General features: G+C 39.4%; 2 protein-coding genes across 2 annotated transcripts; one reads left to right on the top strand and one right to left on the bottom strand.

Annotated features, from left to right (window-relative positions):
• Positions 1–33,734: 33,734 nt before the first annotated feature.
• On the top strand, positions 33,735–35,572 carry LOC107811980 (uncharacterized protein At5g01610-like). The gene is made up of 3 exons (XM_016636984.2): positions 33,735–34,036; positions 34,391–34,445; positions 35,061–35,572. The coding sequence occupies exons 1-3, from the start codon at positions 33,950–33,952 to the stop codon at positions 35,432–35,434; spliced, it is 516 nt and encodes a 171-aa protein (XP_016492470.1). The 5' UTR covers positions 33,735–33,949; the 3' UTR covers positions 35,435–35,572.
• Positions 35,573–43,832: 8,260 nt separating this feature from the next.
• Positions 43,833–44,228, bottom strand: LOC142165093 (uncharacterized). Its single transcript, XM_075223723.1, has one exon. The coding sequence runs from the start codon at positions 44,226–44,228 to the stop codon at positions 43,833–43,835; it is 396 nt and encodes a 131-aa protein (XP_075079824.1).
• Positions 44,229–72,089: the final 27,861 nt, after the last annotated feature.

Raw genomic sequence — 72,089 nt, 5'->3', positions numbered from 1 at the left:
TAGCCTCCCCAATCCTGGCCATCAATTTTAATCAATCCAACGGCCAGGATTGAATCAGCCTCCCCGTATATAAGCCTCCTATCATACCCCACGCCCCATATTCTAACCCCCCACTCATCGTCTTCATCCAAACACTGAAGCCCCCCCCCCCCCAAACCCTAGCAGCCGCCCTAGCTTCCCTTTCACCAGAACCCGGCGGCACGAACGCCGGTGACCGCCTCCTGAACACCCTAAGACCCCCTCCCTCCCCTGAACATGGATCTACTATCCATTTGCCTCGAATCACTTTCGTTCGTCTCGAATCTTCATTTGAAGATTTGAGTCGAACCCGTACCTATGCCAAGTTACCCCATCTTCATACCAGACACCCCCTGACCTTCCTCGTGACCAAACCAAGCTTGGTTTGGTCCGAATCTACCCACAACTCCTAAAAATCCAGATCTAAAAATCCAGAACTTGAAACACATGCACCTGGGGAACCCGGCCAGTCTTGACAAGGGTTTGAGGTCTAATAGACCTTAATCAAGGTGTTCTCATGTGAGAACACCCTGGTTAAAGTTTGTTCGGCCTCAAAAGTTCGAAGTTGAATCAGATTTGGGTCTGTTTGATTTAAACATTTTCGGTAAGTTTTCCTTTCTTTTGTGATAGTTTTGATTAAGTGGTCAGCATGTGTCATTATGTTTGTTTGTTATTTTTTTTTGTTATTTTTTCATTCGGATTTCTTTCATCTCTGTAAAGACCTTTTTATTTGGTCGATTGTGTTCTGTGTATGATTCTGAATGTACTCTGTGATAAACATGATCGTCGATTAGTTTAATCGTCAGATAAGTTAACTCATATAGGCCCCAGTAATTGAACAAAAATTGTCTGATGCCCTTTAGGTCCCTAAATGTATTGTTTATGTGAGCGATTGATTATTACCTGCTATAATTAGTATAGTCGACTCGATAAATGTCGTCGATTAGTTTTCTATAACTAATGAAACGAACGAACTAATAATGTCGCATGACTAATGAGCCTGTATTGTGGTTTGAATTGGGCGTTGCCTATGAATATTAGTTTGTAACTACCTTGTAAGCAATTAAAAAAGCCAGGCTGGGGCAATTCTGAAATCGAATGGTTAAAGCCCAAAGTGCCCTGATACTGCAATGGGCAGGGCAGTGATAATCAAGGGCTAGCAAGGGTAGTCTGGGGTTTGAAAAGAACAAAAATGATTAGTTTAAATGAGCTGACAAGTAGGGTACTAATTTGGGATTAAATTAATGCCAATGGGGAACAAGACATAAGAGCATGGGAATTTAAAATGAATACTAAAATGAACCCATAACTCTTGATTAAAGAAAGCCAGGCGTGGGGAACAAAAGGGCTGGCATCAAAAGATGCTTAAGGATGGGCTTAATAGGGATGGGCAGACTGCAAAGTTGAGGATGCAGGCAGCTTAGCTGCACTAGGTCGATTAGCTTATAAAGAAGCTGTTTTAGAACATAAGGGAGGGCTGGAGTTTTGAGTCTGAGGCTGGACTTTTAGTCTTCAGAAAAGAGAGAGAAAAGACTGGAATTTTTAGTCTCGAGGCTGGACATTTCTTAGTCTTCAGAAAAGAAAAACAAGAAACAAAAGTCTCAGAATATTGTAACCAAACACTGTCTGAAAATTACATAAGAGTTTATGTTGGTTTAGCTGTCTTGGCCAATTACTGTTAGTTGCCTGTTTGAGCTGTTTGTGGTTGTTGAGTTGCTGGGGTGTTTACCTTGAATACTCTGCTGTCTCTGCTGGTTCATACTCTGTTTCGGGGATTGTTGTTTGTTGCTCGACTACTCGGGAGCTTCATCTTTGTTGGTTGATTTTGTTGCTGTGTTGTTGCTGTGTATCTGCTGTTGCTGTGTTTACTGCATACTGCCCAGCTGATCATTCCTTTCTTCTTTGTCTTCTATACCAGGTACACAACCAATGCACTGTCAAATGTAATTGGGAAATTTGAGCATGAGTATAAATGAAAGTCCTGAAGAATGTCTTTATACATAGATGGTTACATTAAACATTCATGTAATATGTAATAGTTTGCATCCTTGTTTAGATACTGAAGGTAGCCTGTGTGCCCAATAGATGTCAATATGTGGTGATTGAATGTTAGTTTGTATATGTAGGTTGATAGATAAAAGGGTCTCAAATGCAGTAGGTTGTATCTTAGGTTTTTTTTATGGTTAGCATGTCCTTAAAACATAGAATTAACCATGATTAGTTAATTTCATGTCCTTTTGATAAATTGTCTCCTTATAACTGACAAACCATTGCTTTAAAATAAACGTCGCAAGGCTGCACTTCTCAACCTCCCGAAGGTCGAGCCCGAATCAAACGAACCCAGCAGCCTTTCATCAGAAAGGCACTGGCCCAGGTCCAGCCAATACCGTGTGGGCTGGGTTTGGGCCCACGGTGCTCGATTAGCTGCCCATGGGCACGATCATGTTTTCTTATTCTGCAAAGGCACTCGGGATTCCGTTATAATAACCTGCAAGCATGTAATTGAATAGGGTCATTTTTAACCTCAACTAGTAGAGACAAATGTGACAAGAAACGTAGTTGCTATAGGATATCCTGTTAAAATAAAGACGAGATGAGCTTCGACAAACAGAAACGCACAAGATGCGGGGCCCTCGTTAAACGTATATTATCAAAGCATTTAGTTTCCAGGACGGGTTGTTTAGTAAATTTCACAACCCTCCTAAAATAACAATACGTTAGACTCTTTAGGACGCGCCTTAATAAATCTTACCTTCTTAAACCCGGGTGCACATTTATGTGACCCAAATCCAATTCTCAAGGTGGTGCCTGATGCTAACTTAAAATTTGAAATAAATTCCCTTGTAATCTAGGTGGGCGCCAGCAACATAAACTTGAAATGAATTCCCTTGTTCTCCAGATGAGCGCCTGATGCTGACTTAAAATTTGAAATGAATTCCCTTGTTTTCCAGGTGGGCACCTTCAACTTAAACTTGAAATGAATTCCCTTGTTTTTCCAGGTGGGCGCCTGATGTTGACTTAAAATTTTAAATAAATTTCCTTGTTTACCAGGTGGGCGCCTGCAACTTATAGTTGAAATGAATTCCTTGTTCTCCAGGTGGATGCCTGATGCTAACTTAAAATTTGAAATAAATTCCTTTGTTTTCTAGGTGGGCGCCCGCAACCTAAACTGAAATGAATTCCCTTGTTCTCCAGATGAGCGCCTGATGCTGACTTAAAATTTGAAATGAATTCCCTTGTTTTCCAGGTGGGCACCTCCAACTTAAACTTGAAATGAATTCCCTTGTTCTCCAGGTGGCACCTCCAAGTTAAACTTGAAATGAATTCCCTTGTTCTCCAGGTGGGCGCCTGATGCTGACCTAAATTTTGAAATAAAATCACTTGTTTACCAGATGGGCTCCTGCATCTTAAACTTGAAATGAATTCCTTGTTCTCAAGGTGTGCGTCTGATGCTGACTTAAAATTTTAAATAAATTCCCTTGTTTTCCAGGTGGGCGTCTAATGCTGACTTAAAAATTTGAAATAAATTCCCTTGTTTTTCAGGTGGATGCCTGCAACTTAAACTTGAAATGAATTCCACTGTTCTCCATGTAGGCACCTGATGCTGACTTAAAATTTAAAATAAATTCTCTTATTTTCCAGGTGGCGCCTGCAACTTAAACTTGAAATGAATTCTCTTGATCTCCAGGTGGGCGCCTGATGCTGACTTAAAATTTGAAATAAATTTCCTTGTTTTCCAGGTGGGCGCCTGCAAGTTAAATTTGAAACGAATTCCCTTATTCTCCAGGTAGGCGCCTTATGCTGACCTAAAATTTGAAATGAATTCCCTTGTTTTTCTGGTGGATGCCTTTGGCTGATGCTGACTTAAAATTTGAAATACATTTCCTTGTTTTTTCTGGTGGGCGCCTTTAACCGATGCTGACTTAAAATTTGAAATACATTTTCTGGTTCTCCAGCTGGGCGCCTGCAACTTAAACTTGAAATGGATTCCCTTGTTATCCAGGTGGGCGCCTGATGCTGACTTAAAATTTGAAATAAATTCCCATGTTTTTTAGGTGGGCACCTGCAACTTAAACTTGAAATGAATTCTTTGTTCCCCAGGTGGGTGCCTGATGTTGACTTAAAATTTGAAATAAATTCCCTTGTGTTCCAGGTGGGCTCCTGCAACATAAAATTGAAATGAATTCCCTTGTTCTCCAGGTGGGCGCCTGATGCTGACTTAAAATTTGAAATGAATTCTCTTGTTTTCCAGGTGGGCACCTCCAACTTTAACTTTGAAATGAATTTCCTTGTTCTCCAGGTGGGCGCCTGATACTGACCTAAAATTTGAAATAAATTCACGTGTTTTCCAGGTGAGCGCCTATAACTTAAACTTGAAATGAATTCTCTTGTTCTCCAGGTGGGCACCTGATGCAGACTTAAAATTTGAAATAAACTCCCATGTTCTCTAGGTGGGCGCCTGCAACTTAAACTTGAAATGAATTTCCTTGTTTTCCAGGTAGGCGACTATTGCTGACTTAAAATTTGAAATAAATTTCCTTGTTTTCCAGGTGGGCACCTACAAGTTAAATTTGAAATGAATTCTCTTATTCTCCAGGTGGGCGCTTGATGCTGACCTAAAAATTGAAATGAATTCCCTTATTTTTCTAGTGGGCGTCTGCAACTTAAACTTGAAATGAATTCCCTTGATCTCCCGATGGAAGCCTAATGCTAACTTAAAATTGAAATGAATTCCCTTGTTCTCCATGTGGGCGCCTGATGCTGACTTAAAATACAAAATAAATTCCCTTGTTTTCTAGGTGGGCGTCTGCAACTTAAACTTGAAATGAATTCCCTTGATCTCCAGGTGGGCGCCTGATGCTGACTTAAAATTTGAAATAAATTTCCTTGTTTTCCAGGTGGGCGCCTACAAGTTAAATTTGAAATGAATTCCCTTATTCTCCAGGTGGGCGCCTGATGCTGACCTAAAATTTGAAATGAATTCCCTTGTTTTTCTGGTGGACGCCTGCAACTTAAACTTGAAATAAATTCCCAAGATCTCCAAGTCGGCACATGATGCTTACTTAAAATTTTAAATAAATTCCATTAATTTCCAGATGGGCGCCTGCAACTTAAACTTTAAATGAATTTCATTGTTCTCCAGGTGGGTGCTTGATGCTAACTTAAAATTTGAAAAAACTTCCTTTGTTTTTTAGGTGGGCGCCTGCAACTTAAACTTGAAATGAATTCCTTGTTCTCCAGGTGGGCACCTGATGCTGACTTAAAATTTGAAATAATTTCCCTTGTTTTTTAGGTGGGTGCCTGCAACATAAACTTGAAATGAATTCTCTTGTTCTCTAGGTGAGCATCTGATTCTGACTTAAAATTTGAAATGAATTCCCTTGATTTCCAGGTGGGCCCCACCAACTTAAACTTGAAATAAATTCCCTTGTTCTCCAGGTGGGCACCTGATGCTGACCTAAAATTTGAAATAAATTCACTTGTTTTCCAGGTGGGCGTCTGATGCTGAATTAAAATTTTAAATAAATTCCCTTATTTTCCATATGGGCGCCTGCAACTTAAACTTGAAATAAATTCCCTTGTTCTCCAGGTGGGCACCTGATGCTGACTTAAAATTTGAAATAAACTCCCTTGTTTAAAATTTGAAATGAATTCCATTGTTTTCCAGGTGCGCGCCTGATGCCAACTTAAAATTTAAAATAAATTCCCTTGTTTTCCAGGTGGGCGCTTGCAACTTAAACTTGAAATGAATTTTCTTGTTCTCCAGGTGGGCGCCTGATGCTGACTTATAATTTGAAATAAATTTCCTTTTTTCCAGGTGGGCGCCTGCAACTTAAACTTGAAATGAATTCCCTTATTCTGCAGGTGGATGCCTGATGCTAATTTAAACTTGAAATGAATTCCCTTGTTCTCCAGGTGGGCGCCTGATGTTGATGTAAAATTTAAAATAAATTCCCTTGTTTTCCAGGTGGGCGCCTGCAACTTAAACTTGAAATGAATACTCTTGATCTCCAAGTCGGCGCCTGATTCTGACTTAAAATTTGAAATAAATTTCCTTGTTTTCCTGGTGGCGCCTACAAGTTAAACTTGAAATGAATTCCCTTATTCTCAAGGTAGGCGACTGATGCTGACCTAAAATTTGAAATGAATTCCCTTGTTTTTTTGGTGGGCGCCTTTGACTGATGCTGACTTAAAATTTGAAATACATTTCCTTGTTTTTCTGGTGGGCGTCTTTAACCGATGCTGACTTAAAATTTGAAATACATTTTCTTGTTCTCCAGCTGGGCGCCTGCAACTTAAACTTGAAATAGATTCCCTTGTTCTCCGGGTGGGCGCCTGATGTTGACTTAAAATTTGAAATAAATTCCCTTATTTTCCAGGTGGGCGCCTGCCACTTAAACTTTCAATGTATTCCATTGTTCTCCAGGTGGGCGCCTGATGCTAACTTAAAATTTGAAATAACTTCCCTTGTTTTCTAGGTGGGCGCCTACAACTTAAACTTTAAATGAATTCCATTGTTCTCCAGGTGGGCGTCTGATGCTAACTTAAAATTTGAAGTGAATTTCCTTGTTTTCCAGGTGGGCACCTGCAACTTAAACTTGAAATGAATTCGCTTGTTCTCTAGGTGAGGGCCTGATGCTGACTTAAATTTTGAAATAAATTCCCTTGTTTTCCAGGTGAGCGCCTGCAACTTAAACATGAAATGAATTTCCTTGTTCTCCAGGTGGGCGCCTGATGCTAACTTAAAATTTGAAATGAATTCACTTATTTTCCAGGTGGGCACCTCCAACTTAAACTTGAAATGAATTCCCTTGTTCTCCAGTTGGGCGCCTGATGCTGACTTAAAATTTAAAATAAATTCCCTTATTTTCCAGGTGGGCGCCTGCAGCTTAAACTTGAAATGAATTTCCTTGTTCTCCAGGTGGGCGCCTGATGCTGACTTAAAATTTAAAATAAATTTCCTTGTTTTCCAGATGGGCGCCTGCAACTTAAACATGAAATGAATTCCCTTATTCTCCAGGTGAGCGCCTGATGCTGACTTAAAATTTGAAATGAATTTCCTTGTTTTTCTGGTGGGCGCCTTTAACTGATGCTGACTTAAAATTTGAAATACATTCCCTTGTTTTTCTGGTGGGCGCCATTAACTGATGCTGACTTAAAATTAGAAATACATTCCCTTGTTCTCCAGGTGGGCACCTGCAACTTAAACTTGAAATGGATTCCCTTGTTCTCCAGGTGGGCGCCTGATGCTGACTTAAAATTTGAAATAAATTCCCTTGTTTTCCAGGTGAGCGCCTGCAACTTAAACTTGAAATGAATTTCCTTGTTCTCCAGGTGGGCGCCTGATGCTGACTTAAAATTTGAAATAAATTTCCTTGTTTTCCAGGTGGGCGCCTGCAACTTAAACTTGAAATGAATTCCCTTGTTCTTTAGGTGGGTACTTGATGCTGACTTAAAATTTGAAATAAATTCACTTGTTTTTTAGGTGGGTGCATGCAACTTAAACTTGAAATGAACTCCCTTGTTCTCTAGGTGGGCGCCTGATGCTGACTTAAAATTTAAAATTAATTCCATTATTTTCCAGGTGGGTGCCTGCAACTTAAACTTGAAATAAATTCCCTTGTTCTCCAAGTGGGCATCTTATGCTGACTTAAAATTTGAAATAAATTTCCTTTTTTTTCCAAGTGGGCGCCTGCAACTTAATCTTGAAATGAATTCTCTTGTTCTCCAGGTGGGCGCCTGATGCTGACTTAAAATTTGAAGTGAATTTCCTTGTTTTCCATGTGGGCACCTGCAACTTAAACTTGAAATGAATTCCCTTGTTCTCTAGGTGAGGGTCTGACGCTGACTTAAAATTTGAAATAAATTCCCTTGTTTTCCAGGTGGGCTCCTGCAACTTAACCATGAAATGAATTCCCTTGTTCTCCAGGTGTGCGCCAGATGCTAACTTAAAATTTGAAATGAATTCCCTTGTTCTCCAGGTGGGCGTCTGATGCTAATTTAAAATTTGAAATGAATTCCCTTATTTTCCAAGTGGGCGCCTGCAACTTAAAGTTAAACTGAATTCCCTTGTTATCCAGGTGGGCGCCTGATATTACAACAAAACATATAAAAGAAAAGAAACTTTTCTGCCCCAATTTGGTACCGGGAACATCTTTGAGTGTTAATCAGATCCTGTTATCCAAAAGAACTTCTAAGAATTTAAAAGCTAAATCCCATTATCCGGGAGGGCCCCGAAAACTAAAATTAAATCCCATCTTAAGAGTGAAATTTTGAATGCTAAATCCTACTTCCTAAAGGTAAAACTTGCATTAAATCTCATTATTTATGAGGGTCCTAACAACTTAAAACTAAATCTCATTATCCATGATGGTCCAGAAAACTTAAAACTAAATCCCAATAACCAGGAGGGTCCTGACAAACCTGAAACTAAGTCCCATTATCCAGGAGGGTCCTGTGAATTTTAAATTAAATCTCATTATCCAGGAGGTTCCTGACAACTTACGGTTGAACCTATCTAGCGCACGCTTTCCTCATGAAGATTCCCGTAGAGCAAACGAAATACTGCCCCTATTTTAATTAAAGAAAATCTTATCAGTTTTAAAATGTGGCGGTTAGTTTGCGGCATTCTTATTGAAGGTGGTGGCCTTTCCACTGCAATGCTTTTGGTCTGATTGGCTGCTTTCAGACTAGCAAAGAATTGTTTGAACTTCAAATTGAACCTCAACCATAGAACCCTGAATGACCCGAGTGTCTCACACTCATCCTGTTGTTTTACATTTCTGTCCTTCCAATTCGAACCTCTATATTTCCTCAAAATTCACGAAACCGCTTGACCACTTGAACTCCCACTAACACCTTATTTCTTATTTTGAATCATGCTATTTCTGGTATGCTTTGGCTGCACTTTGCTTTGTGCAATTGAAAGTTGGTAATAAGCTTTGAAATCTTTTCTTGCTTGATTAATAAGGCTAACATTGAAAAAGACTTAGAGAAGTAGACCCAACAGAAAATGAAGCAAAGTGACTTCGAGAAACAAAGACAGAGAGGAAATTTTAAACAAAGATGACTATTTGAGGAAGAGTAGAAAAAAGACTTATCTAAGTGAAGCAACTGGCTCCAATTATCATGACATGTATTTCGGATTAATCAGCCCAGACCGTTCACCTAATCATATTTCATTTTGTGCCCCGTCTTCATACTTCAAAACCGGGATTTTCCATAATCCAATCTCTTTGCAAAGTCACGAGCCTCATTCGGCTTGTAGTGCCCTGATGGGTTTTCACTAATAAACCTCTCTCATTTGTTCATCTCTCGACTCAATGTCGCCTTATGGTACCCACGAGGGTTTTCACCAATAAGCTCTCTCGTTTTAGTTTTCTCTTAGCTTTTCATCGCCTTACGGTGCCTATGAGGGTTTTCACCAATAAAACTCTCTCATTTATTCATCTTTTCCTTGTGCAGAACGGAGTATTGCTCATGATGCGAACCATAAATCTATCTCGCTTGACATGGCATTTCTCAAGGATTGATCAGAAGGTCTTTCTTTGGACTAAAGTGTGGGCTTTTGGGAAGGGTTAGAAAGAAAAGGCGGCATACTGGATTAAAAATAACAGGGTTCAAAATTACAACTTTTGGAATCAGATCTTTTGCAAAACCACAACTTCTGCCACAGTTTCTTTGAGTCTGGGGAATTTTAGATTTTTATTTTGATGGGACTAAACTTTAGGGCTGCCTACGTATCCTAAAAAGGAATCAGGTCGAACATAGTTTAAGACATAGGAGTTGCTTTATTTTTATTACTTTTATTTTTCTTTCTTTTCTTCTTTTTTTCTTTTTTTTGCTTTACTTTTTTCATTTTTCTCTTTTCTCTTTTTTCTTTTTCTCTTTTTCCCTTTTTTTATTTCTAAACTCTACTTCCGATTCCAAAAGAGGGGTATGAAAGAAAATAAACAAGGCTCAAAAGGAGTAACAAAGGATAAAAGTGTTTAGAGAGCAGAATTTAATGTCTTCGTCATTCTAATCTTCGACGCATGCCAAATACAAACAACACAACTGAAGACAAACCAAAGAAATCAAGCATAATATCTCTTGACTGCATCATAATTGACATCCATGTCTACACATTTGCCTTCTGTATCTGTTAAATGCAAAGCACCATTGGGCAACACTCTCATTACAATGAACGGCCCCTGCTAGTTTGGGGCAAACTTGCCTTTAGCTTCAGCTTGATATGGAAGAATGCATTTTAACACTAACTGATCTACTTCTCTTCTGTATGCTCCTATCAATCTCTTGTTTTCCCAGACTAACTTCCTCAGTTTCACTCAATTCAAGCTTCAGGCTATCTCGGAATGCGTGAATCTTTATTTGTTTCCTCAAACACATCTTTTATCATATTCAAAACAACTATGTTTCATTATTCCATGATTAGATTGGCTTTCAAGATCTGGCTAAAATTCTGCATGCATGTCATGTCATGTCACTAAAACTGGCCTGAAGAGAACTATATAAAAGAAAAGAACTAAATGAAGAGTACAAATAACAGAAAAACAAAATCTCATTTCACCAAAGGATGGAGGGGTTTGAAGAGCAGAAGAAAATCTATGTTAAAGCCCTGAAACAATCCTAGATGATAAACTTAGAGATGAAAAACTAACTAACAAGACTCTTAGAAACAGGCAAAAGAGGAAGGAAGGGATTGAATCAACATAACAAGCAAGATAAAATCTGGGCTACAACCCTGAAATAACCAGATAGCAGAAAATATGTCAAAATAAACTACCAAGACTCGTTCCTGATGAGGAAATGAGGTGCTTTCTAATTACCAAACTCGAGATCTTAGCCACTGAGTTGCACATCAAAATTACTGGGACTTTCACCAACTTCAATCACATTGTCTTCACCACGTGGCTCATTGACTCCTTTGAATAAACCTTCCTCAGCACTAACTGTTGAATTACCGACTGACCCCCTAATGGATCTTGCCGCAAATGACTCGCCAAAGAGCTTGAAAGAACCTACACATTCGTTTTCATTGCAAACCATCCCAACAATTTGTGCGTAGTTATGTACTTGTAAAGGATTACGTGTGACACTTGAGGTATTACTGCCTTGGACCACAATTATCCCTTCTTGGATCATTCTTTCTATCTCTCTTTTCAAAGAACGACAATCTTCAATAATATGCCCTTGGACATTAGAGTGGTACATGCAATGTACAGTATGATCAAAACCTTTTGCATATGGGTCTAGAGTGTAGCCGAGGAGCGGCTCAATCAAGCCAGAATGTTTTAACCTTTTAAACAAGTTTGTGTAGGATTCCCATATTGGTGTGAAATTATTTTTCTGCCTTTGTTTCCCTCCATGCCTATGTTTTTAGGGTTATAGGGTGCCTGAAAATGCTGTGAAGGCGCACGGGAATTTTAGGATGCTGGTGCTCGCCCTAGGGTGTGACCTAGTGGTTGGACAGATGGTCGGATATTGTTCGGAGGATAATATTGGGGTGGATTATATGGAGCTTGGGGATATTCATGGGGTCGATATTGAGTCTGAAAGCGTTTAGAAGGAATGCCCACCAGATCCTGTCGTTGGCGGGGCTCAGCAACATCTTTTCTATCAATCGGAGGACTGACCCAAGAAACTTGTTCGTTCCATCTGAACCAAAACTCCCTAAAACTTTCTTTGGGTTTCTTTTCCATCTGAGATAGGGAGGATCGGTCTGGGATAATATCTTCATTGTACTGATAGTGTCGAACAAAATTTTGAGCCATGTCACCCCATGTATGCCACTTACTGACATCTTGACGAGTATGTCATTCCAAGGCTGCCCCAGTAAGGCTCTCACTGAAACACTCCATCAGCAACTCATCTTTCCCACCAACACCTCTCATTTCGCTGCAATAACACCTCAGATGGGCTACTGGATTTCCATGCCCATCATATAAGTTAAACTTTGGTATTTTAAACCCCGCAAGCAAGTGAATGTCAGGGAACATACACAGATCCTTGAAGGCAATACTCTTCTGACCTGCCAACCCTTGCATGTTTTTCAACTGTTGTTCTAAGCTTTTCACTCTTTGGGTCATTTCTTCATGTTCCATCTTTTGGGCAAGCTCCCCACACTTCGCAAGAAGATCAAATAGATACGCATGGTACCCAGGAGAGTGGTATTGTTCTTGCTGGGTAACAAATTATGACTCATGAGTTTTCTTCTGCACCACTTGCGGCTGTGGGATGGTAAAGACATGCATAATAGTATTAGTTATCTGATTGGTTGTCAATGGCACACTTTGGGAGCGCACAACAGAAGTTCCAACTGTAGTCATACAGTTGGGATAAAGACTAAGCCCATGTGAATAGAATTGATCAGACAATGAGACCAGAATGACAGTAGTCGAGATGGGTAAGAACTCTAAGAAACTATGAATAGAAAAGGGTGATCCTTGACCATTGGCCCATGCTTGATACATTTCGGTCATTTGGTGTTTCAGCTTGTGTACCTCTTCTTTCAAACCAAACTAAGATTCCACCATCTCTCTCGGTGGGTCAACAACACTTGTGTCTAATTTTTTGCTAGCCATGATTCCCTTGTGTTTTGACCTGGTGTTATATGGATGACTTGCCAGAATGACAAACAAACTAACCACCTTCCTGAACTCAATAACAACAGCAAACTTGTTAGTGTTTAAGAGTTTAGCGGATAGGCAGCCGCATGTTTGGGATGCAATGCACTTGAACAATTAAAAGTTTCTATTATGTATTTGAACGGTTGCATGTTTCATCCCATTTCACTTTGCACTTTCTCTTATCTTTTCTTTTTCTCTCCTGCCTCTCTTTAGCCACTATTGATTTTCTTACTCGGTTCTTGTCACTTCACTTTTATTTTTTGCATTTTCTTCTGTTCTCTTATTTTGTCACTCTTTTTCTCCTCTTTTTATTCTATGGATATGATCAAATCCTATAGTGATTGCCTACGTATCATGACACCGCATGAATCAGATCATTACATAGTTCAGGAGATAAATGTGAAATAAAAGAAAGAAACAATTTTGGGTTTTCAAATTTTCATTAAACAAAACTTCTGATTTGTCTCTATTACAACGACTCCGACATACAAACTTAAGAACTGAAAAACCAAAACAGACTCAAAGTGGACTAACAGACTCTAAAAGAAACTGAAATACGGACTCGAAAAAAAAAATCAGGAATACATAAGTGCCTCCAATACTAGGGGCCCACGGGACATCAATCGGTCTCGCCGCGGGCCTACGTGCCATATCTTCTTGGAGGCGATATAGGTCATCCATTATCTGACGGACAAAATCATCATTGCAGTGAAGAACATGGACTTGGTCATGTCCTCGCATTCATTGCACTTCATCACAATATAGTTAGCAATTCTTCTAATCCTATCCCTGATGACGCCCTTCTCTTGGAGCAGACGTCCAATTTGTTGAGATCTGGCCTCCGAAACTTGTGTGGCCGTATGATTTTGCTCTTGCAATTGTTACAGGTCCTCTTCTAGTTGCGACATCAATGCATAGCAGTGCTCTCTTTTTGCTTTGAAGTTCTTTGCTTTCTTGGTCATTTCACTCTCAAGGGTTTTGATCTTTTTCTTCAGACCCGTGATTCCTTTGTCGTACTTTTCCTTTAACTGCTGAATGAAACTCGCCCGTTCTTCTGCATTTTTGGCCAACTTTGCCTGGGCTTTTGATAATTCTCCTTCGGCCTTTTCCAAATCACCCCAATAATCACATACTTTTCATCTAAGGCTATGGATGAGCTTTTCATCTTTTCCGCTTCTGACTGGGTTCTCGGCTGCTATTTTCATATTCTGGATTTGGGCTCGGAGGGCTTCATTTTCTTGGGTCAACCTCTTCTTTTCACCTTCATCCGCAGCGGTTTGCAATCCACTATCAAATTTAAGGTCTCTAATTTGCCCTTCTAACTTGCTTATGGTGGCCCTATATGCATTTTCTTTGGTCAACCAAGCCCATTGTTTTTGCGACTCTTCAACTAATTCTTGGAGGTGGGATCTTTTGGCTGATATTTCAAACTCAACATATGTTGTGACTCTTTTTCTATACCAAGAAAGATAACCAGACGAAACTTCACCCCTGGACAAATCACGTACTCGGGTGTTCGTGTAACGACCCTAAACCGGGACCCGGTCGTGATGGCGCCTCTTGTGAAGACAAGGCCAGCTGACACTTCCCTTTCTTTCCAATTATTAACAATTTAGCAATTAGAAACAGTCCAAACATGAATAAATAATCCACAGTAGCAGATATATCATAAATACGTGGAAGAACAACCCAACACAGCCGTAACTGGGGTGTCACTAGTCATGAGCATCTATAAGTCATAATACAAGTCTGCTAAGTCTATACGGTAGTACAAATGTCTGAAAAGAGATAGAAACAATAAAGGAGGAGAAACACGGGACTGCGGACGTTAAGAAGCTACTTCGTGGACTTCGATATTTGATGGGAGCTCTCAACTCGCACTGGCAGGATCAGCAACGTCTGAATCTGCACACATGGGTGCAGGGAGTAAAGTGAGTACTCCAACTCAGTGAGTAACAAATGTAAATAAAGACTGAAAGCAAGAAATCACGTAAGGCACAAAGCATTCTATAATGAAGCAGTAAAACCATTTAAAATCAGTAAATCAGTGAAAGATAGGTATAATCCTTTAACTCAAATGTAGTTTCATGAAAAGACTTTTTCAATAGATAAGCACGTAATGACAGTCAATTATGAAAAGTAAACACATAAAGGCTCGCCCCTCGGGCATAATATCAACAAATCCGCCCCTCGGGCATAGTATCAACAATCCGCCCCTTGGGCAACATCTCAGAATAGTACCAGCCCTTCGGGCAATCACATAGAACAATACCAGCCCCTCGGGCTCAATCTCACATCACAATGGGTACCCGCACTAACTGGGGGTGTACAGACTCCTGGAGGGGCCCCATATGGCCCAAATGCAATATCAAGTCACCTCGTGGCATCATCACTAGGACCTCAGCTTCATATCAATCAAGCCACCTTGTGGCGTACATATCTCAGGCCCTCAGCCTCATAATCAGTATCAAATGTTTCCTCACAACATAGGCCATCGGCCTTACTCAGTCAAAAATCCTTACAAGCCACTCGGGCAGTAGTAAAACATGTTTCTCAGCCCAAAATATCATTTAAAAGATCATGTAATAGTTACAACAGACTAAACATGGTTCAGTACAAAAAACAGTGAAATATAATATGACTAAGTTCAGTAAAAAGTCAAAACAGTGAGATACCAGTAAAAAAATCCCCGAAGGGTTCAAATAGTTGGCACAAGGACCAAATATGGCATTCAGCCCAAATCATGATAATAGCAAATAGATTTCAGTCAAATACGTGGTAAAATAGTTATTCGGGATGGACTAAGTCACAATCCCTAACAGTGCACGACCCCACGCTCATCATCCAGTGTGTGCGTCACTTCAATATAGCACTACGATGTGCAATCCGGGGTTTCGAACCCTCAGAACATCATTTACAATCATTACTCACCTCGAACCGGTCAAATCTCTAGCTCGCGACGCCTTTGCTCCTCGAATCGGCCTCCACTCGCATCGAAACTATCCAAAAACAGAACAAGGACGTCAAAATATGCTAAGAGAATGAAGCCCAAGCGAAAACAATCAATAATGGCACAAATCCCGAAATTTCCAAAACCCGACCCCCGAACCCACGTCTCAAAATTCAATAATTTTTACATCAATAGATTCCTTATCTCCTCACGAGTTCATACATATCAAAAGTTCAAAAATCCGACCTCAAATGGTCCACCAAATCCTCAATCAAAGACCTAAGTTCCCAAGCCCTAGTTTCCCCAATTTTCACCCTTAATTTCCATGATTTCTACCTCCAATCCATGAAATAATAGCATAGGAACGGGTTTTAGGTCCAAATTCCTTATCTCAATGAAGTTCCCTTGAAATCCCCCTTTCAAATCGTCCAAAAAGCTCCCAAGCTGAGATAAAATGGTGAAATATGCTCAAAATTCGCGAATGCCACAATTTATACTTTCTGCCTAGTCATTTTCGCATCTGCGGCCAAATTACCGCTTCTGCGATACCACATATGTGGTTTTTCCCCCGCTTATGCAGAAATCACTTAATGTACCAAACCGTTAATGCGATTAACCTTCCACATTTGTGCCTTCGCAGGTGCGGTCCATCCACCGCATCTGCGGTCGCTGCCTTTCCAGGCATTCCCACTTCTGCGATCCCTTATCCGCATCTGCGACTTCGCAGATGTGGTCCCATTAGATGCTTCTGCGGTTCCTAATCCTCAAGCCCTTTTTCTCTTCTTCAACCTCTCTCCCACACGTGCGGCGTCACACCTGCAGTCCCCAATCCGCAGGTGCGGAAATACCAGAAGTAGCAAAATTCAACAGCTGCAACAAAGTTTCAAACTCCCCGTCAACCATCCGAATCACCCCGAGGCCCCCGGGACCTCAACCAAAAGCACAAACATATCCTATTACCTTATTCAAACTTGTACCAATCTTAAAAACACCTCAAACAACATCAAATCAACCAAAACACATCAGATTCAAGCCAAATTTTCTAGAATCTTCCAAATTCTGCTTTTGATCAAAAACCCAACCAAACCACGTTTGAATGACCTAAAGTTTTGCACACACATCCCAAATGACACAACGGAACTACTGTAACTCTCGCAATTCCATTCCGGCCCCTATATCAAAATCTCACCTACCAACCGGAAATCGCCAAAATATCAACTTTGACAATTCTAGCCCAAATCCACTACGAACCTCCAAAACTCATTCCAATCACGCTCCTAAGTCATAAATCACCTTCCGAAGCTAACTGAACCATCGGAACTCACATTCGATCCCTCTAACATATAAGTCAACATCCGGTTGACTTTTCCAACTCAAGCTTCCTCAAAAGAGACTAAGTGTCTCAAACCTTACCAAAATCATTCCGGATTCGATACGACCAACCTTATACCACATAACACGGGTAAACAAAGTATAAAGAAAAAGAAATGGGGAAAACAGAGCGGTAAATCATGAGACGACTGGCAGGGTCATCACATCCTCCCCAACTTAAACAAACGTTCGTCCTCGAACGAGTCAAGAAACGTACCTGAAGCCTCAAACATGTGAGGATATCAACTTTGAATCTCCCGTTCGGTCTCCCAGGTAGTCTCCTCCACGGGCCGACCTCTCCACTGCACTTTCACTGAAGCTATATCCTTTGACCTCAACTATCGAACCTGACGACTTAAAATAGCTACTGGTTCTACATCATAAGTCAAATCTTCATCCAACTAAACCGTGCTGAAATCCATAACATGAGACGAATCCCCAATATACTTCCGGAGCATAGAAACATGAAATATTGGATGCACACTCAATAGGCTGGGTGGAAAAGCAAGCTCATAAGCTACCTCCTCAATCCTCCAAAGCACATCAAAAGGCCTAATAAACCCAGGACTCAATTTACCTTTCTTTCCAAATCTCATAACACCCTTTATGGGTGAAACCTTCAACAGAACCTTCTTACCAACCATGTAGGACACATCTCGAACCTTCCTGTCAGCATAACTCTTTTGCCTCGACTGCGTTGTATGAAGCCTCTCCTGAATCACCTTCACCTTTTCTAAGGCATCCTGCACCAAGTCTGTCCCCAATAGCCTAGCCTCACCGGGCTCTAACCAACCAACGGGAGATCTACCCCGCCTCCCATACAAAGCCTCATATGGAGCCATGTGAATACTCGACTGGTAGCTATTGTTATAAGCAAACTCTGCAAGCGGCAGAAACTGATCCCATGACCCTCCAAAACCAATGACACAAGCACGCAACATGTCCTCCAATATCTGTATAGTGCGCTCGGACTGCCCGTCCGTCTGAGGGTGAAAAGTTGTGCTCAACTCAACATGAGTACCCAACTCTCGCTGCAAAGACCTCCAAAACTGCGAAGTAAATTGAGTGCCCCTATCTGAAATGATAGAAACTAGGACACCATGCAAACGAACAATCACCAGATATAGATCTCTGCCAACTGCTCCGAAGAATAGGTAGTACACACAGGAATAAATTGCGCGGACTTGGTCAGCCGATCCACAATCACCAGCATCGAACTTTCTCAAAGTCCGTGGAAGTCCAACAAAAAAGTCCATAGTGACCCTCTCCCACTTCCACTCTGGAATATCTATCCACTGAAGCAAGCCACTCGGTCTCTGATGCTCATATTTTACCTGCTAACAATTGAGACATCGAGCTACAAATCCCACAATGTCTTTCTTCATCTTTTTCCACCAATAATGTTGTCTCAAATCCTAATACATCTTCGCAGCATCCGGATGAATGGAATACCGTGAGCTATGGGCATCCCCCATAATCAACTCCCGAAGCCTATCCACATTGGGCACACAAATTCGGCCATGCATCTTCAACACCCCATCGTCACCAATGGTCATATCTCTATCATCATCATGCTAAACTCTATCCTTAAGGACAAGCAAATGTGGATCATCATACTGGCGCTCTCTGATACGATCATATAAGGAAGACCGAGAAACCATACAAGACAATACTCGACTAGGATCTGAAACATCTAATCTCACGAACTGATTGGCCAAGGCCTGAATATCAACTGCAAGAGGTCTCTCTCCAACTGGAATATATGCCAAACTCCCCATATTCACAGCCTTTCGGCTCAAGGCATCGGCCACCACATTGGCCTTTCCCGAATGGTACAATATAGTGATAACATAATCCTAAGCAACTCCAACATCTCCGCTACCTCAAATTGAGACCCTTCTATTTGAACAAGTGCTGGAGGCTATGATGATCAGTAAACACCTCACAAGACACCATACAAGTAATGCCTCCAAATCTTCAATGCGTGAACTATGGCAGCCAACTCCAAGTCATGAACGTGGTAATTCTTCTCATGGGGCTTCAACTGACGAAAAGCATAAGTAATAACTCTACCCTTCTTCATCAATACACAACCAATGCAACTATCGAAGCATCACAATACAGGGTATATGAACCTGAAGCTGATGGCAAAACTAATAATGGAGCTGTGATCAAAGCTGTCTTGAGCTTCCGAAAGCTCTCCTCACACTCGTCCGATCATATAAATGAAGCACCCTTCTGAGTCAACTTGGTCAAAGGCGATGCAATAGATGAGAATCCCTGAACAAACTGACGATAATAACCTGCCAAACCAAGAAAACTGTGAATCTCTGTGGCTGAGGACTGCTGGGCCAACTCTGAAATGCCTTTATCATCTTTGGATCAACCTGAATACCCTCGTTGGACACCACGTGCCCCAAGAAAGCCACTGAACTGAGCCAAAACTCATACTTGGAGAATTTTGCATAAAGCTTCTCCTCCCTCAATCTCTGCAACACAACTCTCAAATGCTCCACGTGTTCCCCCTGACTACGCGAATACACCAGAATATCATCAATGAAGACTATGACAAACGATTCAAGATAAGGCCGGAACACAGTGTTCATCAAATCCATTAACGCTGCTGGGGCATTAGTCATCCCTAAAGACATCACCAAGAACTCATAATGACCATTTCGGGTCCTGAAAGCTATCTTAAGAATATCCGAGTCCCTAATCTTCAACTGGGGATAACCCGAATGGAGATCAATCTTGGAGAACACTCTCGCTCCCTAAAGCTGGTCAAACAAATCATCAATGCGAGGCATCGGATACTTGTTCTTAATTGTCACTTTGTTCAATTGCCTATAGTCAATGCACATCCTCATAGTGTCATCCTTCTTCTTCACAAATAGAACCGGCGCACACCAAGGTGACACACTAGGCCGAATGAACCCCTTATTAAGGAGTTCCTGAAGCTGCTCCTTCAACTTCGCTGGTGCCATACGATACAGCGAGATAGAAATGAGCTGAGTACCCGGCACCAGATCAATACCAAAATTGATATCCCTGTCCAGTGGCATGCCCGGTAGGTCTGCAGGAAACACATCTGGATAATCCCTCACAACTGGGGCAGAATCAATACTAGAAGCCTCAGCTCCAACATCCCTCACAAAGGCTAGGTACGAAAGACATTCCTTCCCAACCATACGCTGGGCCTTCAAGAATGAGATCACTCTGTTTGGAACATAATCAGTCAAACCTTGCCACTCTATCTGTGGCACACCTGGTATAGCCAAGGTGACTGTCTTAGCATGACAGTCTAGAATAGCACGACACAGAGATAGCCAATCCATGCCCAAAATGATATCAAAATCCACCATACACAATAGTAAAAGATTCACTCGGGTCTCCAGACCCCCAATAGTCACCACACACGACTGGTACATACGGTCTACAACAATAGTATCGCCCACCGGAGTAGATACATGAACAAGTGAAGCAAGAAACTCATGGGGCGTACCCAAATAATGAGCAAAGTATGATGACACATAAGAAAAGGTGGAACCGAGATCAAATAATATAGAGGCATCTCTGTGGCAGACTAAAACAATAATTGTAATAACAACATTTGAAGCAAGATCATCGGGTCTGCCCGGAAGTGCATAAAAACGGGCCTGACCGCCACCTGATCGACTTCCCCCTTTGGGGCGACCCCTAGCTGACTGGGCGGGTGGTGGTGAAGTAACTAGCACTGAAGCCGATGACTGATTCACTTGCATGCCTCAAACTGGAACCAACATAGCACATAATCATACAATCGACTAATTAATAGTGGACTCTCCCACTTGGCTCGAAGCCATAGATCAAAACATACACAATAATTCATAATGCATATATTTTATTGCTGCCATAATACCATAGTGAGATTAAACTCAATCCTTCATAAGCTCGTAGAACATAGACCATCCGATACTTTATATCTTCTGCAAATTTCGCATTCACTCTCGTAGTAGTCAAGCCTACTCTTTTGAGCAACCTAAATTCAAATTGTAAAACATATATTTCCCTGGTAACAGAGATCTTCCAATAAATGACACAAGGGATTACGCAAACTTCAGAATAATCCGCAGGAGATAACCCCACTTGCATTGCCTCAAACTAACATTTCTGTATACCTTCCACCGTCATAAACATTACACAGTCACTTAAACTTCCCGAGTCTAAACTCAGACCACAACAGGAAATTTACTCTACTCCCAATTAAGAAACATGGAAAGATTCTTCACACCCCCATAACTCGGGGCTATATCTCAAATCAAGATGAAAATCGAGCACATAATAGTCCTTCTATCCTCCAGCAGACCCTTCTCGTCACTTCCAAATCACATGAATACATATCGCAGTGACATCACACTCATCACGTAACTATCCAGTCATCACCTCTCTTAATAGGGACACAACAGAACATATGGATCCAGAAACACGCGCTCATAAAATCAACAGCTCAGGGCTCAAGCTATAGGCAAAAATCTGGCCTCGAGTCATCCAGACTGGCCCAACATCAATGCACAGAAAATCACATCTCGCCCCTAGATCAGGGAATCACAATCCATTGATGCATATCCGATACTGAGCGCTCATGCATGCATACGAACGCATGGAAGGAATTCAAAGAGTTACATTTCAAGATGAATCAAGGACGCACGATAAGAATTTCAAGAATATGAAGTTTTTCCTAAAGGTTCAACAGCCTTCCAAGGATAAGTACATACATCTTAGCACTGATCCGCGAGACTCTACTAAACCCGCTCATGACTCGTGAGACCTATGTAACCTAGGCTCTGATACCAACTTGTCACGACCCTAAACCAGGACCCGGTCATGATGGCGCCTCTCGTGAAGACAAGGTCAGTCGACACTTCCCATTTTTTTCAATTATTAACAATTTAGCAATTAGAAACAGTCCAAACATGAATAAATAATCCACAATAGAAGATAATATCATAAATACGCGGAAGAACAACCCAACACAGCCCTAACCATGGTGTCACTAGTCATGAGCATCTATAAGTCATAATACAAGTCTGCTAAGTCTATAAGCTAGTACAAATGTCTGAAAAGAGATCGAAATGATAAAGGAGGAGAAACACGGGACTGCAGACGTCAAGCAGCTACCTCGTGGACTCTGATATCTGCTGGGAGCTCTCAACTCGCACTGGCAGGATCAGCAACGCCTAAATCTGCACACAGGGGTGCAGGGAGTAAAGTGAGTACTCCAACTCAGTGAGTAACAAATGTAAATAAAGACTGAAAGTAAAAAATCACGTAAGGCACAAAGCATTCTATAATGAAGCAGTAAAACCATTTAAAATCAGTAAATCTGTGAAAGATAGGTAAAATCCTTTAACTCAAATGTAGTTTCATGAAAAGCCTTTTTCAATAATTAAGCAGGTAATTGACAGTCAATTATGAAAAGTAAACACATAAATGCTTGCCCCTTGGGCACAATATCAACAAATCCGCCACTCAGGCAATATCTCAGAACAGTACCAGCCCCTCGGGCAATCACATAGAACAATACCAGCCCCTCGAGCTCAATCTCAAATAACAATGGGTACCCACTCTCTCTGGAGGTATACAGACTCCTAGAGGGGCCCCTTACGACCCAAGTGCAATATCAAGCCACCTCGTGGCATCATCACTAGGCCCTCAGCCTCATATCAATCAAGCCACCTCATGTCGAACATATCTCAGGCCCTCAGCCTCATAATTAGTAACAAATATTTTCTTACAATATAGGCCTTCGGCCTTACTCAGTCAAAAATCCTCACAAGCCACTCGGGCAGTAGCAAAACAAGTTTCTCAGCCCAAAATATCAATTAAAGATCATGTAAGAGTTAGAACAGAGTAAACATGACTTAGTACGAAAAACAGTGAAATATAATATGACTGAGTTCAGTAAAAAGTTAAAACAGTAAGGAGAAACCAGTAAAGGAAATTTCTGAACGGTTCAAATAGTTGGCATAAGGCCCAAATATGGCATTCAACCCAAATCATGATAATAGCAAATAGATTTCAGTCAAATACGGGGTAAAATAATCATTCGGGATGGACTAAGTCACAATCCCCAACAGTGCACGACCCCACGCTCATCATCCAGCGTGTGTGTCACTTCAATATAGCACTACGATGTGGAATCCGGGGTTTCTAACCCTCAGAACATCATTTACAATCATTACTCACCTCGAACCGGTCAAATCTCTAGCTCGCGACACCTTTGCCCCTCGAATCGGCCTTCACTCGCGTCGAATCTATCCAAAAGAAGAACGAGGACGTAAAAATATGCTAAGGGAACGAAGCCCAAGCGAAAACAATCAATAAATGGCACAAATCTTGAAATTACCAAAACCCGACCCCCAAACCCACGTCTCAAAATTCAATAATTTTTACATCAATAGATTCCTTATCTCCCCACGAGTTCATACATATCAAAATTTCAGAAATCTGACCTCAAATGGTCCACCAAATCCTCAATCAAAGGCCTAAGTTCCCAAGCCCTAGTTTCCCCAATTTTCACCCTTAATTTCCATGATTTCTAGCTCTAATCCATGAAATAATAGCATATGAATGAGTTTTAGGTCCAAATTCCTTACCTCAATGAAGTTCCCTTGAAATTCCCCTTTCAAATCGTCCAAAAAGCTCCCAAGCCGAGATAAAAATGGTGAAATAAGCTCAAAATTCGCGAAGGCCACAATTTATACTTTCTGCTCAGTCATTTTCGCATATGCGGCCAAATTACCGCTTCTACAGTACCGCATATGCGGTTCTTCTCCCGCTTCTGCGGAAATCACTTAATGTACCAAACTGCTTCTGCGATCAACCTTCTGCATCTGCGCCTTCGCAGGTGCGGTCCATCTACCGCATCTGCGGTCGCTGCCTTTCCAGGCATTCCCGCTTCTGCGATCCCTTATCTGCATCTGCGACTTCGTAGATGCGGTCCCATTAGCCGCTTCTACGGTTCCTTCTCCTCAAGACCTTTTTCGCTTCTGCGGCGTATCTCCCGCAGGTGCGACGAATCCGCGGGTGCGGAAATACCAGAAGCAGCAAAGTTCAACAGTTGCAACAAGGTTTCAAACTCCCCGACAACCATCCGAAATCACCCCGAGACCCCCGGGACCTCAACTAAAAGCACAAACATATCCTAATACCTTATTCAAACTTGTACCAATCTTCAAAACACTTCAAACAATATCAAATCAACCAAAAAACATCGGATTCAAGCCAAATTTTCTAGAATCTTCCAAATTTCGCTTTTGATAAAAACCCAACCAAACCACGTCCGAATGACCTAAAATTTTGCACACACATCCCAAATGACACAACGGAACTACTACAACTCTCGGAATTCCATTCCGACCCCTATATCAAAATCTCACCTACCAACTGGAAATCGCCAAAATATCAACTTCTCCAATTCAAGCCTAAATCGACTACGAACCTCCAAAACTCATTCCGATCACGCTCCTAAGTCATAAATCACCTCCCGAAGCTAACCAAACCATCAAAATTCATCTCCGAGCCCTCTAACACAAAATCAGCATCTAGTTAACTTTTCCAACTCAAGCTTCCTCAAAAGAGACTAAGTGTCTCAAACCTTACCAAAATCATTCCGGATTCAATCCGACCAACCCGTTACCACATAACACAGGTAAAAAAAGCATAAAAAAGCAGAAATGGGGAAAACAGAACGGCAAATCATGAGACGTCTGGCCGGGTCGTCACAATTCGCCGTCAAATATTAGCACTCACTCCATATCTAGTGAACCGCTGCTTCTTGAAATTGGACATCAGAGCGGACCTCAATTGCATGAACACTAAGATCTTCGTCCTTTGGAACTACCTGGCACCTTCCTAATTGTCTCAAAACCCGGTATGGGGCATAGGGTTGGATGCTTCGAATACCCATTAGGAGGAAGTGAGGACCGGTGGCGGGCATGTACATAATCTCATTGACGGGAAGCCAACCCAACGTCCACTCTATCTGATCTGCAGTTATGGAATGAAGGCAGGATATCCAATCTTCGACCCCTTCTGGCATCTTGAACACAGTGACCCTTGTACCAAACTCCTCAATGCAGCTTTTCCTTGTAGACCCATAGTTCATGTATCGAGGACGATGACAAAGGTGTTCAATCATCCACATTTGTAGTAATAGATTGCACCCCTCGAAAAAATCTACTCCGTCTTTGCAAGCTATGAGAGCTCGGAATATATCCGATACGATCATAGGTGCGAGGGTGCTCTTGGCATTGGTAGTCAAAACATTGACGACTCCATCTACCCGCAAATCAATATTCCCATCCTTCTTGGGAAACACTAGATGACCTAAGAATGCAACCATGAAAGCGAAGAATCTATGCTCTTCCCACTTCGATCGGTTCCCTTTACTACAGATTCCACTTTTCTGGACTTTAAATCCTCTTATATGCCCATACCGCTGGTATATGAAGTGTAAAGTGGAAAATCCACCTGTCAAATCTGCATACTAGACTTGCCTGATTATTTTTAGTAAGTCCAAAAACTTGTGGGGAGTGACGGCCCTTGGGACGACCAGGTATTTGTGCCTCAAACCCTCTGTACTCCCAGCATAGCCCGTTATCTACTCTAAGGTAGGTTTAAGTTCGAAGTCCGAGAAATGCAGAACATTGTGAGCTGGGTCCCAGAATATCACCAATGCTTTTATTATGTTGCCCCTAGGCTTAATCTTTAATAATCCGGTGAGTGCCCCCAGGTAATGGTTGACCGTGTCTCGTCCTTGTTCACCCAAACTTCCCACCACATGTGAAGTGCCAACAGAATCTTAGTCATAACCTTTATCGGTAAATTTTGACTCGTGCTCATTCTACACATTTAGATTAGGGTGATTGGTTTAAAACAAAGTGAGTTTTATTTTAAAGTTGATAAAAAGGTTCATTTTGCAAAAAATTAAATAAATCAAGGCTACTTTTGCAAATACGGCTCTTCAGCACTTCAAAAGCGAAGATTTTAGGGTTGTGTTTGCAAGGTGGGCAAAAATTGACAAAGAAACCGTCGGTGGCTATTCTTGCAAAAAAGCCTCCTGGCGTCCCATTGGGACACTTGGCTATTTAGACAAAAACGGCATCACCCACTTTATTTACGACAAAAATGACGAAACTTCATATTTTTGATTATTTTTGCAAAAGCGGGGCTGGACCCGTTGATGTTTGCCTATGTATCCCACATCCGGTGAGAATCAAAATCGCATAGTTCGATCAGTTTTGACACGACAAGACAATATAAATCATTTTGGACTAACCTTTTCCCCTTTTCTTTTCTCTTTTTTTCTTTTTTTTCTTTTTTTTTTTAAAAATTTTGGCAGAGTTTCGGGATATTTTAAACACCATTTTTGGGAAACGGATGAATTTCTGTCTCATACCTCAATCTTGGTTTTCTTTGATTTTTCTTCCCTAATCTAGAAGCCGGTCAACATGCAAGCCGAAACAAATAAATGCATAGGTAGCACGTAAAAATGCATCAGGTTGGTCTTTTTATTTCGGGTACATCTGTCCTAGACGGACCCAACCCCTGTGTTGAGTCTCCAAGGTCAAATGCACGTGATGAAAACAAGCGCTCCTACTAGGGATCCAGCATGAGGTTATGTTATTCTAGGTTTAAATCCTGGGTGGATTGTTCTAGACCTAGTTTACCCGAGCGGACAACTCGAGCCGTGGGGAGAGTGGGGGGGGGCAACGTACCGGGAACCAAAAGGCCATCCGACTTTGTAAGTAATCCGATCCTAGTTCTAAATTAGGGTATGACACTAACAGAAAAGAAGTCACGCCAGCGTGCACTTCCTAGAAGATTAAAAGAGAAAGATTTCGCAGCAGTTTATATACAGTTCAAATAATATCAAAGCGGTAAAAAACGGCATTTAGCACATTAGGCCCAAGCATGTAATAAAAATCAGATAATAAATAAAAGCCAAATATAACAATTATTCTAAGCTCGAATTCTTGAACCCTGAACCAGATATTCTGGGTTCCGTCCCCACCAGAGTTGCCAGAGCTGTCACACCTCCTTTTTCTATCTGAGAGGGTATAGGGGAGTTTTTTCAATTAAAGTGACAATAATCGAAACAGGATTAGTTATTCAAATTCAGAGTCGCCACTTGGGATAATTTATGGTGTCCCACGTCACCGGTTTATAATCCCGAATCGAGGAAGTTTGACTCTGTTTTACAGTCCGCGAAATACAGAAATTCGGGTAAGGAATTCTGTTAACCCGGGAGAAGGTGTTAGACATTCCCGGGTTCTCTAATTTTAACACAGTCGCTCAACTATTATTATTTGGCCTAATTATCTGATTAATACATATTTAAAACCTATGTGCTTTTTATTCCTTTTAACCGCCTTTAACATTATTTATAGAATTATTTCTGGAACAAGTTACAATTGTCGTATACTTATTTATTTTGTACACATTGCGAATCGTGTCACGGAAACCGTACCCACGATCTACAACATGTTTAATTTATTAACATTATTAGAATTTGTTGTCGAGTCACATGAAATGTGCACTCGAATTTGGGAATTAGGTACCACAATCATGCCATGAGAACCGTTCCCATAGCCATGATAATTTAATTATAGCGCGCGTAAAGAGAACTACGATGTTTGTAAGTCAATTATTCCTAAGATTTGAGATAAGTGTGAAGTCATGAATATGGGTATGGATTTGGAAACGAGCGTAAATTTACCAAGGGAAATGTGTGATAATAACCATATCTAAATTGTTTGTAGAGGTTTGACACTGGTTAACCCCTCCGCCAAAATTTGGATTCAGCAGCGTATATCTACTAAGGTTGGCTTGAAAAGGGCTCTTATCGTTTTGGCCAAAACATGCTTCAGATATCAGCCTTTGCTCACTTAAGGTCACACTCTGACCCCATACGAACACAATTCATAGTCTATGATTTAACTGAGTAAGAGCATAAGAAAACAATTGTTTGGATTCAAAGATGTTGAGATTTGTACACTGATAATGAAATGAAATAAGAGAGAGAAAAAAATAGTAAATGAAAATGCAAAAGCAAACATATTTATTGCTGACAATGGTATACATTTCATGAAGGCATAGGGCCCAGAAATTAACAATCAGTACTGTCATTAAGCTTGCGATTAGAATTACAAATTTCAACCAAATCTAACGCTAGTTCCATGCATTCCAAGATTCCATCTCAATACTTTGCATGATCACAGTTGTTTTTGAATCACACGCTTCTCGTTCCTTCGGCAGATCTCTGATATAAGAAAATAGCCACTGGGCTAATCTTATGAATCAACTCTGTCAGGCACAACAACTAAATGGCTAGGCAATAAGTTTGATTAACCTATTAGTATAGACATCACTTTGAGCAAGAGTCACTAATTTCACAGAACCAGTCGTCATACACTGAACAGTAAACTAAATATGAGACAGATTTCAACATATAAGTTGGTGAACCAAAACAATGATGAATCTGTGACATTAAACCTCCACAATGACATTGAGTAATTGTGTAATTTGTAAACAGTTAAAAGACAACTTCAATCAACACATTTAGTCCAAATGGAGCTGTCAAAACCAGAAATTTGCAATGGAAAGCAGGTACAGATGAACACAGCGCAGGAAATAAACACAAACATAGCATCAGACAGTTTAAATTTTAATTCATGGAAGCAATGGAGTTATATATATGAGACTGACCATACCTGAAAACAGGAAAACAACACTTAAACGACCCTAGTGAATTTCAGAAAACCAAATAAATTCAGCAACAATGAAGCAACAGGAACAGCTCAGAATCAAAAGGAAAACAGCAAATTCCCACCCAAATCAGAAATCCCAACAGATATGGAAAGAAACCATCAAGTTAAGTAAAACAACACCAGCTGGAACATTTCTTTTTGTTTTTCTTTTGGTTTGAGCTTAAAGAGGAGAAAAGATCAGAAAAACCAAAAGATTAAATCCATTTTTTGAAGGTTTTCTCTTTCCTAATAAAATCTGTCTTAAAATTGATCTTTTGAAAGATGATGGAAAAGGAGCTGGATTTTCCAGAAAGGTTTTCAGGTATGATCCGTATGTGCTGAAGGGAGGGTCCTATACTATATATATATATATATATATATATATATATATATATATATATATATATATATATATATATATATATATGGAATGAAATATCACATGTGCTCCTAAAGATAAGGGAATTATTCCCTCAAAACAAACCTAATTTTCAGGAAAAGAGCATCTTTTCTTAAAAGAAAATGGACTGGTGTCCACAATCTAGAAGCTTCCTAATGCCTTATCTGAAATTCTTATTTTTCACTTTCAAATTGTCCCCCTAAGGTTCCGTTTTTTATCAGCAACCCCCTCCCTTACTTCTAATAAGCATTCAAGCCTTCCCAATCACACAATGAAGACAAGCATCAGAACAAATAAATACAGAAACAAACTATTAGCATAAAAAAACCTTGCTGAATTACGGTATTAATAAAGAAAACTGATTTGATTACCTTAAACACCTAAGATTAACTAATAAATAAGCGATTAATAATTAAACTAACTACACTACCAATTAACCTAAGATTAAACACAGAATATTTCAAGATTAAGAAAGAAAAAAAATAAAAAAATAAAACAGCAACAACAAGCATGGAAAATACAAAAAAAATGGAAGAAAATCAAACCCAAAAGGCTCCCCACAAGGCTGGCCGGAATCCGATGAGTCAATCAAAATCCGATGACCTCAGAATGAACTAAAACTAATGTCAATCGATTTCTCTCGTTATGAGCAATCGATTAACGTAAGCTTTAGGTCAAAACGAGTTGGAATTGCGCGAAAATCAGAAAAGAAAAGAAAAAAATTAGGGTTTCTGGAACTCCTAGATTTGAAATTGGAGGAAATCTATTGGGATTTTTGGGAAATTAATGGTGGGTTGGTGATGAGTTTGATGTGAGGAGTATGGGATGTGGATTTGGGTGGATTTGGAGGTCGTTTGGTGGTGTTAGGATGGCGGCCGCGGTTGAGACAGGTGGGGGATTTTAGGGGTGGCTAGGTTAGAGGTGTTGAGAGAGATGGAGGGAATGAAAGGTTCTTAGGGGTTTGGGGGTGGTTATGGGAAGGGTATGCTAGTTCTGGTCCGTTAGATCATAGGGAATGAAGGGCTGGGATTAAACATCGCAAAACAGCGTCGTTTTGGTTAATTAGGGGTGCTGGAACCGGGCAGGGGTTGGGCTGGTTGGTTTTGGGGGGAGGGGGAATTTGGGTTTCGAACATTTTTTTCCCAATTCGAGTCCAAACAGACCTTCCTTCTTCTCTTTTCCTTGAATTGATTTAATTTTCTTTTTAATTTCTAATTTTAAATACTAATTAAACTTAATTGAACCTAAATTAAGACCTAAACAAAACCTAGCAATGTAAAATTATCTATTTCTAATACTAAAATAATTAGTTGACTTAAATCTAATGAAAGAAAGGTACTAATTTATAAAACTAAAGCTAAAATGTGGAATAATCTATATTTGTTTTGTCTATTAATGCAATTAGTTAATAGCTTAAACCTAAAAATGTAAATACGAACCTGAAAATGCAATGCATGAAATATTTTTGCATTTTCATGATTTTAAAATACTAAACATGCAACTAAATGCAACCAACAATTATCAAGATATTCCTAAAAATTCTATAAAAATTAAAATAAATTGAAAAAATCTATTTTGACTTTGTAGGAATATTTTTTTGTCGGGAAAAAATCATGTGCTCACAAATGTGACAATATGTGATTTATGAAAACATAATCATTCTTGAAAGAATATGAACGTGCTAGTGGAAGTAAATATACCACACTTACCTCTAAAAGGAGGTTTGAGATGAATTAAGAAAATAATTCCATTATTATGGCATGAATAATCATTGATCACATAACTATTGTGATTATGCCAAAATATTATGGCAATGTGATTATTACGGGGCAAAAGTAATAGAAGCGAAATATCTTGCCTATAATGATTTTGATCATGACCATAATGGTATAACTTTCTCTTTAAAAGAGATATTCACCATATGGATGTTGATGAATATGTGGTAGTACAAAATTAATAGAGAGCTCTGGAAGAGCCAATTATTACTATTTTGGAGAAATAAAATTGTCGTAGTAAGTCTCAAAGAAACTTAATTGAGTTTCTAAAGTATTCGCAAAAGCGGTTGGTTATATTGAAACTATAAATAAAGGAAAGATTTAATATCTTCTATTACTACAACTTGTAGTGGGGTAATATGTATGTGAAAAGTTACCCGGCTTATTTTCCAATTTGTACTATACAAATAAAAGAATACCACAATAAAGTGGATGTTTATTGATATTAAAAAACCATATCATAATAAACTTGGAGTTTATTGATAATTGCACACATCATGGTGTAAATCTGAATTTATCAATATTGATAATTTATTCAGTTGGCAATTTTTAGCCATGTTAATTTAAATATGATGTGCAAAAATATAAGAGAATTCACGTGGGTAAATATTAAAGAACTAGAAAGTTTTTTACAAATTCTCTTATGTTACTTGTTCTCATTAATTAATATCCCAACTAAAATCGGGATTGAATCCCATGAATGATGGAAATATCAAAGGTGAATATGGGCTCAATCACCTGCCATGTATACCACATAAGATGCATCTATGAGATGGTTACATGTGCGATTATTATTAACCCGCAACATGGTGTTTGCGAGGTAACTTGCTCAATAATTTGATTTAGAGCATAATTTTCAGATTTTTTATTTAAGATAGTTCATCTTGATAAGTTGGTTTATATCACAATTGGTTTAGCAAAATAATTTATTGAGTGCCTCCACTTAATAGCTAAACAGTTGCTTATGATAACAAAGTTATCTATATCAATTTGATATACATTATATACCAAAGTATATTATTTTCTCCCCTCACAAGTGGTTTAGGGTCAGGAATCAAATAATTCCATCTTATTATTATTGATGTACGAAGTATATTTTGACTAATACTATAACGCACAAAAATTGATTCTCAAAGTTGAGGAAAACAAGTTAGTTTTTCTAACATGAGGAGGAGACATGATAAACAGTTGAGAAAAAGTTACATGGAATGAATTATCATTTGTACATCTAGATCCTCGAATAAGATAATATGAACTTGAAGTTCATAAAAGGATAATTCATGTGCAATATATTGCAAAGCATGCCAGACGCATTTTCTGACCCAAAGAAAGTAATTATATTCTCACTGCAAATGCTCCTATTAGAATAAGTCCTAGAAGGACAAAGTCTATGGTACGCTTAAAGCGTATAGACAGATCGATTTTAAAAAACTTCTTGATAAAGAAGATGAGCAAATGATCATAATAAAGAAAGCAAGTGATCTAGAAGATCACATGACATAATACTTCATAAAATCTCAGGAGAGGTTCAGGTACCTGAATATATGAATGAAGATATCTCTATGTTATATCTTTATGAAAAAAATGATGGAATCGATATAAAATGTTTGTCGACGATATCTATCATAGAGCTAAGTATAGATAAGGATCTTAAGGTTGTCGAGACAGACACAAAAATATTGGCCAAATAGACGATACACAATTCAAATAGAATTGGTTTAATATGAAAGATATGGAGTTTTGGACATGTAGTTCAAACACTTGAAAGTATAAAGCCAATGGTATGTGCAATCAGTTTTCGATATCTTATATGTCTAGCATGACATGAAAACTTGATATGCATAAAGTCTATTATATGGCTTATATGACATAACTTATATGACAATCCATGAAGGATTTAAGTTGCTTGAAGCATATACAATTTTTGATCTTGAAGTACCACTTTCTCAGTGCAATTTGTGCAGAAATGCATCTTGCTATAACTATAGGCATGATAATATGATAGTAAGAGTTTTCACCTCTATGTGAAAATATTGAACTGACGATTCCAACAAGATCTTATGAAGACAATACATCTATTAGGGATGATGATTTCAAGGTAAAACAAATTCGTTCAAGTTAATATGGCTGATTTGTTTATCAAATCTCTACCAAAGATCTTTTGAAGATGGTGCACAAGATTAAAATGCAAATGCTTAAAGATGTGAATTGATGCTCTCATCAGGGGGAGTTAACATGCGTTGTACTCTTTTTTTCTTATAAGGCTTTGTCTCTCTGGGTTTTCCTTGCAAGATTTTTAACGAGGCAACCAAAAGGCGTATTGTTAGATATGTGTACTTTTTTCCTTCTCTAGAATTTTTTCCCACTGGGTTTTATATAATTAAAGTTTTAACGAGGCACAATATCTGTTGAATAGACATTCAAGGGGGAGTGTTATAAATAGAATTTTATTTATGGTGAATGTCTATATTTTAGAGAGATTTTAGGGATTTTACTTGGTGGCTAAGTCACTCTTTCCCTATAAATAGAGGAGTCATATTCTATTGTAATTCATCCCAAATCAATAAGAATTCTCTCTCTCTTTCTCTGCAATACTCTTCTTCTTCTTTTATTGTTATATATATATAACTGATGAATATAATTATTTTTAGTCGTCCGACCAAATGTGTCATTTACCCGATTTTAATTATAACAATTACTCCTTTTAATTTACAATGCTTCTATATAATCTCTAAATAGTAGAATATATTTCAAAAAATTGAGAAAAAAAAAGTTTAAAGACATAAAAAAGCTAAGTATTCAGTTTTTATCCTCATAGTTCAATCCGCCAGAAAAGGATTGGCAGTATTGTTATTAACTACCGAAAATTCCTCTTCTCTCTTTCCCTTGCTCAATTGCGCTTAGAGAAAAGAGAAGAAGAAGAAGAAATTTTCTACAATCTGTAAATACAGAGATAATTACAGCCTATTTCATTGTTATAATAGAAATTTTACATTTTGTAAAAGACATTAATAATAATGGATTCGATAATTAACAAAGCAGGTTCTTATTATTTTGGTCAAAAAGCCAACAAGGAGCTCAGTTCCGTCACCAATGATCTTAATGTAAGCATTTTTTCCATGTCATTCCCATATCTAATTTCTTGGATTTTCTGTTTATAACAAATATAATCATCTAATTTTTGGAGGATCTGATACTGGATTTTTTTTTTTTTTATGTTTGTTGCATCATTAAAAGGTTCTATAAATCTGGATTTTGATTTATCCTTAATAGCGTATGCTTTCTAGGAGTTATTTGTGATCTGGTTCATTAATATTAGACTGTTCTTTCTTGTGATCTTAATTTGGAGAATTCTTCCAAATTTAGATATTTTTAATGTGTATGTAAATTTGGGGCTACATGAAATTCTTCTATATTTATATGTATTTTCTTCATACTGACCTTTTCCCTCAAATTAGAACTTGCAAAACAGTATTACAGGTGGAACCAAAAAGCTGGTGAACAAGATTAAAGGTTAGTCGTTTGCCTGCATGACTCAAATTGGCTCCTCCTTTTTTTGCTTTTATGAAAAGTTTCATGAATTTCTCTTACATTCTACCTTCCCAAAATGAAAGGTCCTTGAGAATTATACCCGAGGGTGCTGATTAGTAGACAATGGTGGAGCTACATTGGCTCAATGAGGTTCAATTGAATCTCTTTCGTCAAAAAATTACAATACTGGATTGTTCAAAAAATGCGGGCGCAGATCTATGAATAGGAGACATTGAACTAGCATTTACAGGCCCTAAATTATCAATAGGCCCTCCGAGCACGTTAAAAATTTGTCGCAGAGCCACTCCCCCATAGGAACACTTATAGGAGCTTCTGTGTCAATCACTTCTATTCCTCTAGTTAGACCGTGTATGATTGAATCTTGTCCCGAGGGTAAAACAAGTTCCTTATATTAAAAAAGTTAGGATAGCCCCTCAAGATAAGAAGTTGAAATTTAAAACTCGTGGAAAGGTTTCTATAAATGCTTTAATGCAGGTCAACTCTCAGTCACAACTTATTTCATTAATCCCCTTAAAATCCTGTCTCCGCCACTGTTAGTAGATATATATTGGGCCTACTTAATGTTGGTTTTTCCAGGAAAAGTGCAAAAGCCATTGCCCGAGCTGCTAAAGGAGTATGACATTCCAGTAGGTATTTTCCCTCGTGACGCAACCAACTACGAGTTTAATGAAGAGACGAAGAAGCTTACTGTCCATATACCCGAGATATGTGAAGTTTGTTACAAAGATTCATCTGTAGTACGTTTAAACACGACTGTTACTGGACATTTGGAGAAGGGAAATTTTGCTGACATAGAGGGAATGAAAACAAAGGTGATGTTCCTTTGGATAACAGTTAGTGTTGTTTTATGTGAAAAAACTGATATTCATTTCACTGCTGGGCTGAGGCGAACGCGTAGTAGAGCTGTATATGAGGTCTTCAGAGATGGAATCGGCGTAGATAAATTCTAGTATGATCAACTACCTCTGAAAACTGAGTTTGTCATATAATTTGAAGTTTTTTTTTTTTGAGTGATTTTAACACTTTCTTGATATCCATGTAGCGGTTGTAATTATGAATTTTCTATGAAAAATATTCTGTTGATAGTAGTAACTTCTGAACCTAGATTTGAAGTCACGTCTTTGGTGTAATAATCTAAAAACCAAATAATGCATGCACCAGCCGGAACCGTGGCAGGTTCTATTCTACCACTAGAACACTGGTGCTTGTTGACGAAGGTAACTGCTAAAATTCCAATTGACATTAGTAGCATGCATCAACGAAGCCTCACTAGTCACCATCACCTGCACTTACGGTTACCCTTGTAACCTGCCTAAGTTTAACTTAACTCGCTTAAGTGGACTACCTTTAGTTATAAATTGTTATCCTTCGTTTCTTCAGTAAAAATAGCACGGGTGCCAAGGGCGCCCCCATTTAACCTTAACCAAAAATAGGGATTTCGATCAAAGTTTAATTTTAGAAGAATTCGGGTTACTGATAATCAAACATAAAGAGAAAATAATTGATGTAAATAATAACTGAACATAAAGTAAAGTAAATCAGTATATTTCGATAGTATTTCGTGTCCTTACAAATGTTCAGCCCTCACTTTTTATAACTATCTCTAAGTAGTACGTTTTGTTTCTCTCATAATAGAGTCTTTATGGACAATTAATAACATTTAATGTAACGTTACTATTGGTAATCATAACTGATTCAATACAGATTCCATAACATTTTCCGTAATTAATACATATTAATTACCGATAATACGTATCTATACCCTTTTGCTATTTAGGTTCATTCTTTTGATGTGACTTTTGAATATCAATAGGTTTGAGCGCCTTTCCTTTTTGTCTTCCTTGAATCTCTGTTCGTACCTGCTGAAGCTCGTGCCTCTTCAACTATCCTTTGCCAACTATCATTCTTTTACCAGTCCACGTGTCAAGACATGTCACCTAATAATTAATTCTGTACATGAACTTAATTTTTTCCAATACAGATAGTCTCCCCACTTGCCATTTATTCTTCAATAGAATATTTGGGAAGTGGATCTTATTAAAGCGGGAATATTTGCCGCCATTATTTCTTCTCTGGAACTGACGCTTCTATGTCACTTCCATTTAATGTTTGTAACATGTGGCGTCTCCCGTTTGTTTCTTCAACTTTCCAGCGCTTTTGAGGGCTTTTTTATGGCTTCATCAATTACGAAGTGACAACTTCCATCATGACATTTCTATCATTACACCTTTTCCTTTGATGGTTGCTTCCAAGTATAAATATGACTTTTCATCTTTGTCTTTCTCATAAAAATTTTTAGAATATTCAATTCTTGTTTTCTTCTTCCTCGTACTACTATGTCTCTTCAAACCCTAACCCTCGAAGAGTCCCCATTGTTGATAACCTTCCTCTTGCTCCTGTTAGAAGTAGGTGAGGAGGAAGACTTCGTAGTTTAGGGTCTTCATCGTCACGAGGCCCTTCTATTCCTTCAGTGAGTTCTACTCCACCTTCTAGAATTAGAGGTTCTCTTTCCCAGAGGTCTTCGTCTAGAAATAAGGACTCTAATGAACCTCTTCGTGAGCCTTTGGTAGACGAAATTATCCCTGCTGAATTATTTTTTTATACTAATAGAGAGTCAATCAGAAACCAAGTTTCTTCTATGTCTTCTTTAGATCGTGCTGATATTTACCCATCTCAAATCACTGAAGGTATGATCTCTGTTGTTCGTAGAGATTGCTATTGGAGTCGTGATTCCCCATTATAATTCCCAATGCAAACCAAAGGATTACATCTTACCTGACTGGGTTTTCTTTCGTATATACACACCCTTTTACACTGAATTTCAAACCCCCTATTGATCCTGTTATCATCGAATTCTATCGGTTTTTCGACATTTGTTTAGGACAAATTGGCCACATCGTGTGGAGGGTTGTTGCTTGCTTGAGGCATTTAGCCAATATGACTGGTTTGCCTTTTACTTTCTTTCATCTGATTCATCTCTATTCTACTAAACTTTTCCGGCAAGGGATTTTTACTTTAGTAGCGAGAAGTAAGATAGTGCTGGTTAGCCCCAAGGATGATAAAGAATGTGGATGGTATGCCAGGTTTGTTGCTACCCCCACTGTTGGTCTAGTGGGTCAAGAAAATGTTCCATTTCCTGAGAAGTGGAATTTTGCACGTAAGTTTTCTCTTTATAACTTTTTCTACCTTTTCTCCATTTTGCTTGCTACCATTTTAAATTTTTCCTCTTTTTCAGCAACCATGGGAACTGTTGATGAGATTCCCAATTTTCATGATTGGGTAGGAAAGTTATTGAATGTAGCTCCGATGGAAGGTAGATCCTGGAAAAACCTTTCACATCGGTTTGGTTGGAAAGTGAAGACTCATGGTAAATGCTTTTTCTCTTATATCCTTCGTATTTTTATTCACTTTTTCCTTTGGAATTTGTTTTGATCCTTCTTTTTATCAGGATTCCCATTCGAGGTATAAGTGCTGATGCTATCGTAGCTTCTAGAGTTTCTTTGGAAAGAGCTCAAGAGATAATCTTGGGTTCTTCATCGAAAAGGAAGGCTATTGCAGTCCAAGATTTTGAAAAAGAGGAGGAACAAGATGGGGGTTCTTTGATAAAAAGGCCACGGTCCAGAAGACGTGTCTTTTCAGACGATGAATCGTCTCCTTCCCGTTCTGTTCCTATTGACGAGCCTATTGAAGCCACCATGGTGATCTCTGATGATGACACTCCCGCAGCTGCTCTGACTCTGACGATCAGCTTTTTGCTCGTGGGTTTGATAGTGACAATTTGGGTTTAATTTTTGATGAAGTTCCCCTTGCCTTATTTTCCATGCCTACTCCTGTGACATCTTCCTTACTAGTTGTAACTGTTGTCGTTGCTGCTCCACCCCAAGCTGTTTTGACTTCTTCCACTGTTCCCCCTACAAATGTCCATCATACTGAGGTTGGTTTCTCAAGTGAAAGTGGAGCTATGAAGCAAGAGAGAAAATCAGGTTAGGCTGATGTGTGGTTGAAACCTCTGATCGGTCCAGTTAAGAAATCCAAGCTTGAGAGTCACAACTCTTTGACTTGGATGAATGACATTGTGCAATCATCTAAAGGTATTCCTTTTCATTCTTTATTACACCCTTCTTTTATTAAAGTTCTTACCCTCCCCCCTTTTAGATCAATCTTGTTGGCACAAAGATGATGAAGAGGGGTTTCCCACACAGAGCAGTTAATGCAAGATTATCAAATTGAAGCGGACAACTGGAGAGAACAATATGAAAGCCTTCAAATTGATATGGAAGTGTTAGAAGAAAGCAAGTGCACCTTAGAGTAGCAATAAATATTTTGACTTCAAAGTTAGCAGTTGAGAAGGCTTTCTCAAATCAAGCTGACAAGGATAAAAATCTCCTCGGGACATATTTTTCTGAGCAACTCTCCAAGGCCAGTGAAGAGATCAGAGAACTGAAGGCTTTTCTAAGTGAGAAAGAGGTTTACGCAGGTGAACTTGTGCAAACACTTACTCAGACCCAAGAAGATCTCCGTGAGTCTTCTGATACGGTCCATTTTTTAGAAAATTCACGTGCTCCTCTTCAAGCTTCTTATGATTCTACCTTGGCTAAGAATGAAAAGCTAAAAAATGAGATTCATCAATGGGAGACAGATTATGAAATTCTTGAGGACAAGACTGCTATTGAAGTGAGTTGGGCAATTTTGAACACGCGCCATGATACCCTGGTGGAGGCTAGCCAAGAGGGTTTCAACTTGGATGCTGATAGCTAAGATAAAAGAGACTATTGAAAAGACTCAGCAAAGCCAAGACTTTCCTTCTCCCATGGCTGATACTCCCGAGCTCGTTGAAGATGATATGGGTACGGTGAATGTTCCAACTTCTTCAAGCCAAGTCGAACCTTCTGCTGCTAGTGATACTACTTTAGATCCTTCTTCAGCCCCTCAGTGAAAGTTTATGAAATGTGACTTCTTTTTATTTTCTTTTTGGTGGAATGTGGTTTTAACCCTCGGTCCCATATGAGGGTTTAGTTTCTTGGAAATGACAAGTCCACAGACCTTTTCGGGGCATTTTGTATATATGACAAACAGTTTATGACTAGGTTCATACTTAGTCTAAACATTTAATATTAATTATCTTGAGCTTCTGTTTTGCTCGTTATTGCCATTATATTCAAGGACTTGTTAGTTAAATCGTGGGTCTATGTTTTTACCCTTTTTGCATTTTTTTTATTTTATAAAATGCTTTATTAACTTTATGGATGTCTGAATCAAACATGAATTTTATAAAAGAGGGCCCTTTTATACTCGACACTTAATGAAGAAGACGTCTCAACTTCATAATGGTTTAAATATATGAAAAAGTAATAGGAACATACATGTTTCTTGAAATAACTTTGATAAAGTTTTCATCAGAACTTTGTCAAGTTTAAGTAACATCTTACATGTATTTAAATATCTTCTATAACTTTTTGTAACTGTTTTGATTACAATAGATTTGCAAAAAAAGAAAGTAACCTAGACATCATAAGATTGTTAAATCTGTATGAGGGTTTTTTTGACTGGCTTGTGTTATTGGCTCGTGACTTTGCTCTGCACTTTTGATGAGTTGACTTTTGGGCTTGACTTGAATTTAACTTGCATTCAATCTTGTTAGCCTTCTTTATACATATGTTCTATGTATATTATATAGTCCCCCAAGTGTTTGAGCTTTGAAGTATGAAATCACAAGCACTTGATTACTCCTATCATGCGGTCCTTTTCCTGAAAAGGAAAACATTCGGGACTCAGAGGTATGATTTTAGAGGAAGACTGGTTAACCCTTTTGAATTTCTATCAAAATAGTTGTAACCCTAGATCGGGAATTTATATTTTTTCACGTGTCTTGCAGGTCGTGATTCATCACTTAGTACGAGTTAGCTTTTTGTCTATCATCTAAAATCGTTAGTAAAATTTTAACAATTCAAAAATAAAATTTTAAAATGAAGGTACCTGCCCGTGGATACTTCCTTTCCTTAGAAATAGTATCTCTTCAGATGAACAGCATTCCAATGTGAAGGTAAAATCTTGTCGTCCATTGTTTCCAGCTCGTATGGTCCTTTTCCTGCGATACCGTGAATCTTATAAGGTCTTTCCCAAGTTGGACTTAACTTTCCCGCGTTAGCCGCTCTCGTAGATTAAAAAACCTTCTTGAGTACAAAGTCTCCAATCTTGAAGTATCTTAGACGAGCTTTCCGATTATAGTATCGTTCCATAACTTATTTTTGCGCTGCCATCCTTATTAATACAGCTTCCCTTCTTTCTTCAAGTAAATCTAGGTTTATTCGCATTTCTTCTTCATTAGATTCCTCAGTTGTTTGTGTATATCTCATGCTTGGCTCCCCTATCTCTACTGGGATCAATGCTTCAGCTCCATATACAAGTGAGAACGATATTTCTCCCGTACTTATTTTTGCTGTTGTGTAGTAAGCCCACAAAACACCGGGTAACACCTCTGGCCAATTACCTTTGGATTCCTCCAATCTTTTCTTCAAATTGTTAATAATGACTTTATTCGTTGATTCAGCTTGTCCATTGCCCACCGGATGGTAAGGTGTTAAAGTAATTCTTTTAATCTACCAACTCTGAAAAAAAATTGTGATTTATGCGCCTATAAATTGCGGGCCATTATTACATACAATTTCCTTTGGTACGCCGAATCGGCATATGATATTTTGCCAAATGAAATCTCTAACCTCTTTTTCTCGCACCTGTTTAAAAGTGCCTGCTTCTATCCACTTAGTAAAGTATCAGTGAGTACCAACAAAAATCTTACCTTGCCTTTTGCTTGTGGTAGTGAACCCACGATATTCATCCCCCACTTCATAAAAGGCCAAGATGCAATGACCGGATGTAATAACTCTGCAGGTCTATGCATATTGTTACCATATCTTTGGAACTTGTCACATTTAGCCACAAAGTTTTCCGCTTCTTCTTCCATTTTGGGCCAATAATAGCCCATTCTAATCATGGTTTTCACTAAAGATCTTCCTCCTGCGTGATTTTCACAATGCCCCTCATGTATTTCTCTCATCACATAATCTGTTTGAGATGGTCTGAGGCATCTTGCTAAAGGAACACCGAACATTTTACGATAAAGATTGAATTGCTTAAAACAGTACCGAGCAGCTTTTTTGCGAAGCGCGTGAGCCTTCTTCTTATCTTCAGGGATAATTCCATGCTGCAAAAAAGTGACAATCTCGTTCCTCAATCCCAAGTTAAATTATTGAAATTTACCTCATTTTTATCTTGATCAAGTATTGAATGGAATAGATGAATTACAGAAGCATTTTCATCATTTGTCACTTCTGCTGAAGATGTAAGATTAGCTAAGGCGTCTGCCTCGACATTTTTTTCTCGTGGTATCTGCACAACTTTCCAAGTTTTGAAGAATTGCCTAACTAGATCACGTGCCTTTTCCAAGTACTGTTGTATTCGTGCTTCTCTAGCTAAGTAAGTCCCCAGCATTTGGTTAACTACGAGCTGTGAGTCGCTTTTGATTACAACCTGTTCTATGCCAAGCTCTCGTGCCAGTTCTAAACATGCAATCACAACTTCATACTCTGCCTCATTGTTAGTAACAGGGTGACATTTTATGGCTTGTCGTATGGTTTCACCCGTAGGCGGTACCAAAACAATTCCTAGACCTGACCCTTTTATGTTCGATGAACCATCACTGAATAAAGTCCAAGTTCCTGGATTAGACCCGTTGAATATTTGAAGTTCTTTTTCTGCTTTTGGGTGCATCCCTTGGCTAAAATCGGCCACAAAATCTGCTAACACCTATGACTTTATTGTAGTTCTAGGTTGATAGTCACTCAATTATATGGCCCACTTGGCTAATCTACCTGATAACTCATGTTTGTGTAGTATATTATGCAGGGGATAGGAAGTTACTACGGAGATGGGGTGGCATTGAAAATAAGGTCTTAATTTCCTAGATGCCATAATTAATGCAAGTGCAAGTTTTTCGAGATGAGGATAACGAGTCTCAGCATCTAATAATGACTTGCTAACATAATAAATTGGAGACTGTTTACCTTGTTCTTCACGAACCAAAATAGCACTCACCACTACCTCTGAAACAGCCAGGTAGATAAGTAACTTTTCCCCTTCTTTTGGTTTTACGAGCAACAGTGGATTTGACAAGTATACTTTCAAGTTTTTGAGCGCTTGCTGACATTCCTCAGACTATTCGAACTGATCCTTCTTTTTTAAAGCTGAAAAGAACTTAAAGCATTTTTCTGATGAGTTGGAAATAAACCTTCCCAAGGCTGCAATTCTTCCCGTTAGTCTCTATAATATTTTTTACTCGTAAGCATATTAGGAATTTCCTCAATAGCTTTAATATGCACGGGATTTACTTCAATGCCACGATTAGAAAAAAGAAATCCCAAAAACTTACCTGATGAAACACCAAATGCACATTTCTCGGGATTTAGCTTCATGTTGAATTTACGGAGAATTTGAAATGTATCAGATAGATGCTGAATATGATTCCCTGCATGTTGTGATTTGACCAGCATATCATCTATGTAGACTTCCATGGTTTTCCCTAAATGTTCTTGGAACATTTTGGTCACCAACCTTTGGTATGTGGCCCCAGCGTTTTTGAGGCCAAATGGCATTACTTTGTAACAGTAAGTCCCCCTATCTGTTATAAATGAAGTTTTTTCCTCATCTAGGGGATCCATTTTGATTTGATTATATCCTGAATATGCATGTAAAAAACTTAACAATTCATGTCCTACAGTAGCATCAATTAGTTGATCTATATGTGGTAACGGAAAAGAATCTTTAGGACAAGCTTTGTTTAGGTCAGTGTAATCTACACAAAGTCGCCATTTACCATTATTTTTTGGTACTACTACAGTATTAGCTAATCAACTAGGATACTTTACCTCACGATAGACCCATTTTTAAAAGTTTTTGCACCTCATCTTGAATCACCTGATTTTTGAAAGATCCCTGCTTTCTTTTCTTTTGTTTGATAGGTGTATATGATGGATCTTCACTTAACTTATGAGTCATTACTTCCGGAGGTATTCCTGTCATATCAGAATGGGACCACGCAAAACAATCCACGTTAGTTTTCAAAAATTCAATTAACTTACCTTTCGTTTCGTGACTTAGGTTGGCTCCAATGTAGACTTTCCTTTCAGGCCATTGTAAGAATAGTTCTACAGCCTCCAATTCTTCAATCGTCATTTTGATGTTTTCATTTTCTTCCGGTTCTTGGATGGAATCAAGCCTCGAGTCTACATCTGTCTGCCCATGTTCAGTTGAGGCTTGTGTTGCAGCATCCTCAACTAAATTCTGTAATTGCTATTTTTCTTCATTTTTTGGGCTTGAATCTGCTACGGAGTTGATGCTCCTAGATGTCTGTTGATCACCACGGATTTGATGTATCCCCCATTGTGAAGGGAATTTAATAACTTGATGCAGAGTAGATGGAACATCATCCATTTCATGAATCCATGGTCTACCGAGAATCATATTATAAGCCATATCCATTTCTACCACCTGAAATTTCGTATCTTTGACAACTCCCTCTGCGAATGTTGTAAGTACTACCTCCCCTTTTGTTACGACGCTTGAATTATCAAAGCCAGATAAAGTATGCGCCTTGGGTACCAGCTTATCTTCAGTTTGCATCTCATTTAATACTCTTAGCAAAATGATGTTCACGGAGCTACCTGGATCAATCAAAACTCGTTTCATGTTAGTGTCATGTACAAGTAGAGATATTATCAGTGCATTGTTGTGTGGAGTGTAGACATGTGATTTTTGACCCTCCCCAAGATTTTTTATATTTTAGCACGTAAATATTTAATTTAGGCCTAATATAGCTATTTCAACTCATTTTTACTCTTTTACTTTTATTTTATTACAAAAAAACAGAAATTACAAAAAATAGGCTCATTAATATTTTGTAGTCAATTTTTATCTTGAAAAATACCAAAAAAATAGTTTTGATTTAATGGTCAGTCTTTTTTCTTTAATAATTATTTTTACTTAAGTAGAGCAAATTAATATTTTTGATAATACTTTTAGTTAATTAAGCTAATTTTAAACATAACTAGTCATAAAGGCCCAAGTTTCTAGCCCATTCCTTAAGCTCAATATCCAATACTCAGAAGACCTAGTCTGATGAACTTTCTCTTAGGATAGAAATCTTGGTCTGATGAATTTTCTCCTAAGGTAAAACCTAGTCTGATGAACTTTCTCCTAGGATAGATGTCTTACTCTGATGAATTTTTCTCCTAAGATAGAAAACTTAGTCTGATGAATTTTTCTCCTAATATAGAAAACCTAGTCTGATGAATTTTCTCCTAGGATCAAAATCTTAGTCTGCTGAATTTTCTCCTAGGATAAACATCTTAGTTAGATGAATCTTTCTCCTAAGATACCAAAAAAAACAAAAAATAAGGGAAAAAGGACCTAGTCTGATGAATTTTCTCCTAGGATTAACGTCTTAGTCTGATGAATCTTTCTTCTAAGATAGAAAACTTAGTCTGACGAATTTTCTCCTAGGATATTTTGAAAAAAAAGAAGTCTAAATTTGAAAAAAGAGAGGGGTCAATTTTTAGTTTTCTTAAGTTATCAATGTTTAGTTTTCTTGCAATCAGGGGTCCCGCAAGCTTACTTTATAGTTTTTCGCAGGCTCAATCACTTTTAGGAGACGTACATCCTAGTCTAGTCTTTAGTTTAATCATTGCATCAATAGTATAAGTGGTTTACAATATTGCTAACAACTCACAAATCTTCCTAGTGCAAACTGGGGAAGAAAGTTTCGTTTGTTTTGTTGGTTTTGATTGCAGGCACCCACATGGAAAAAAAGGGAACACAGAAAGTTTCAGCAATCAGGCGCTCACCTGGAGAACAAGGGAAAACGGTTCCAGTTTCAAAGGAAGACAGGTCAAGTTCAGTAATCAGGTGCCCACCTGGAGAACAAGGGAAGATAGTTCAAGTTTCAAGGAAAAGCAATTTTGAAGGAAGACAGTTCAAGTTTCAAGGGAAAACAGTTCGAGTTTCATGGGAAAACAGTTCAAGTTTCAAAGGAAGTCAGTTCAAGTTCAGCAATCAGGCGCCCACCTGGAAAAAAAGGGAATACAATTCAAAATGCAATTCAGGTCAGCAACAAAAGAAGCTCGTGTCAAGAATGCGAGTCAGCAGTCCGAGATGATCAACAGAAGTTTGTCACAATCCAAAAAAAAATGAAAAAAAACAACAACAAAAAGAAAGATAAAAAGTGAATCCAAATGTAGAAGTTAATGAAAGATGTGAGCTGCTCAAGACAGGGCTGAGGTCACAAGCTCTGCATTTCCCGTCTTGGTTTGAAAAGCTGAAGAAGATTAAACCAACACCTGCGGCTAACAAGCATCAAGATTCAGATCAGGGTCCGCATGAAGAACCAACCAAGACTCAAGATCAAGTTTCAGAAGACTCATAGATAGGAATCTTGTAACTGGTAGCTGATAGGCTTAGTTAGTCTTTTTTATTTTTGGTTTTGATGTAATAACGGGACCGCGGACCGGAACCTCAGTGGAACGGCACCTCGACCGGCTCTCCACCTCAGTATACTCCATCACTATTTTTACTTCTAAACTACACGTGGCCTGATTCTTTTATAGACAAGGATATGTAGGCAGCTCAGATACCAGGGTTCGGTCACATTTTCCTTTCTTTTAGCTTTCGGTTTCCCTAAAATAAGGGTCAGGTCAAAAAACCTGTCTAGTCATTCTTTGTCTGAAAACTCTTCGCGTTTCCAGTCAAAGAGGGGCAGCTGTAGAGATGTGATTTTTGACCCTCCCCAAGATTTTTTATATTTTAGCACGTAAAATATTTAATTTAGGCCTAATATAGCTATTTCAACTCATTTTTATTCTTTTACTTTTATTTTATTACAAGAAAACGGAAATTAAAAAAATAGGCTCATTAATGTTTTGTAGTCAACTTTTATCTTGAAAAATACCAAAAATATTGTTTTGATTTAATGGTCAGTCTTTTTTCTTTAATAATTATTTTTACTTAAGTAGAGCAAATTAATATTTTTGATAATACTTTTAGTTAATTAAGCTAATTTTAAACATAGCTAGTCATAAAGGCCTAGGTTTCAAGCCCATTCCTTAAGCTCAATATCCAATACCCATTAAGCTAATCCTAGGGACTCTTCTAGACTCTTCTTTAAAACAAAAATAAATAAAAAGACTCGAAGGACCTAAGAGCAAATACACAAAATATAAACCTAGACTCTAGGACCTAGATATATAGACCTAACGCCTAATAAGCTTGAAAAAAAAGAGAAGAGGAGGAGCGGCGATTCCAAAAAAGGAAAAGAAGAACACCATCCATTTCAGTAGCTAAAGTTTTTTAGCCATTTTGATTTTCTCGTAAACAAGACCAAAAGGAGACCCAAAAATCGAGATGGCCATTCTTGAATTCTCAAAACACACACACGACAAAGAATATAAGCTTTTCTGAAGAACAAAAATCGAGATGGCCATTCTTCAATTTTGTACATAGACACTATTCTGATCTACACTGAAATCTGAGGCATCCGTCGAGGTCGCCGGTGAGGTATTTATAATTTTTACCCCTTTGATCTTCCTATGATTTTTGAGTATCAGTAATTGTATTGTTGAAGAACTGAAGTCGTATTTGGACCGTTGGAACTGTCTGCCTGCTTGTTCTGTGTATAAATGGATCTATATTTTGTTGAGATACATGACAATTGTGTGTTCCACTTGCTCTACTGTTATGCGATTGATCACTTTTCTAATGTTTGAGAATTGGCTAATCGTGTGACTCTTACGAAAGGTTGGTTGTTGCTTCTTGGCAGTGATTCGTTGGTTTGATAAAATAATTGCGCTTTGAACTTGTGATGTTGCAGTAATCTGCTTTTGAGTGTTAATCATTAATTTTCCTCAAAGTTCTGAAGCTAACGAAGTAAATTTTTGTTACTGATTTGTTGGTTTTTTTAGTTATTGGAATGGAAGTCAATAAAGTTGAATACTTTTCCCAATCCATTAATTGTTCAACCGTTTGAGGAATAAAGATAACTTTTTTTTAATTACTTAGTTGTTGATTTTCAGTTGTTGGGATGAAAGTAAAATAATTTGATTGGTATTCACCATGATCTTACTATCCGGACCTCAATTTTTGTTCTCTAAGCTTTTTAAATCAATTTATTTAGAATATAATCCTAAAGCAAAATCAGCTATCCGAATAGACTCCAATTATTTAGAATTTTGACGCGATTCGCAATGTGTACAAAACATACGAGCGCGCGTCATCGCGACTTGTTCAAACTAAAATTCGGGGGTGCATTTCATGTTACCCGATTCTAATTTCCAACAAGGTAAATAAAGTGTGTCGTGAACCGCGGGTGCATTTCATGTAGAGTGGCTTATGATGTGTTTTACATAACCTTGAGATTTCCTGAAATAGTAAAAGCAGTTTCAAAAGTTAAAATACACATAGGTTCAAAAGTATTTTAAAATCAAATAAATAGGCCGATAATAACAGTTGAGCGACCATGCTAAAACCACGGAACTCGGGAATGCCTGACACCTTCTCCCGGGTTAACAGAATTCCTTACCCGGATTTCTATGTTCGCAGACCATAAATAAGAGTCAACTTCCCCGATTCGGGATTTTAAACCGGTGACTTGGGACACCACAAATTATCCCAAGTGGCGACTCTGAATTTGAATAAATAATCCCGTTTCGATCATTGTCACTTTAAGTTGAAAAAAACTCCCTTATGCTCCCTTCCGGGATAGTAAAAAAATAGGTATGACATGGAGTTAGCACGCCGTATGCATCAGCATCATCATGTAATACTTTCTTCCTCCAATACATGTCGGACCCGTTTCCCGTGTGTAACTATAACCTTTGAAATTTTCTTGGCTGTCGTGTATGTCACGCCGTTAATTTCTTCTCCCCTGCTTATAACATTGACGGTCCTTTTTGGAGAAATAGGTTTAAGGGGCTCCTGCTTGTTCTTCATGCATGCTTGTTTACCTTTTTCACTAAACAATTCAGTAAGATATCTTTGTTTTAATAAATGGTCAACTTCACCTTGCAGCAATCTACAATCTGCCGTTTTTTGACCATGATCATTATGAAACTCGCACCAGAAATTAGGATTTCGTCTATTTGGATTTGATCTATTTCTTTTGGCCACCGCACCTTATCACCCATGCTTCTTAATACTGCTACTAATTCTGATGTGCTGACATTGAAATTGTAACCGCCAAATTTTGCCTTCGAGCTTCTGTCATTATCTCGCGTCTTTCGTGCATTTCGCTCTTTCCCAAACCTTGACGATGAGCCCGACTCTCTATTTCTAGATCTATGATCATACCTTGGATTGTCTTAATTTGAACGTGAGTCTCTTCCTATTGGACCCATGTAAGGCTCGTATCTATTTTTACCGGACCTTTTTTCAGTTTCAGCATGTCTCGAACTTACCCTCTCTTCTTTTTGAGACTGGGAGATGGTATCTTCTTCTATCCTCAGCTTCGTGTTGTATCTATTGTAAACATCATTCCAATTTGTCACTGGGAATTCGCGTAGACTTTTCTTGAGTCGTCTCGTGGCTTTTGAACTTTTCTCATTTAAATTACTGGCAAAAGCCATAGCTGCCTAGTTATCAAGTGCGTGTGGTAACATAATCCTTTCACGCTGGAATCTGTCCACGAATTCTCTAAGCAGTTCTGAATCTCCTTGCTTTATTTTGAATATATCTTCCATTCTTTTTTTGATTTTTTGAGCTCCCGAATGTGCTTTGATAAATGAATATGCAAGCTCAGCAAAAGAATGTATAGAATTTTCGGGCAAAAGAGAATACCGTGTTAAAGCTCCCTTAGTGAGTGTTTCACTGAATGTTTTGACCAACACTGATTCAATTTCTTGTTTGGTTAAATTGTTTCCATTCACGCCAGTTGTGAATGCAATCACGTGATTTCGTGGATCAGTTGTGTCATCATATTTTGGAATGTCGGGCATCTTGAATTTCTTCGGAATCGGCAGAGGAGCAGCACTGGGCTTCCAAGGTTGTTGTGAATATTTATCCATATCTATTCCCTTGATTACAGGCGGTACTCCCGGTATTTGCTCTATGCGATCGCTTTGCTCCTTGAGCTGTTTCTGCAAGGTTAATACTAAATTTTGTAAATCAGAATTAACTATGTTACCCAATTCTCTATCATGAGACTCACTGGGAGTTCCACCACTGCCTGAATTAACGAGTCTAGAACGTGGGTTTTCCAAAGTATTACTATTCGGAGTTGGTGTTGGAGGTGCAACCGGCAACTGACTGGTAAAATCCTGGAGAGCGTTATTTACCTGTTGAGCAATTAATTTCTTCATAGCGTCATCGAGTGCTTGTTCGCAACTCTGTCATTTTAATTTGCTTCAAATCCGTCTGGAGTCCCCTCTCGTGATTGTCGCTGAGAATGGTGTGGCGAAGGAGGTGGAGTTCTGTCATCCGCATCATTCACTTGATGATGTGGATCTTGAGGTGGTAAATTGTGTTGGTTATTGTCGTTGACATTCGACATGGTCGTTTTTTATGAAAGAATTGATTTGGAAAGCAGATGATTATCACACACTAGAGGTCCCCGGTAACGATACCAATTTGTTTAACCAAATATAGGGATTTCGATCATATCTTAATTTTAGAAAAACTTGGGTTACTGATAATCAAATATAAATAGAAAATAATTGATGTAAATAATAACTGAATAGAAAGTAAAGTAAATTAGTATATTTCGATAGTATTTCGTGTCCTTACAAATGTTCAGCCCTCACCTCTTATAGCTATCTCTAAGTAATACGTTTTGTTTCTCTTATAATAGAGTCTTTATGGACAATTAATAGCATTTAACGTAACGTTACTATTGGTAATCATAACTGATTCAATACAGATTCCATAACGTTTTCCGTAATTAATGCCTATTAATTACCGATAATACGTATCTATACCCTTTTGCTATTTAGGTTCATCCTTTTGATGTGACTTCTGAATATCAATAGGTTTGAGTGCCTTTCCTTTTTGTCTTCCTTGAATCTTTGTTCGTACCTGTTGAAGCTCGTGCCTCTTCAACTATCCTTTGCCAACTATCATTCTTTTACCAGTTCACATGTCATGACATGTTACCTAATAATTAATTCTTTACATGAACTTAATTTTTCCCAATACATACCCACTTTTAATAAAGGTTTTACTTGTACCCATTTTTTAAACAACTTCAGACCTCTTTTTCCTCCTCCTCCACCTTCATTTTCTTCTTCTCCTCCTTCTTCTCCTTCTTCTTCGGTGACAATGATTTTATATGGTGGTTGTGAACATATTTTAATATAGTTTATGATATTTTACAATGGTGAGCTATTATGACGCTTTATTTTTTATTATTGCTTAAGATTTCTTCTTCTTCTTTTTCTTAATTGCAATATGGATCCATTGGATTTATTGTTGTTTTGACAATTTGACAATTGGGGTTTGTTCCTGATAATATTTGGAGGTTATATTTCAAATTTGAGCTTATTTGGAGTAGATTTAGGTATTAAATCGTATATTGGATTGTTATAATTCGAAGAACAAATTTCTGTTTCTGGGCAATTTGCACTTCAGGCCTATTTTCCCTTAAGTGCATAAAAATGTTGGTTGCACTTCAGACCTTTTGGCCTTAAGTGCATCTTAAGTGTAAATTTTCACTTCAGACTTATTGGCCTTAAGTGAATGAAAACGTTTGTTGTACTTCAGACTTTTTAGCCTTAAGTGTGCATCTAAAATGCAAATTTTCACTTCAGACTTATTGGCCTTAAGTAAATGAAAACGTTTGTTGCACTTCAGACATTTTGGCCTTAAGTGCATCTGAAGTGCAAATTTTCACTTCAGACTTATTGGCCTTAAGTGAATGAAAACGTTTGTTGCACTTCAGAGTTTTTGGCCTTAAGTGCATCTGAAGTGTAATTTTTTATTCAGACTTATTGGTCTTAAGTGCATCTGAAGTGCAATTTTTCACATCAGACTTATTACCTTAAGTGCATGAAACCATTGGTTGCACTTCAAACCTATCCGGTCTTAAGTGCATTTGAAGTGCAATTTTTTCACTTCTGACTAATTTTTTTTAACTTCAGACCCGATAAGTCTGAAGTTAATCGTAAAGTTGGTACTCTTGCAAACTTTTTTGCAAAGTAGATATAGGTTTAATTGTGACCCAAAACCGGACATAAATGCAAAAGTCCCATTTCTTTATTAGAGGGTTGACCCAGGACAATGTATTTTTCAGATTATGGGTGTGCTTGGGCCATTACTAATTTACTATCAATTGAGTAGTTGGGCAATTTTTAGATACATATAATTTTTTGTACCAACTTTGCGCATATTATGGACGTAATAGTATCCTGCACTCAATGATTTAAAAACCTCAATCGATGTAAAAATAGTACGGGCTAACCAGTTTTCGGACTAATCATTTAAAAATAGCCAGTGTTTGTTAAGTCATTGAAAAATAGCCACTATTTTGCTGCAGCAGAAACTGGTCTAGCATAATATACTGGAGTTCGGTGCATCTGTGTATGAACTTCCAGGATATTATGCTAGAACTCCAACACGCGAAAAGTTCCAGCATAATATATTGGAGATTCGAGCACTCGTGGATGAACTTCCAGCTTATTATACTGGACCGATATACTTTGCTGGAACTCCAGTATATTATGCTGGAATTCTAGTATACTTATGCTGGAACTCCATTATATTATGCTGGAGTTCCAGTATACTTATGCAGGAACTCCAGTATAATATGCTGGAGTTCCAGTATACTTATACTAGAACTCCGGTATAATATACTGGAGTATTTTTCTAATTTTGAACAGTGTTTTTATTCAGATTTATCTTTACATGAAAAATAACTAAATTTCGATTACTTTTAAAAGTGTGGCTACTTTTAAATGATCACTTGTAAATCTGATTATTTTTTAATTTCTCCCTCAATCGACCTCTGCCTAGCCCAACTTTTAGTTATGGACCGTCAGCAATGTAGCCAATGATGCAAGTAAATTAATGAAGTTTTAGGCTTTAGAGTCTATTCGGCCAAGTTTATGGGAGGCCTAAATATATTCTTTTTTTGTTTTGTTTAGAAAAGTACTTTCTTAAAATTAAGGTATTTGACCAAGACGAATAAGTATTTTTGAATAGCAACGAAAGCTGTTTTCTGCTTTTAGAAAGAAGCTATAAATTTTAGCGTCTTTCAAAAGCAAAAGAAAAATTAAAAAATTAATTTTTTCTAAGGCAGAAATATCCTTATCCTAAGTTTATATTTCTCAAATTAACACTCATTAATTAACATTTTCTTTCCTCTTTTATTTCTACCATTCATTTCTTCTTTTCTTTATTTTTACCGTATTATATTCTCCTTCTAGGGATTTATGAAATAATTTTAATTATTAGAACAAGTGTTTATGAAAACTATGAGAAATAATACACCGAAAATTATATTATTGATCTACTTTAACTATAATACAAGTACCCTTATTTATAACAATGCACAATACCTACACTATTCATATTCCACATAGGACTATGCTTATTTACACAACTAACTAACTAACACTCCTCCTCAAGCCGGTGCATACAAATCATATGTACCGAGCTTGTTACATATATAACTAATACGAGGACCCGTGAGGTACTTGGTGAAGATATCTGCAAGCTGATCATTCGATTTTACAAACTTTGTAACAATATCTCCTGAAAGTATCTTTTTTCTAACGAAGTGACAATCAATCTCAATGTATTTAGTTCTCTCATGGAACACCGAATTTGATGCAATATGAAGGGTAACTTGATTGTCACACACAAGTTCCATTTGGCGGATTCCACCAAATTTTAACTCCTTCAACAACTGTTTGATCCAAACTAACTCGCATGTTGCCATAACCATTGCTCGATATTCTGCTTCTACATTGGACCGAGCAACTACATTCTATTTCTTGCTCCTCCAAAACACCAAATGGCATCCCACTAAAACACAATATCCAAAAGTAAAACGCCTATCAGAAGGTGATCCTACCCAATCAGCATCTGATATCTAACGATCTGGATATTGCCTCGATCCTCAAACAATAATTCTTTTCTGGAGCTGACGTTATATACCGAAGAATGTGGACAATTGCATCCCAATGACTATCACATGAAAAATCTATTAACCGACTTACAACACTCATAGAAAGGAAATATCAGGTCTAGTCACTATGAGATAATTTAATTTACCAACCAGCCGCCTATATCTTGCAGGATCACTAAGCGGCTCCCTCAGTCCTGGAAGAAGTTTTGAATTCGGACCCATTGGAGTATCAACAAGTCTGCATCTTGTCATTCCTGTATCCTCAAGAATGTTTAAGGCATACTTCTATTGTGAGAACACTATTTACCTTAAAAATGGTAATTACAATTAGATTTAATTTTGTGGTTCTAAAAATATGTGATTTACTTTTATGCTAGTTGTTAGGCAATAGATGCAAAGTGTGAGCTAAGAAAAAGAGATAAGAGCTTTGAAGATAATATGTTATGCAAATCGAATGGCTAGAATCGGGGCCTCGAACTGGCCTACGTCGGGCCTCGAGGTCGAGCTAAAGCGCTGGACTGGGGCTGATTGGTGAAGAAATAACAGTTCTAGGAGCCTTGACGGTGTCTCTTTATGATTAATGATGAGTAATAAATGAATAACAATTAACAAAACGCAATAAATCAAAGTAGAGACAATGGAGAATGTTTAAGTTAGAGAGCAAAGAATGTTCTCGTATTGAATATCATATGTGCAAAAAATGACAAGGGTCCCCTTTATATAGGAGGGGAATCCCAATAGAGTACATACGCATTTATTACAAAGAAAAGTAGCTAGTACAACTACTTAATAGTCTGGTACGGACTTGTACTATTCTTGCAGGCGTTGTCAGCTTTGAGCATGCGCCTTGGGAATTTCCCGCTTGTCCATGATAGCCATTGATTTATGATACCCCGAGATCGAGCATAGGGAACCCTCGGGGTCGAACATCGATCGGTGCCTCGAGCCTACTATGCTACGGAATGTTATATCGATCATATAATTAGAACGTCTGATTTTTGCCGTGTACAATCACAATACCTTAGCTAGACTAAGCGGCCTCAATACCTAAAAAATACTTTAATTTGCCTAGACCTTTAGTCTGAAAGTGTTGAAAGAGATGTTTCTTTAACTTAGTAATACTGTACTGATCATTGCTGGTAATTACAATATCTTCAACATAGACCACCAGATAAATACAAAGAATTAAAGTAGAATGCCGATAAAACACAGAGTGATCAACTTCACTACGAGTCATGCCAAACTCCTAGATAAATGTGTTAAACTTACCAAAACAAGCTCGAGGAGACCGCTTTAGACCATAAAGTGACCGACGCAAGCGACATACAAAACAATGACAATAAACACTAGATTTACCTGAAGGAAGAGGAACAAACTTCCAAGTATCACTCGCATGTAAAGCAGACATCTCGTCGATCATAGCTGTCACACCTCCTTTTCGCGCGCCCGTCCCCGAAGGGTTAAATGCGCGGGTGGAGTTTTTCCAATTTAAGTGACAATATTCGAAATGGGATTATTTATTTAATTCAGAGTCGCCACTTGGGAAAGGTTTGGTTTTGGTGTCCCAAGTCACCGGTTTATCTTGAATCCCAAATTGAGGAAATTTTCGACTTTTCCAAATGAAGTCTGCGAACCAGAAATTCTAAGTAAGGAATTCTGTTGACCCGAGGGAAGGTGTTAGGCACCCTCGAATCCCGTGGTTCTAGCACGGTCACTTAAATTGTTATAATGGCTAAGTATCTGATTTAAATACAGGTTGTGACTTATGTGCTTTTATTAAGTTTAAACCGCTTTTATTATTACCATTTATTTTATAGAATTGCAACGTCGTGAAAATGCATCTCGAACCACGTCACAGTCAATGCACCCGTAGTTGTTAATACATTTTGACTCCGTTGAGACTTGGATTTGGGTCACATCAATGTGCACCCGATTTTAAGAATATAATTTACTTAAAGTTGCGCCTAAAGAATCTAAACGCGTTATTATCTTTGGGGAAGGCAGTGGAATTCACTAAACAGTCCGTCCCAAATTCTAAGTATTTATCATGATCAATTGTTGAGGGCCCCGCAATTTGCATTTTTATTCGGCGAGGCTCGTCTCATTATTTTAGAAGGGTACCCTACAGTGGCTACATTTCTACTACGTTTATCTTTAAAGGGAAGGATGATACCGAACTTTGCTTGTTTGAGCAAATACAGACTGAATCCTTATTATGTTTGTTGAACCTAAATTTGTTTGATTACCTGATTGATTGTCCATGAGGTGAGAGTTACCTCATGCTTTGTCTTCATCGAGTGAATACGCTTATTAATCTGCTAAGTGAGATTGCAAACAAACTAACAACATGTATTGAGTTCTGTTTAACAACCTCCAAATTCTATTTTAACACTCTAACCTATTTGAAATTGATAAACGAAATCGGCTGTTTATTAGGAAAATTACTACTAATTGAACTCAAGATGACTATTAGTTTTTCTCAACAATCATCACATTATTTCGAAACAAAGAATCTATACCGAAACCCGATATCGAACCTGCATTGGAACAAATAAAACTGACAGGAGAACTGGCATTCATAGCCAGACTCTTAATGTGGCTGCATGAGAGTTTGTTTGGGATACATTTATCCCAGACCTAATACCACAGATTTGTCAATTCAGTGGTCTAGGCAAAAATACATACAAGTGCCTGCCATGACTCTATGTTATACAGTCATAACTAAGCCAATCAGAGCGTTATACTGAACTGAATGTATACTAAATCAGACATGCTGTCTATGTCATACTGTCATTACTATTGAACAATGTTATCTAACGGTCCATCTCAAACAGAATGTATGCTAGTTTATACAAAGTATTTGCAGTTTGCAGTAAAAATACAATCCCAACTAACATTCGACCTATTTTTAACACCCATGTTATAACATGAACAGCTGTTCGTTTCTTTATTTCTGTTTCAACTTCAAACTTTCAACAATACAAGGTTTCAGAGGTTGTGTACCTGGAAATATTTGACAATTGAAGAAAAGGGGAGTCAGCAGAGTACAATGACAACAAAATGCAGCAGCAATCACAACACTATCAGTAGCAGCAGGGCAGAATAGCAGCAGGCAAAGCAATACAGCAAGAAACAGGCTCGAGTGCAGAAATGCCACTATGGCCAATAGAAAGCAATAGCCAAATGACAGCAACACCCAGTGGAGTAGAATCAGAACTCCAAGCAGACCAAATCAGTCGTAAACCAATGGAAAACACTTGACTAAATAGACACAACTGGAACTTCAAAGAATCAGAATTGATTTCAACAAGTTGAACAACTCAAAACCCAAATAACAAATAGGAAGAAGCAATTTCTGATTGTAGATTGTATACTTTCTATCTCTTAACCTCCCTCTATCTGTGTTTTCCTAAAATCAGTTCTATCCTTTTCAATCCTCTCAGTCTAAATATCCCTCTATGTCTGTATCTCTTTGTATGTCTTTCGAGCTCTCTCTTTCAAAACTCCTCACAGTGTGTTTCCCCTTCTTCCTGTATTTTCTGATCTCCTCCCTTCATCTCTGTATGCCCATCCTTTTATAAGCCTTCATATTACCCCTTTTACAGCCTGATAGATTATCACCAATACCCCTCCCATGTGCCTCCCATTTTCCATCCCAACTTTAGCTAATTAAGTATTAGACCCCATTCACATTCCCTGGCAGATTCAACTTTTCCATTTTATTAACTAAAAGCAAGTATGGGCAGTAGAATATATCTGACAGCATATGCTGTCAAACCATTTTAAAATTGAAAGCCCTTTTATGCAAGAAAACAGGCTGTGCACAAAGCACATGAGGTGCACCAATGCACATGCTGTGCACGAGTGCACATGCCTTCCAATTCAGAATTTAAACCAAACAATCCTTTTTACATTACTGATCAATTCAAACAACTATAAGTAAACAAAAACTGGTTCTTAATTGACTCAACAAATGCTTAGCAGAAGTAAATCGATTTGTTATTGTTCGGACAGTTGAAACTAATTGACGACACATGTCGACTCGACTATATTAGCATTAACATACACAATCGTAACCAAAAAACCGACATTTAACAGTATCGACCCATAATTCGAATTATACTGACTGAGCAAAGTGGTACTCGAGGAACCAATTGCTCAGTCAACATTTGAAGCTCAATTATTGTACAACAAATACATATGTCTTATCAGAATAGGAGGGGGGGATTTTAGACAAACAAACAGAGGTTCAGGCAAAGCGGTTGAAGCACAGTTGATAGAAGTCAAGGACAGAAAACGAACAGACCCTTACAACAATCAAACGAACCAAAACAACTAAGAAAAGAAAGAAACTCACCTTAAACCGCAAAAGATCAAAACCTTAACTCGGACTTGGTCAGGCCTTTCTTAAGGCTGAACGGACTTTAAACGAAGTGTTTCTCAGATGAGAAACACTTTGATTAAAGTCCATTAGACCTTAATCTCTTCGGTTGAACCAGTGACGGAGGAACACAAAACTTTCAAAACTTAGATCTGGGATTCAGGCTTCCCTGATCAGATTCGGACCAAACCAAGTATGGTTTGGTCACGAGGAGGGTCTGGGGAGTGTCTGGTGTGAAGCTGGGGTTGGTTGGTGTAGATCGAGTTTTGACTCGAATCTTCAAATGAAGATTCGAGGACCTGGAGGGTGATTCGAACTAAACGGTTAACAGGTCTATGTTCAGGGTGGTGAGGGGGTTCTATGGTGTTCAGGGCAAGGTCACCGGCGTTCATGCCGCCGGTTTTTCATGGTGAGGAGTACAGGGGCGGCTCTAGGGTTTGTGGGTTTGGGTGAAGACGACGAGGCTAGGGTATTGGATAGGGGGGTAGGGTACGATTATGAACTTATATAGTTAGTGGGTGGACGGATCTCGACCGTTAGATCAATTTAGATCTACGGTCTGGATCTGGTGGTTAAATGGAACGGTGTCGTTTCAAGTGTTGAGGGTTTGGGTTCAGTCCGGTTGTAAATGGGTCGGGTTCCTCAGTGGGTTGTGGGGAAGTAATCTTGGCCGTTGATCAATCTGAGATCAACGGCCCAGATCACACTGGACTAAAATGTCGTCGTTTGGACGTCCTGGGCATCAGGTGGCCTGGACCGGGCAGGCCTGGGTCTTGGGCTGTTTGTTTGGGCCAATTTTGTTAAAATTGGCCCAAGTCCGGAAGGGAAGGGGTCCTTTCTTTATTTTTATTTATTTATTTCCTTTTTCTTATTTATTTTAAAACAAAACTAAACCAAAAAATCAAATAAAAATTAAATACACACTCAATACAATTATTTGCACACACACTAAAATATTTCAAAACAGGTATAGTCAAACAAAATAAAATCACAGACGAAGATGCCTATTCATGATTTTCTATTTAACGACCGGATTACGGTTCGAATTATGCAGGACACATATATATTTTTTTTTAATTTTGTTTTAATAAAGTAAATAAATAAAAATGGGCCGAAATCACAAATAAATCAACAAGGTGCCGCACAGAAATCCAAAAATTGTACAGCAGGACCAATTATTATTTTTTATTTCTTTTTGGAGCGATTGTCGTGCGAAACAAAAATCACGTGCTCACAGCTGCCCCTCTTTGTTCGGAAACACGAAGGGTTTTCGTGCAAAGATAAAGTGAGCGTGTATGAGCGATTTTTGCCTATAGACCACTCCGTATGAAGCATGTTTTTTTTGAAAGATCTGACCGAATCTTGCTTCAAAGATTTCCTACATATCCTGGGCTAAACAGGAATCAGGTCAATGTAGTTCGAGAAGTTTTGGTAGCTGGGACTACCATGGGATTGCAATGCTTGCTGCTATTGCTGCTGCTGTTGTCACTGCTACGTTACTGACCGCCTTATTACAACCAAACGAAAATTGGAAACTGAACTAACTACTTATATGCATTTCAACTGCTAGTTACAAGATTCCTATCTATGATTCTTTTACGACTTGATCTTGGGTCTTAGCTGATTCTGCTTGTAGACTCCGATCTGAATCCTGATGCTTGCGAGTTGCGGCGACCTGTTTAATCTCTGGGATACTGAGTGAGACGCGATTGGCAGGGTTTAGGACCTTAGTCAAATGTTGGAGTCGATCATGCTCTCCATTCACTCTGATATCTCGGGATGTCTTCTTTTGTCTTTTTCTTCTTTGATTCTGAGTTGAGACTCATCTTGTGGGTCATTTCGATCCGTGTGGCTCGAGGTTAGACCTGCGGGAGAAAACAAACGGACGAAATTTTCTGCCCCAGTTTCACTAGGAAAATTTCGTTAATTATTCACCAGGAAGTTCATAAAATTGATGAAAGAGGATATGCATGCTCAGTTCAGGGTTGGAGCCCTAATACCGACTAGATGGGGAAAGGTTCAGTTTAGGGTTTAAAACCCTAAAGCTGATTGCGTGAAAAAGCTCAGTTTAGAGTTTAAAACTCTAATGCTGGCTGAAAAAAATTCAGTTTAGGGTTTAAAACCCTAATGCTGACTAAAAGGAAAATTCAGTTTAGGGTTTAAAACCCTAATGCTGATTGCATGAAAAAGCTCAGTTTAGAGTTTAAAACTCTAATGCTGGCTGGAAGGAAAAAGTTCAGTTTAGGGTTTAAAACCCTAATGCTGACTAAAAGGAAAATTCAGTTTAGGGTTTAAAACCCTAATGCTGATTGCATGAAAAAGCTCAGTTTAGAGTTTAAAATTCTAATGCTGGCTGGAAGGAAAAAGTTCAGTTTAGGGTTTAAAATCCTAATGCTGACTAAAAGGAAAATTCAGTTTAGGGTTTAAAACCCTAATGCTGATTGCATGAAAAAGCTCAGTTTAGAGTTTAAAACTATAATGCTGGCTGAAAGGAAAAAGTTCAGTTTATGGTTTAAAACCCTAATGCTGACTAAAAGGAAAATTCAGTTTAGGGTTTAAAACCCTAACGCTGATTGCATGGAAAGCTCAGTTTAGAGTTTAAAACTCTAATGCTGGCTGGAAGGAAAAAGTTCAGTTTAGGGTTTAAAACCCTAATGCTGACTAAAAGGAAAATTCAGTTTAGGGTTTAAAACACTAATGCTGATTGCATGGAAAAGCTCAGTTTAGAGTTTAAAACTCTAATGCTGGCTGAAAGGAAAAAGTTCAGTTTAGGGTTTAAAACCCTAATGCTGACTAAAAGAAAAATTCAGTTTAGGGTTTAAAACCCTAATGCTGACTAAAGGAAAAATTCAGTTTAGGGTTTAAAACCCTAATGCTGACTGCATGGAAAAGCTCAGTTTAGAGTTTAAAACTCTAATGCTGGCTGAAAGGAAAAAGTTCAGTTTAGGGTTTAAAACCCTAATGCTGACTAAAAGGAAAATTCAGTTTAGGGTTTAAAACCCTAATGCTGACTAAAAGGAAAATTCAGTTTAGGGTTTAAAACCCTAATGCTGATTGCATGAAAAAGCTCAGTTTAGAGTTTAAAACTCTAATGCTGGCTGAAAGGAAAAGTTCAGTTTAGGGTTTAAAACCCTAATGCTGACTAAAAGGAAAATTCAGTTTAGGGTTTAAAACCCTAATGCTGATTACATGGAGAAGCTCAGTTTAGGGTTTAAAACCCTAATGCTGGCTGAATGAAAGAGTTCAGTTTAGGGTTTAAAACCCTAATGCTGACTAAAGGAAAAATTCAGTTTAGGGTTTAAAACCCTAATGCTGACTAAAGGAAAAATTCAGTTTAGGGTTTAAAACCCTAATGCTGATTGCATGGAAAAGCTCAGTTTAGGGTTTAAAACCCTAATGCTGATTGCATGGAAAAAGCTCAGTTTAGAGTTTAAAACTCTAATGCTGGCTGAAAGGGAAAAGTTCAGTTTAGGGTTTAAAACCCTAATGTTGACTAAAAGGAAAATTCAGTTTAGGGTTTAAAACCCTAATGCTGATTGCATGAAAAAGCTCAGTTTAGAGTTTAAAACTCTAATGCTGGCTGAAAGGAAAAAGTTCAGTTTAGGGTTTAAAACCCTAATGCTGACTAAAAAGAAAAATTCAGTTTAGGGTTTAAAACCCTAATGCTGATTAAAAGGAAAATTCAGTTTAGGGTTTTAAAACCCTAATGCTGATTGGCTGGAGATAAAGCTCGAGAATACTACACGATCTATTTTTGAGTTTTCTTGTTTCAATAGAAGATAAAAGGGAGTTTTGCGGGAACTTACCTTTTGAGTGAATTCCTTATTGCCAAAATATTTCTTGTACTTGTGTACCTTCTTCTTTGGGCGACACCCGCTTCTTGCATGGTTGTCTTGGATCATTCCTGTTTCAACTTTTCAGACAAAGAACAATTGTTAGTTCGGAAACGACGGTTGGTTCGGTGACCTTGATCGTTCCCAATTGCTTTGTTGCGTCTCTATTTCTGTTGCGAAGTCCCGCCATTGATTTGATTCGAATGGCGAAACCTTTAGACTGCTCAGGCTTGTATTTCCGGATTCTGTGATGATTTGCCTCGTAAGGCCTATTTTTTTCTTTTTGTTCCGTTTTGATTGAAGGTTCTCAACGGGGATTTTATTGGAGGTGTTCTGTGGGAACTTGTACAAAAGGAAGCTATGTGGGGGGGGGGGAATATTTACAAAGTGGATTCTTTGTGCGGATTCTGTACAATGGGGTATGCTGGGTTTTTGTTTCAAAACGGGCTTCCCAGGGTTTGTTGGGGTAAGCTTGTTGGGGAATATTTACAAAAGGACTCGCTGGGGATGTGCTGATGAAATTCCAACGGGGATTTTTTTTTTATACTGGGGGGACTTTGTGGGAGATTGTACAAAAGAGAAACTCTGTGGGGTTTTGTACAGGGGGAGACTCTGTGGGGATTTGTCCGAAGGTGGACTTGCTAGGGAAGATTTCAAGATTTCTCTCTTTCTTCTTTACTCCGAAACACTATCAAACGTCATGATTCATCATGATTGGGTAATCATATCAACGAGATGAGGCGCTTTCCTTCATGAGACGGGATTCCGTGCAAACAAACCTGCCACCTGTCCTTTCCGGTGTGTCCTGAACTCGGGGTTAAAATGCAAAAGGGATTCGGGAAGAAACAAAGAAAGGGGAAAACAAATCAGAAAAGGAATACCCTTTTCGGGACGAGAGAGACTTATCTGAGGAAGATAACGCTGGCTTTAAATGACATGACATGCTCTTTGGACTGGACGTCTGACCTTCTAAGAGCTTGCGTTTTCCTGAACCAGAACGGATCTTTGTGATTCCAAACTGGTGGCACTCTGCCGAAACTTTCTTGGGGTGGCGTCATTCTTTTTCGGCCAACAGCGCCCTTTGCGGGTTTTCGCTGGCTGACCTCTCTCATTTCTCTTCCTATCATCGCTTGATAGCGCTCTTTGCGAGTTTTTACTAAACAAGCTCTCTCATTTTGGTTTCTCTACTCCCGTCGCCTCGTGGTGCCCGAAGGTTTTCACCGCCGTGACTCTCTCATTTTATCTCTGTCAATTCAGAGTGTGCCGGTTTCCATTTGTGGTGCTTATTGGTTTCCCACCGTATTTGGGAATTGATTTGAAGGCTTGTGCTTGGTAAAGAAAGGTAGATGATACTAGCTTCTCAAGTGCTCGACGTGCCCCGATTTTCAATTTCAGGGTGAATGGGATCTTATTGTTGGTGTGACTGAACCTCAGGGAGAGGCTGCCTACGTATCCTTTCGGAATCAAGTCAAACGTAGTTCAGGCCTCAATCAAATTTTGTTTTTGTTTTCTTTATTTGTTTTTTTTTTGTTTTTTTTTTTTATTTTTCTTCTTTTTTTTTCTTTTTGTAGAGAGGGTTGGGTAGTGTTTGGGGAGTAGTGGGGAATAAAACCTTCGCCATTTTCAAACGTGTCAGGACCACTGGAGTATGATTTAGACGTAGTACCTCTTGACTGCATCTGCATTTACTGCTGTGTCGGGGTCATTTCCTTCGATATCACCTAAATACAATGCTCCTCTTGGCAATATTTTCCTTACGATGTATGGGCCTTTCCAATTTGGGGCGAACTTTCCTTTTGCTTCTTCATGATGCGGCAGAATACGCCTTAGTACCAGCTGACCTACTTCAAAATTCCGGGGTCGGACTTTCTTGTTGTAAGTACGGGCCATTCTTCGTTGGTATAACTGTCCGTGACAAACCGCGGCCATTCGCTTTTCATCAATCAACGTCAATTGCTCTAGCCGAGTCTTGATCCACTCGCTGTCCTCGATTTCTACTTCGACAATGATTCGAAGCGAAGGAATTTCTACCTCTGCCGGTATTACAGCCTCGGTCCCATAAACCAAAAGATAAGGATTCGCTCCCACCGATGTGTGTACCGTAGTGCGGTACCCCAATAATGCAAAAGGTAACTGCTCATGCCACTGTCGGGAACTTTGTATTGTTTTCCTCAAAATCTTCTTGATGTTTTTATTTGCAGCTTCCACAGCACCATTGGCTTTCGGCCGATAAGGAGTAGAATTCCTATGCGTTATCTTGAACTGCTCGCATACATCTCCCATCAAGTGACTGTTCAAGTTTGCTGCATTATCTGTAATGATAGTCGCAGGAATACCGAAACGACAGATAAGATTTGAGTGCACAAAATCTACTACAGCTTTCTTAGTGACCGACTTGAGAGTGACAGCTTCTACCCATTTTGTGAAGTAATCGATGGCAACCAGTATAAACCTGTGTCCATTCGAGGCCTTTGGTTCAATTGGTCCAATGACGTCCATGCCCCAGGCGACAAATGGCCAAGGCGCAGATATGGGATGCAGTTCCGTGGGAGGTGCATGAATCAAATCACCGTGCACCTGACACTGATGACATTTCCGAACGAAGCTGAAGCAATCCTTTTCCATGGTCATCCAGTAATAACCTGCTCTAAGGATTTTCTTCGCTAAGACATACCCGTTCATGTGAGGTCCACACACACCTGCGTGTACTTCGTGCATGATCTTTCTCGCTTCCTCGATATCGACACATCTGAGGAGATTGAGGTCCGGGGTCCTCTTATACAACAATTCGCCGCTCAGAAAGAAACCACTTGCATGTCGCCTAATGGTCCTTTTTTGATCTCTAGTAGTGTGCTCGGGGTATTCTTGTGTCTTCAGGAATTTCTTGATGTCATGGTACCAAGGCTGCGTATTTGATCCCGCCTCGATTACATTGCATTAACCGTGTCTTTCCTTGATTTGGATTTCCAAAGGATCGACGTGGGCGTTGCCCGGGTATGGCAGCATTGAAGCCAAAGTAGCAAGTGCATCTGCCAGTTCATTATGACACCTCGGAATATACCTGAACTCTATTGATGTAAAGCGCTTGCTGAGGTCCTCTATATGTTGTCGGTATGGGATAAGTTTGACATCCCGAGTTTCCCATTCGCCTTTAGCTTGCCGGATGATCAGGTCAGAGTCTCCCATAATCAGCAAGTCTTCGACATCCTGATCGATTGCCATATGCATGCCCATAATGCAGGCTTCATACTCGGCTGTATTGTTTGTGCAAAAGAAACGCAGTCTAGCTGTGGCGGGATAATGCTGACCGGAAGGCGAGATCAAAATTGCCCCAATCCCTACACCCTTGGCGTTCACGGCTCCGTCAAAGAACATCTTCCAAACATGAGCTTCTTCCGAGATCACTTCTACGGTGTTTACCTCTTCATCTGGAAAGTAGGTATCCAATGGCTGGTATTCCTCATCGACCGGATTTTCGGCCAAATGATCAGCTAACGCCTGGGCTTTCATGGCCGTGCGAGTGACATAAACTATGTCGAATTTCGTAAGCAAGATTTGCCATTTAGCCAGTCTCCCAGTAGGCATTGGTTTCTGAAATATATACTTCAAAGGATCCAACCTGCTTATGAGGAATGTAGTGTGGGCTTGGAGATAATGTCTCAGCTTTTGAGCAACCCATGTGAGAGCGCAGCATGTCCTTTCCAGCAGAGTGTATTTGGCCTCGTAGCCGGTGAATTTCTTGCTCAAGTAGTAAATTGCTTGCTCCTTCTTTCCGGTTACGTCATGTTGCCCGAGGACGCAGCCGAAAGAATTCTCCAAGACTGTCAGATACAAGAAAAGTGGCCTTCTTGGTTCCGGAGGGACCAAGACTGGGGGATTCGAAAGGTACTCTTTGACTTTATCAAAGGGTTCTTGACACTCAGGTGTCCATTTGATCGCCGCATCTTTCCTTAATAGCTTGAATATGGGCTCACACGTGCTTGTCAGCTGGGCAATAAACCGACTGATGTAGTTCAACCTGCCCAAAAGACTCATCACGTCTTTCTTTGTTCTTGGGGGAGGCAGATCTCTGATGGATTTTATCTTAGTTGGATCTAGCTCGATACCTCTCCTGCTTACGATGAAGCCCAAAAGTTTGCCCGACGGAACTCCGAAAGCACATTTGGCTGGGTTTAGCTTCAAGTCATACTTCCTTAGCCTCTCGAAGAATTTCCTCAAGTCTTGGATGTGATTATCCTGCGTTCTAGACTTGACTATCACGTCATCCACGTACACCTCTATTTCCTGATGCATCATGTCATGGAAAATGGCAGTCATGGCCCTCATGTAAGTAGCTCCAGCATTCTTCAGACCAAATGGCATGACCCGATAACAGTAGGTGCCCCAAGGCGTGGTGAAAGCAGTCTTCTCGGCGTCCTCTTCATCCATCTGTACCTGATGATATCCAGCGTAACAATCAACGAAAGACTGTATCTCGTGTTTGGCGCCATTATCAACGAGGATGTGGATGTTGGGCAGCGGGAATTATCTTTAGGACTTGCTCTGTTTAGATCTCGGTAATCTACACATACCCGAGTTTTCCCGTCCTTTTTTGGTACTGGAACCACATTCGCCAGCCATGTTGTATATTGGACTACCCGAATCACTCCCGTTTTCAGCTGCTTGGTGATCTCCTCTTTAATCTTGTCACTGACCTCAGTTTTGAACTTTCGTTGCTTTTGTTGAACTGGAGGATAATCAGGATGAATCGGCAATTTATGAACCACTAGATCAACACCTAGTCCCGGCATGTCATCATATGACCAAGCAAACACGTCTTTGAATTCAAGAAGAAGTTGAATTATCGCCTCTCGCGTTTTCTTGTCCATGTGAATGCTTATCTTGGTCTCCCGGATTTCTTCTAGGGTTCCTAAATTTACCGGTTCAGTGTCATTCAGATTCGGCTTAGGTTTATTCTCGAAATATTCCAACTCTCGGTTTATCTCCCTAAAAGCCTCTTCCGCATCATATTCTGGTTCTGGGTTCATTAATTCGCAGTTAAATAACTCATTGTGATCCGGGCGTGAAGTCCGCAAGCATGTCATATTTAAAGCCGCATTATTAGGACTGAAAAGGAAAATAAAAGGAAAAATGATAAAAATCAGAACAAAAGAAAGAATAGGAAAGCAAATGATGATTTTTTTTTATATTTTCTTTGGAAAGTTGGAAGACAACAATGTTTACAACTAGGAATTCAAAGCAACAATAGAAAAGAAGAAAACGTTCAAGTTATGTCCTGGAGATAACTTGTGACACAGGAAAGGTGGCGGGACAGGTCTACCCGGACTTCCGTCTAGTCGGGAATGGCGTGGCCTCCCAGTTTTGAAGTTGGGCGCTCCGCCCCATGTACAGCATCTCAGCAGTGCTTGTGCCTTCACCTGGTTGAACCATGTGGACCTCGTAGAGCATCTCTCTCATTACCCCACATATCTCCTCAATTTCCTCAGCTGTGAAGACCTCATCATCTTCTTCTTCAGTGTACCTCGGCCTGATGAAGGTTGTATATAAATCCGACAGTGGTTGAGGTAACTTCCAACCCTCATTTCTCCTTTTCTTTGCCCATTCTTCGTCTGCTGGAGTAGGTTTGAAACCTAGTCCAAAAGGTTTCTTGATGATTGGCAAAGTAATGGGTTCTGTTATTCCCTGAAGGGTTTGTCCAAGTCCCTTCCCTGGCCTAAATCCGTGTCGGATCATTTCTTTGGCCACCATAACCGAAGCGTTAGACAAGAAAGGCTGGGGGCAGGGTATTCCCTCTTCGTGCTGCTTTGCCAGTACAATCTCGAAAGCTTGATAGACCGTATGTTCGCTTCCTTCTCTTGGTTCAAGGTATGGGATGGATGGGTCCCGATAAATGGCATGCTCATCTTCCCCATGGACCACGATCTCTCGGTCTTCGTACTCGAACTTCACCATCTGGTGAAGAGTGGAAGGCACGGCTCCTGCCGCATGGATCCAAGGTCTGCCAAGGAGGAAATTGTAGGATGTGTCCATGTCGATCACCTGGAAGGTTACTCGAAATTCGACTGGTCCTATGACCAACAACAGGTCTATTTCTCCCATGGTATCTCTCTTGATGCCGTCGAAAGCTCTTACGCAGACATTGTTGGGTCGGATTCTTCCGGTCCCAATTTCCATTCTTTGTAGCGTGGAGAGCGGGCAAATGTCAACGCCTGAGCCTCCATCCAACATTACCCTCTTGACGTAATAGTCTTCGCATTTAACTGTTAGATGCAAAGCCTTATTGTGTGCCGCTCCTTCTGGGGGTAAATCATTCTTGCTGAAAGAGATTTGATTGACGGCGAAGAATCTTTCCGTCATCCGCTCTAGTTGCTCCACCGAGGTTTCAACCGGTACATATGCTTCATTCAGGGTTTTCAGCAGGATCTTTTGATGCTCGGTTGACCTCATTAATAATGACAGCATGGATACTTGCTCAGGGTGCTTGCGCAGCTGATCTATCACTTCGTAGTCCGGCATCTTCATTTGTTGGAAGAACACTTCCGCTTCTTCAACACTCACAGGCTTCTTTGGAGGGAAGCGCCTTTGTGTGGCGTTGTTCAGTTCTTGGGTATTTGAGTACCCTCCAACGAAAGTATTTTCTGGAAGTTCTCCCATGACCTCTTTACCTTTGTACATTACCAAAGTCTTTTGATAATTCCACGGCACTGTGGACGGGTTGGTCATTGGCTTTTGTGGCACGCGTCCGATAACCACTGGCTCATTCAGCCGAGGTGGTTGAATCGTCCCCCGGACCATATAGGCCCCTTTCGGCACGTACATAGGTTTTGTCTTTTTGATCCCGAAGTTCTGCGTCTTCTTGGCTTGACCTCGTGGTATGTAAAGAACTCCACCCTTTGCTGGTACCACTTTCTTCTCCACCTTCTTTTCAGGCTTGCTCTCTGCAGCCTTGGCCTCCTCCCCCTTTTCTGATTTCTGGTCTATTTCAGGCCTCTTCCCCGTGTCGACAATGGCAATTATGGCTTTCAAAGCAGGGTCGAACTCTTTGTCTTTACAAATCATGCCGATCAGCGGCCCATTATTGTGAGCGGGCAATGGATTGTTAGTCACATTTGGGATCTCTTCGTCCCTTAGCACTATTTTTCCCTGCTCTATCAAATTTTCGACCACTCTTTTCAATGACCAGCAGTCGTTTGTATCATGTCCCTCAGCTCCTGAATGATAGGCGCACCTGACTCCGGCTTTGTAAGAAGGCGATGTTGGGTTTTGCCTCGTTTGGGGAATTGGTTGCAAGAAACCCAACTGGACTAGCTTAGGGAACAAAGTAGAGTATTGTTCACCGATGGGCGTGAAAGTCCGCCTTCGAGGTGGCTCCTGAGGGCGAAAGTTATTCTGCGGGGGTTGTGGGTTATAGTGGTTGCGGTAAGGGGGCTGATTTCTGGGAGGTGGAGCTGGGCCTCGGTTGGTTTGTTGTGGTGGATGGTTATAAGGTTGGGCATTCATGACCATATAAGGTTGATGAGCATATGCCACATTTGAGTGGGGGTAATAGTGTTGTGGGGCTCTTTCCGGAAAATGGGGCCTGGGATGACGATACTCCCTTGCTTCAGAGGCTGCCATAGTCGTTTCTTCCTTCTTCTTCCCCCTTGTCGTTCCTCCGGACCCGCTTTGGACGGCCTGGGAGGTTGCCCTTATGGCTGCTTGACTCAGAATCCTACCTGTTTTCAAGCCATTTTCTACCATCTCTCCAATCTTAATCGCTTCCGCGAATGGCTTACCCATGGCTGACATCATGTTTTGGAAATAGTCAGACTCTTGAGCCTGGAGAAAGGTAGTGACCATTTCCACTTCATCCATGGGAGGCTTCACTCTCGGCGCCTGTTCACGCCACTTAATAGCATACTCTCTAAAGCTTTCTGAAGGCTTCTTCTTTAAATTCGACAGAGAGTTTCGGTCTGGCGCAATGTCGATGTTATATTGGAATTGTTTTACAAAATCTCTGGCGAGATCATCCCATATATGCCATCGGGACATTTCCTGATCCATATACCATTCCGACGCTATCCCTACTAGACTTTCCCAAAAGTATGCCATTAGCAGTTCTTCTTTTCCGCCGGCTCCCCGCAATTGGTTGCAGTATTTTTTAAGATGTGCAATGGGGTCACCGTGCCCATCGTATTTCTCAAACTTGGGGGTCTTGAAACCTGTTGGCAGGTGCACGTGAGGAAACATGCACAGGTCGGCGTAAGAGACGCTCTTTTGCCCGCTCAATCCTTGCATATTCTTCAGATTTTGTTCAAGGCTTCTCATCCTTTTGGCGATCTCATTTTGTTCTGCAAATCTGGGGTTCTGATCCTGCCCGGGTGCAAGCTCGCACTGAGGCGGTAGAGGATTAGTATTGGTAGCGAACCTAGTTGGTTCCATTGAGAACGATGGGGCTTGGAACGTAAAAGATGATGAGTCAAAGCTTGGCTTGTATGTGGTAGGTTGTGCCGTAACCGGGCAAGGCGACGCAGTAAAGATGTTCATGCTTGCATCAGTGGCCGACATTCGGGGATGAGGTTCAGAAGGCGATCCAGCGGAGAAGGCTGAGGTGGCTGGGTACCCGAATGGGGTAGCAGGATAATTTATGGGGACATTAGAAGTCCCACTTGACCTGGAGAATAATTCAGGGAATCCGGGGACGACACTTGGCGGCTCTTTCCCATTGTTCCAGTCGTCCAGCATTTCCAACATGCGGAGCCGTAGGATTCTATTTTCCTCCGCAGTTGTGGATTCAGGTGTGAGGGCGGCTGAGATTGAGCTCTCCTCAGAAACAGGGATCGTTTGCAATGGAATTTCTGAAGACATTTCCACACTTCCTTTCGACCTGGTGAAGTAAGTGTGAGTACTGCTTCTGGCCCTAACAACAGGTGGTTGAACACTTTTCCTTGACCTCGTGAAATATGAGTGCGAGGCCAGACTTTCACCAAACCAACCGTCTTTTCAAAAACCCTGGAAAAATGCTCAATGACAAACGCACGGTTAATTTGCAGGAAATAACAGATAGTTAATCTCACGTTGGGCATGATGCACCTATACAGTTAAGTGGATTACTATATGTTTGCTACGAGAGCATGCGTCATTCCGGCGTTTTTTTTTTGTTAGTTTTCTTTTTTTTTTCTTTTTGTTTTTATTTATTTTATTTATTTTGCAGTAAAAGAAATGCGACCGGATCCGATGAGGATTGCCTACGTATCACGATGCCTACGTGAATCAGATCATTACGTAGTTCGAAAAACACGAATGAGCGTAAAAGAAACAAACTCTTTATTGTTGAAACGTTCTATTACAAGCTACATTTTGCAAAAGAAAGAGCCAACTTTGAAAATAAACCTAGACTCAAAATAGACTGAAAATCACCCTGATGGAAAAACAGGCAGAAGATGCTAAGATACAGATTTGACCTATGAATGCATTATGGTTTTAAAAATTGGTTTCCGCGGGGCATCGTTCGGCCTTGCCGCGGTCCTAGGTGTGAGATCCCTCTCAAGTTGCTCCAGCTCATGCATAGTCTGCTTGACATAACCCATTACTGCCGAGAGGACGGTAACGCTGGACATGTTCTCACATCGTAGACATCGTCTGGTGATGGCATGGGCAATGGCCTTGATCCTATCTCTGGTTCGCTTCCTTTCTATGAGTAGGCGTTTTATCTGATCGCTACATATCTCGAATACTTGAGTATCCTGTATATGCTGATGCTTCAATCGCCGTACTTCCAACTTCATCTGGGCCATTGAGTCGTACCAGTATCTGCTCTCAATTTGGAAATCCTTGGCCTGATTAACTGCTTTGATCTCAAGTGCAGCCATCTCTCTCTTTATCTTAGCAACAGTCTTCTCGTGGTCGCTTTCCAATTGATTCAGGTATCTGCGATGCTTATCTGCTCTTGTATCCCACTGCGCTTTGAGCTCTGCTATGACATCTTCAGACTTCTCCAAACCATCTTGCCATTCTCTGACCTCGCTTTTTAGCCTTTTGATCAAGTGCTCGTCTGATCGACGCCTTGGTTGTTTGTCTGCATCCAACCTTATCTGTTTGATCTGGGCTCTGAGCATTTCATTTTCTTGAATTAACCTGTTCCGCTCTCCCAGATCGGTGGCAATTTGCACGTTGTGCTCGTATTTCATGCCTTCTACTTGTTGCTTTAACCTGCTGATTTCGGCACAATAGCCTCTTTCCTTTGCTAACCA

Source organism: Nicotiana tabacum, chromosome 10 (genome assembly GCF_000715075.1).
Source record: "Nicotiana tabacum cultivar K326 chromosome 10, ASM71507v2, whole genome shotgun sequence".
Taxonomy (NCBI): Eukaryota; Viridiplantae; Streptophyta; class Magnoliopsida; order Solanales; family Solanaceae; genus Nicotiana; species Nicotiana tabacum.
The sequence above is the reverse complement of the archived record's forward strand: the minus strand, read 5'-3'. Positions and strand labels throughout refer to the sequence as shown.

Excerpts from the sequence above, each read along its gene's own strand:
- LOC107811980 (XM_016636984.2), top strand. The coding sequence starts at position 33,950 with ATGGATTCGATAATTAACAAAGCAGGTTCTTATTATTTTGGTCAAAAA. Across the intron at positions 34,037-34,390 it reads CCGTCACCAATGATCTTAAT|AACTTGCAAAACAGTATTAC; the intron begins GTAAGCATTTTT and ends CCCTCAAATTAG. Across the intron at positions 34,446-35,060 it reads GCTGGTGAACAAGATTAAAG|GAAAAGTGCAAAAGCCATTG; the intron begins GTTAGTCGTTTG and ends TGGTTTTTCCAG.
- LOC142165093 (XM_075223723.1), bottom strand. The coding sequence starts at position 44,228 with ATGAAACGAGTTTTGATTGATCCAGGTAGCTCCGTGAACATCATTTTG.